The 72,089-nt window shown below is 35.9% G+C and overlaps 1 protein-coding gene and 1 long non-coding RNA gene across 21 annotated transcripts; both read left to right on the top strand.

The window, feature by feature from the left end:
* The first annotated feature begins 29,089 nt into the window (after nucleotides 1-29,089).
* LOC111903374 (uncharacterized) lies at nucleotides 29,090-45,868 on the top strand. 20 transcript variants are annotated; one of them, XR_008225505.1, is made up of 20 exons: nucleotides 29,090-29,324; nucleotides 29,456-29,547; nucleotides 29,650-29,698; nucleotides 30,107-30,188; nucleotides 30,515-30,616; nucleotides 30,694-30,792; nucleotides 30,898-30,954; nucleotides 31,031-31,095; nucleotides 31,169-31,227; nucleotides 31,308-31,428; nucleotides 31,908-31,957; nucleotides 32,291-32,372; nucleotides 33,154-33,449; nucleotides 33,798-33,874; nucleotides 34,057-34,130; nucleotides 34,290-34,358; nucleotides 34,430-34,506; nucleotides 35,785-35,831; nucleotides 36,442-36,723; nucleotides 42,779-42,964. It is a non-coding gene; the product is annotated as an uncharacterized LOC111903374 (long non-coding RNA). The 20 variants fall into 20 exon arrangements; XR_006185838.2 differs by lacking the exons at nucleotides 33,798-33,874; nucleotides 42,779-42,964 and adding an exon at nucleotides 44,371-45,868 and having other exon boundaries at nucleotides 29,091-29,324; nucleotides 36,442-36,454; nucleotides 36,630-36,723; XR_006185840.2 differs by lacking the exons at nucleotides 33,798-33,874; nucleotides 42,779-42,964 and adding an exon at nucleotides 44,371-45,868 and having other exon boundaries at nucleotides 29,091-29,324; nucleotides 36,442-36,563; nucleotides 36,630-36,723.
* Nucleotides 45,869-58,677: 12,809 nt separating this feature from the next.
* On the top strand, nucleotides 58,678-60,357 carry LOC111903372 (guanine nucleotide-binding protein subunit beta-like protein). Its single transcript, XM_023899147.3, has 2 exons — nucleotides 58,678-59,658; nucleotides 60,006-60,357. Exons 1-2 carry the CDS (start codon nucleotides 58,771-58,773, stop codon nucleotides 60,105-60,107), a joined length of 990 nt encoding a protein of 329 aa, XP_023754915.1. The 5' UTR covers nucleotides 58,678-58,770; the 3' UTR covers nucleotides 60,108-60,357.
* Nucleotides 60,358-72,089: the final 11,732 nt, after the last annotated feature.

Genomic DNA, 72,089 nt, shown 5'->3' with positions numbered 1-72,089 from the left:
GTGGTTGCCACCTCACGCCGCCATTCTGCCGCCACCAGCCAACACCTTGGGTGGCCGTGTGCTTTGTATGTGTGATTGTCATTTTGGCATGCTTGGAATTTTTCTAGTAAAAAATCATAACCACCACCACGAGGTGGTGGCCGCCGCCATGAGTCGCCGTTGACCACCACTACCCGAGGTGGTAGTGGGTGGTGCCCGACTAATGAAACCCTAGTGGGCCTAATGAAACCCCTGTGGGCCTAATGAAACCCTAATGGATCTAGGGACTTAGCTTTTTGGGCCTATTGGGTTGTGATTGGGTTGGAAACCCTAATTAGGGTTTGGAAAACCCTTATGTCATGAAACCCTAATTTTGGGAATTGATCGAGACCACACTGGAATTATTTATTAAACTTAAAATATTAATTAATAATCATTTGCAATTAACCTAAGTCAATATTTGACTTAATGGATTAAGTCCTTAATGGGTTAAGTAGGAACACTTAACCCTACTTTTCATTTCATGTGAAAACCCTAATTTTACTTAGGCTTTGAGTTGGGCCTTCCTATTAGGCTTTGGTGATTGGACTATTGGTGGTATATCCAGGAACAAGTAAATGGACCAAAATAATTGGATGAGCTTTAGGATAAGGCCCATATGAAGGACTTGGGCCCAATTTGGAAAATTGGGCTATAGGTGGGCCATAACTGGGCCTTGATGATTATGTGATATTAGGTCATGGGAATACCAATAGTTTGGACTAGAATAAATGGATGGGCCTTAAGGAAAGACCATGTAGAGATCTGGGCCCAATTTGGAAAATTAGGCCATATGTTGGGCTTTGGCCCATTACTTGACTTTTGGGCCTTTGGAGTGTGAGTTGGGCCTTGGACTTGAATCAAGCTAAGTTGGGGGTAAAGTATTCTTCTACCCCAATCATGGACTAATGGTTATGTATTGGAACCCAACTATTAATTGGGTGTTGTTTTGATGTTGACAGTTCGTGAATCTGTCATCCAGCAGCTAAGGTTTTGCCCGCAGGACTTCGGCAGTGCGAGGTGAGTTATCCTCACTATACTAAGGGGTCGAAGGTACCAATGTTGGCCCCTTGGATCTGATATCCTAGTAGTTGGTGATATGTTGAGTATGAATTAGTGATGCATGCTAGTTGCTATGACAGTTTGGTAGGTCTATAGGACTACCTGTGTTACTATCTGATTATTTGTATGTGCATTATTTATGTTATATGTCAACATATTATATGGGATGGATTGAGGTTGTACTGCTCCGTGCGGTATCCAACAAACCCTGGAGTATGCCAGATATGAGCTGAGGGTCGGGCAGGGCATGTCAGACTCATATTGAGGACTCAGGAGCATTCCAGATATGAGCCGAGGGTCGGGCAGGGCATGCCAGACTCGTATGGTGGGCTCAGTGGCAAGCCAGATTTGAGTTGTGGGCCTGGAAGGAAAGCCAGACTCACACTATGGGCCCAAGGGTAATCCAGTCTGTAAAGTTGTTGACCCATTACATCTGTTATTTGTATATGTGATATTTGTCGTGTATCGGTATTTTGGGGGAACTCACTAAGCTTCGGGCTTACAGTTTCAGTTTTAGTTTCAGGTACTTCGGATGATCGCGGGAAGGCAAAGGCGTGATCGTATTTTATGACTTTGTTTTCAAGATACTCTAATATGGAACTATTTTGAAAAAAAAAATTGTAATAACTGTTGGTTTTTGGATGATTTAAAAAGTTTTAATTTGGCTTGATTTTTATGGATATTACGCCTTCGGAGTTGAAGAAGGGCAATTCCTTGGGTATCAGGTATCCAATGAAGGGAGTCTCCCTAATACCACTAAAATACAGGAGTTCCTCGAATCGAAAGCCCCCCACAATCTCAAAGGGGTATAGGAGATCAACGATAAGTTGACGACATTGGGAAGGTTCATTGCCAAATCCGCAGAAAAAGCACTTCCTCTGTACCAAACACTCAAAGGATGTTTAGACAAAAAGCAGTTTAAATGGACAGAAGAAGCAGATGCGACATTGAAAACACTGAAAGACGCCCTACAACAACTCCCGGCTCTCGCCTGTCCACTCCTAGGGGAGATGCTACATATATATTTAGCAACGTATGAAGAGGCCATCTCCTATGTGCTAGCAGTGGAGACAGAAGTCAAGCAAGTTCCCATCCATTTTGTTGACAGGGCTCTACAAGGACCAGAGGTCAATTACCCAGCCTTGGAAAAAACTGGTCCTCGCCCTGGTATACGCCGTCAGGCGACTACGGAGGTATTTTCAAGCCCATAAGGCGGATGTTCTGACCAGTTACCCAATAAAACAAGTGTTGCTAAGGCCGAAAAAGTCTGGGACCCTAGCCAAGTGGGCCATAGAGCTAGGTGAGCATGATATCCCTTATCACCCCCGGACTAGCATCAAGGCCCAGGCCCTCGCAGACTTCCTAGTTGAAATTCCAGATACCATTAAGGGAGTGCCAACAATGATCTCTGTCGATCCTCTCGAGCCTGAAGCTAGCAAGGAACTCTAGAAGTTGTACACCGATGGCGCGGCAAGAAAGGAAGGTTCAGGCGCAAGCCTGATCCTATAAAGCCACGTGGGTGAAGAAATCACTTATGCGCTGCAGTTCGATTTCCAAGTATCAAACAATGAGGCAGAGTATGAAGCGCTCTTAGCAGGTCTGCGGCTAGTAAAGGATGTTGGTGCGTAACAACTAGCAGCTCTTAACGACTCGCTATTTGTCACAAAGCAAATAAATGGGACGTGAAGCAAAGGACCCCAGGATGCAAAAGTACCTAGACGCAGTGCGACACTTAGCCAACACATTCAAAAATTATTCAATAAAACAAATCTCCCGGGGAAAAATGCAAGGGCGGACGCTCTCAGCAAGCTGGCATCTACTTCAGATGACCATCTCACAAAAAATGTTGGTTGAAGTACTCTCGGAAAGAAGTATCGACAACCAAAAGGTTACTACGATATCAGCCCCTCCATAATGGACCAAACCTTTTGTCGACTACTTGTGCCGTGGAGTGCTTCCGGACGACCCAAGGGAGGCGAGAAAAGTCAAAATCAGAGCACCACATTTTTCAATCAGTGACAAACAACTTTACCGAAGAGGATACTTAAGCCCATGGCTGAAGTGCATCTTTATATCAGAGGGCAGGTATTCCTCGAAGAAAGCCATTATGGAGATGTAGCGGCACACTAAGGCGTTCGCGCACTCACAGGCAAGATACTCTGCCTAGGAGTATATTGGTCGTACATGTACAACGATGTCACAACCCTATCAAAGAAATGCAAAGACTGTCATGCATTCGCTCCCTGCCAAAACGAACCGGCCATGCCATTAACTAGCATCATCAGCCCCTGGCCTTTCCATCAATGGGGGATCAATATAGTGGGACATTTTCCACCAGCACTGGGGGAGTGGAGTTTTTACTGGTGACCGTGAGTTATTTCACAAAATGGATAGAGGCGGAAACACTGTCCACCGTCACTAGCAAGCAAATGATAAAATTTACAACCAAGAACATCCTGGCTCGTTTTGGCACCCCTAAGATCCTCATAAGTGATAACGACACTCAATTTGAGGGTAGTCCCTTCAAGGAGTGGTATGAAGACAAGAGAATCCATCATCGGTTCACATCAGTAGCGCATCCTCAGGCCAACAGATAAACCGAGATATCAAACAAAACCATCGTCAATGGTTTGAAGCAAAGGTTACTCAGGTCAAAGTTCGGCCTGGGTGGATGAACTCCCGACCGTGTTGTGGTCATATCGTACTACAACAAGTTCAAGTGCAGGGGAAACCCATTTAGCCTAACTTATAAGACAAAAGCAATCCTCCCCTGGAGATAGTGGCAGGCTCCTTGCGAACGAATAGTTTCGAGGAAGCGGACACTGAAGAAGGGCGACGCCAGTTCCTGGACATGCTCAACGAAAAACATGAGGTGGAATAGGTGCTAAGAAAGAACGAGTCTATCAATGTCGGACCATTGGGGAAACTCAGTGTCACGTGGGAAGGACCATACAAAATCGTGGAAGCCCATAAGAATGGTGCCTATGTCCTAGAAGCTCAGGACGGGCGTGCCATTCCAAGAACGTTGAACACATAGAGCTTGGGACACTTTTACTCTTCAACCGAGTGTTAAAGGTAGAATCAATGCTAGCAAAGGCATTAATTTCAACACGTGAATGTAATCATCAAGTATTACTTTACTACTTTCAAATTTATTATACTCTAACAAAAACTAGAACAAATAGAAAGGGCAATTCAGATGCACCTTATTTTCAAGCTTGAAAAACAAAACAAAGAGGTTGTATACATTTACCGTATGACAACAAGGACTGATCATCCAACGTCACACGAGCGAAATCGTTACAAGGAGGCAGCCAGGGAGTTTTCACATAGAAGGCTCATGACCTTCCTCCCAAAACATGTTCAGCATTCACATCATAACAAACACACAAAAGAACATGTGACATGAGTGTAGAAGGATTATAACCTTCCACCAATAAAACAAAAATGCATAATCGGGTGAGCCTCAAGATAATGATCTTGGCGACACCTAGGGTCTTTAAGTAGCAAATTAGAACAAATTTCTCAAAGACCAGCTTTGCTAAAACATAAAGAGTTCGCCAATAACAAAACTCAAACTAGGGGTGCAAGCAAACCCTGCATAAATACCATGTGATGGCCAACATAAACCATACATGAAGCATACAAAATAATATATGTGGAAGTAACAGACATTCATACCCACAAATATAAAGTAGCAATTGTCAGGATGCCGGACACCTGGACTTTTAGGCCACCCATGAGGGTAGCAAAAATAATGACAAAACAAGGAAGAGAAAAATTGTTCATTGAGTTTACATCGCAACAAACCAAAGAAACAACATTATTTATGGGCGATGGTTTTACTGTCATTAGGGGAGGACCTAGAGTCAGGGCCCGATCCATCACCCTAACTATCTTGGCAAAGGTTGCGAAGCCCAACCATATCCAGATCACCTAGGGGAATACAACCAGCATGGTATGTCTCAGTAAAAGCAGCCAAGGCATCTTCAATCTCGTGAACCTTAGCGGCCACGTTCACCTACACCTCTGGGATAAATTCTTTGGCAACCGCCAGCTCCTTATGAGACCTCATCATCTCGAAAAACAAGAACAATAAGTTAATGGGACAAAACTCAAGATCTATGGGGTTTCTTTGGATTTAAGGACACCAAAACTATCTTAATAATGGAGGAAAGTGATTAGGGTTTCTTTGAGGCTCGAGGGAACTGATGGAGGCTGAGGATGAGCAAAACCTAGCCTCCTCATTCCTTTAAATAGGGAGCAAACCCCAGGAAAAAATAAGGTTTGCATTCCAGCCGCCACCACGTCGTGGCCAATATTACCACACCGCGTTGATCTGAATGAACACGCGACTCATTATCACCTCTCTACTTCGTGGTGGTGCCTCCACCATGTCGTGGTAATCCCCAAAATGGTAAATTCAATTACATAAGAAGTACCTCAAGATGTAGGTGTTACAACTCTCCCCCACATGAATTAGACTTCATCCTCGAAGTCCGCCACCTCAAACAACTCGGGGTAATGCTCTCTCATCTCGTCCTCCGACTCCCACTTCCAATATGAGCCCTTTTGGTGCTGCCAATGCACCTTCACGAGATCTACAACCCTATTTCGTAGAGTCTTTGTCCTCCTGTCGAGGATCACCTCCGGTCTTTCTATGTAATTCAGATGATCATCCACCTGTATATCCACCAACGTAACCACTACGAAATCATCTACCAAACACTTCCGCAACTGAGAGACATGAAAAGTGATATGAATCTGACTAAGCTTCACTAGCAGATCCAAACAATACGCAACCCTGCCCACCCAGGGTAACACCATGAAAGGACCAATATATTTGGGGCCCAACTTGCCCCACTTCCTAAATCGGATGACATCTTCCTAAGGTGACACCTTCAGGAGCATCATACCCCCTTCTTGGAACTCCAAGTCTGATCGACACCTATCTGTGTAACTCTTCTATTGGCTCTGAGCTGTCTGAAATCTGTTGCGAACTTGTTGAAGCAATTATGTTGTCTTGAGTACCACCTCAGTACTCCCCATGACCCACTAACCGAACTCAACCCAACATATCGGGGTCCTACACTTCCTCCCATAGAGCATCTCAAAAGGAGGTCAACCAATGCTAGAGTGATAACTATTTTTATAAGAAAATTCCGCCAAAGGAAGATATGTATCCCAACTCCCGCCAATATCTGGAACATTTCTTCCAATATCCAGAACACATGCCTGCAACATTTCTTCCAATATCTGGATAGTCTGCTCACTCTAACCATCCATCTGTGGGTGAAAAGTCGTGCTGAAATGCAGACAGGTACCTAACTCATCATGAAATCTCTTCTAGAACCTGGAAGTAAATTGAACATCCCTATCTGAAATGACTGAATCGGCACCCCATGTTGTGCCACGACCTCCCGAATGTAGATGTCTGCCAACTTATCCGCAGAGATGCTCTCATGAATCGAAACAAAATGCGTGCTCTTGGTCAATCGATCCATAATAACCCATATTGAATCCACTCTGCGCGTCATCTGAGGCAACTTGGTGATAAAATCCATCGTAATATCTTCCCATTTCCAAACGGGAATACATAACGCTCCATTTTGACGTGGGTTCGCTGATGCTCAACCTTGACCTTCATGCAGGTCAAGCACCTCTCCACATATCAAACCACATTTATCTTCATACATGGCCACCAATAATCAAGTCAGAGGTCTCTATAAATTTTTGTCTCCTCGGGATGAATGGAGAATCCCAACTTGTGCGCCTCCTCCATCAGAACCTATCACGCACCACCCCAATATGGAATTCACAACCTTCGATGAAGGGTCAATAATCCCCGACTATCATAATCAAAGGAAGCCACCTGAATCACTATGCACTCACTCTTCTAGTGCTCTTCCTTCATAGTCTCAACCTGAGCCTATTGAACATGCTCTAAAAATGGGGTAATCACAGTCCTCCTCAAACATACATTTCTGATCAGGGCGGAAATCTCCTTGCAGCTGAGAGCGTTGTTCACCACGTTGACCTTACATGGGATGATAAAGGATCTCACAATCACAATCATTTACCACGTCCAACCATCTACGTTGCCCCATGTTCATATTCAGCTAATCCGTCATATACCTTAGGCTCTTATGGTCCGTGTAAATAGTACAACAAACCCATAAAGTTAATGTCGTCAAATCTTGAGGGAGAAAACTGTTGGGTTATGGGCAAAACAACATTCCTATGGTGTTCATCCAAACCTTAATGCTTGGATCTAGTTTTTCTAATGATTCATGCATATTGTCCAAGACTTGAAAAACCCAATTCTAGCATACAACAAAATCTAATTGAATATCTAATAAACAAGTTAGATGAATACCTTGATTGTTGGTTGTAGATCTTGAAGCTTTAAGAACCTTAGCACCTCAAATGTTGTGCCTATAATGAATCACAAACACCAAAAGCAATTGGATGAAGAAAAAGAGAGAGGGGAGAGGGAAAATTCAGCTCCAAGATTTCTAGGGTTAGGTGTAGCCGAATTCTCATGCCCAAGGGGTCCTTATATAGGTGTGGGAATTAGGGTTTCAGTCATTATCCTTATCTAGTTACTTAGCCACCAAGCAGCCCATATGATAACTCTAGAACCCCCATTATGGACGAATTCTTAAGGCCTTGTCCTTAGAATTTGTCCACCCTATCATTTAGGTTTTCCTTGCCCAACCCTTTTAACTATCACACAATTACAATTCAGTCCCCCTAGTTTAATTAACTTATTTTGATCACAAAATTAATTCTTAATTAATTGTAATGACCCAAATTTCACGTTCAAAAAGTTCATTTTTAAATCAATACTTTGGAAAGCATTTGTGAATAAACATCGTTTGATCATATCATTTCATAAACATATTTCGTGTTTGAAAACCAAAACATAAAAACAACCATAGTGTCAGAGTACAAAATCCCAGAATAACTCATGGTGCGGAAAACAATGTGCGTGTATGATGTGCAGCTACCGCGCCAGCTCCTTCCCCTTCGATGAAGAGGTACCTGAAAACAAAACTGTAGACTGTAAGCATGAAGCTAAGTGAGTTACCCCATCGGAACACATACCATAAATCCACATAACATACAAATACTGTCAGGCATATCTGGGTGCCCGACCTACCCCTTCGGTCCTTTCGACTGGATATTGCCTAGCATATCTGGGTGCTGGCCTCCCCTTCGGTCCATTCAACTGGATACTGCCTAGCATATCTAGGTGCTGGCCTCCCATTCGGTCCTTTCGACCGGATATTGCCTAGCATATCTGGGTGTTGGCCTCCCCTTCGGTCCTTTCGACTGGATACTGGGGACTATTTCACCCCTCTACTACTACCACATAACATGTATCACATAATCACAATCGATCTAACATAACTGGGGATGGGTACCCCTACGGCCCTGTCAACCGATGATCTCGGGGACTATCTGTTGGATTAGTGTCTAAGGTTGTAACTATATTTGGTAAGTACTTGACCCGGTTATGCATGGTCCTTTTGGGTTGCCTTCACCATAGCAACTTGAAAGGATGTTTTGTTAAGAGAGAAGAGATATTATTGTTAATATATTATGAGAATAATATATTAAAGGAATAATATTGTTATTTAATTATTATAAGTCATATATTAATTAAGAATTAATTTGGTGACTTAAAGAGGTTAATTGAATAAAAGGGCATAAACTGTCAAATGTGTGATAGTTGTGTTTTGGGCTATGTATCTTATAGGTAATGGGGTGGACGAAATTTAGGGTTAGGGAACCTTAAATTCGTCTAAGCCTAGAATCCAGAAGGATCTTGGATTGCTTAGGGCCTAAGTTATTCAATTAGGGTTAAAGGTGAAACCCTAGTATCCCATTGTATAAATAGATCCCTATGGTGAGGGAAATCGGCACTCATGTAAGGCAAGAAACCCTAGGGACGATTTCTCACCCTCCCCCCTCTCTCTCAAGATCATCTTCTTGCTAGATGGTGTTTGTAAGCCATTAGAGGAGTGACAATTGTGACTCTAAGCTCCAAGAAGAAGAAGTATCAAGCAAGGAATCCAAGGTATTGTTCTAGATCCAATTTCATATGATTTGATTCAATTTTTTACATTAGATCTAGTATTGTAAGTCTTGGATTCAATGCATGTTCAATTAGAGAAACCTAGATCCAAGCATTAAGGTTTGCATGTGCCCATAGGAAAGTTCTTATGGCTCAAACCCATCAGTGGTATCATAGCCTTGATTGATTTCTATTGAATTGATGCACTGGTTAATTGCTTGTTGCTTGTAAAATTTGATTTTTGGTCTTCTGCCTGATGAACTCGGTGAGTTCCACTGTGGACTCGGCGAGTAGCTCCAACTCGGCGAGTCCATAGTGGGTACTCGGCGAGTTCGAGCGTCAAAAAGAGGGAGTTTCGGGATTTCTTGTTGTTTTACTTGAGGAAACTTGCCTCAACTGTTTTGGGTCATTAAAGTCTGATTTTAACCATATATATGAGTATATTCTTGACCAAACAAAAGATAATTACCAATTAGTTGAATAATAATTTCCTTATGTGATAATAATTGATTATTTGAATTGAATTGGTTAATTATTTTGCAAGTAATATTGAATAAGATCACATTGAGATAATTTAATTGTTGATTTACATTATTTGCTTTTTGATCCTTATGTTTTGAAAAAGTTTAAAACTTGTCCTCAAGTTTTGAAATTTAAGTTTTGTGATTAAAAGTTTAATTATGAATAATTTAAATTTCAAACCCTAGAATTTTTACAAGTTTAAAATTCAACCCTATACTATTATATGATTACAAGCTTAATATATATATATATATATATATATATATATATATATATATATATATATATATATATATATATATATATGTATGAGTAAAACTATGCTAGTCTTACCGTTAGTAGTCCTCATTCACGAAGTCGGTCTATAAGGTGGGTATAAGGTTGCTGCCTATAAAATGACGCTTAATGGGTGTACACTCACACCTACCGCTTGCTTGATCGGTGGAGGGTCGTTAGTCGAATGGGTAGGATAGGGCAACTCTCTCTCCTCATTAACAAGTATAATGAATCTATAAAGTAACTAAACTATTTTATAAAATTCCCAATCTTAGTTACTTTAGGAAAAGTCAATTGATGCAATCCCATGAAATTGCACTTTGCACCCTTGCTAAGAAGTTAGTGGAGCATGTGTGGTTTACCGGCACACTAATTGGTTCTAAGCAAAGGTGGCAAAGGGTGATTCATTGTTTATCATAGTTCGATGGAGCGTATGTGGTTTACCGGCACATCGAATAGATGATTGTAACAATGAAGGCACCATGTAGATTTGCATGGTAATTCACACCCGCTTTGTGATCCTCGGTATCCCAGTCACAAACTAGAGGGGCATATCGAGATTTAAACATGCCATTGAAAGGTTCAATGTATCTCTAAAATATAGGAATTCTCAATAAAACTTAAGGTTATGTTTTCATGGTGAAGAATTAGTGAATCGTCATTCACTTACCTCCAAATTATTTGCATGATTGGATTACGACATCCTTTTTCTAATATGTAAATAATGTTGTTGGGTCCTAGCCCTAATTTTTCATTTTGGGTGTTTTATTAGGGATCCAATTCTAATCAAACTTTGTCCTTTCTATTTGTAGATGTTGAACGCAAACAACGCTGCTGCTAACTTATTCACGCTAATGAGTCTTTGCCAAAAGGTGACCTTCGATGGTACGAACTTTAGCGAATGGATAAGATACATTCGCACAATTGCACGCTACGAGGACAAAGAGTATGTCCTCGACGAAAAGCTCGAGAAGGTCAACCCGGAAATCGCTACTCCCGAAGAGATGGCTGTCTTTGAGACACACGAACGTGATGCAACGAAAGTCCATTGCATCATGATAGCCACTATGAACCAAGAATTCCAAAAGTCCTATGAGGACATGTATCCGTATGAAATGCATCAAGACTTGATGGAGAGGTATCACCAAAGCGCGACGCAAGAGTGCTACGAGATCATCACTAACATGATAACCGCTAAGATGGGAAATGGAGCATCGTTGACTGTGCATTTGCAAAAGATGCAACGATATGTTGATCGTCTTCGCAAGTTAAATGTTAACTTTAGGGAGGATTTGGCCATCGACATTGTTCTTCATTCCTTGCCTTCATGCTACAACCAATTTAGGATGACCTACCACATGAACAAGGAAGAGGTCACCCTAAGCAAACTCCAAGGACTCCTTAGAATTGCTGAGAGCAACCTAAAGGACAAGTCTGTTGCACCATCTCCCGCACCAACCGTTGCTCCTGTTTTGGTTATAGGGCAGGGAAAGGGCAAGAAGAGGAAAGCTCCGTCAAAGAGCCACCGCAAGGGAAAGTCCCAAGATGGTTCTTCTTCTAGTGGGACCAAGGTTGATCCCGCTAAGCCCAACCCTAACCCGAAGGAGGCAGAGTGCCATCATTGCCACAAGATAGGGCATTGGAAGAGAAGTTACCCGAAATATCTGCAAGCCATCAAGGATGGAAAGGTCAAGCCATCTTTTGCAGGTATATACACAATTAAATCTAGTAATTCATATCACACTACTTCTTGGGTTCTTGATACAGGGTGTGGTTACCACATTTGTTCTGATTTGCAGGGACTAAGAAGAGATAGAGATGTGGAGCAAGGAAGAATAAATCTAATCATGGGAAACAGAAGATCGTCGCTTGTTACCAAGATTGGAGTATATTCTTTAGTGCTTAGTAATGGATTAGGTCTAGATTTAAATAATTGTTGCTACTCGCCAGATATGGCAAGAAACATCATTTCATTTCATGGTTTGTTTAGACAAGGATTTAGATATTCGTTTAATAATATGAATGGTTCTATTTATGCTTATCTAAATGGTGTTTTATACTTTGAAGCAATGTCTTGTAATGGAATTTATGAAACTGTTATGGTTGTAGATAACCTAGGAAATGATGTGTTGTGTATAGATTCTTCCAATAGTATGGATAAAGCATCTTATGGCATTGTTGTCTCGGACATGTCAACAAGAAGCGCATAGCCCAACTCCAAAAGGATGGAGTGTTGGAGTCATTCGACCTTAGGGAAGATGACATGTGCGAATCTTGTTTATTTGGAAAGATGACCAAGTCACCCTTCACTGGCACTTGTGAGAGGGGTGAGGGTTTATTGGATCTCATACATACCGATGTATGTGGGCCCTTTAGATCCACCACAAAGGATGGAAACCGCTTCTACGTGACTTTCACCGATGATTATAGTAGATATGGGTATATTTACTTAATCCAGCACAAGTCTGAAACGTTTGAAAAGTTCAAAGAGTTCAAGAATGAAGTGGAGAATCAATTGGGCAGGAAAATCAAGATGCTTCGATCCGATCGAGGAGGAGAGTACCTAAGTCTTGAATTCCACGACTATCTCAAGGAATGTGGAATAGTTTCGCAATTGACGCTAGCTAGGACACCGTAGTTGAATGGTGTGGCAGAAAGGCATAATCGAACCTTGTTGGACATGGTTCGTTCTATGATGAGTCATGCTTCACTACCTATCTCATTCTGGGGGTATGCCTTAGAGACTGCCGCCCATATCCTTAACCGAGTCCCTACAAAGAAGGTTGCCAAAACACCTCACGAGATGTGGACAGGGAAAGCTCCCTCGTTGGCACATATCAAGGTTTGGGGTTGTGAAGCTTTCGTAAGACGAAAAACTCACGATAAGCTTGAACCTCAAAGTGAGCGATGTATTTTCATCGGCTACCCGCAGAAATCCTTTGGATATCTCTTCTATAGACCGAGTGACAATTTTGTCTTCGATGCGAGGATATGAGTTTTCCGAGAGAGAGAACTCATAAGACAAGGAGACAGTGGGAGGCAGATCGATCTTGAAGAGATTCAAGAGTCAAGCGATGAAGGAACCTCTACCGCTGGCACTCAACCCAAGGAGGAAACTTCGGTTGAACCGATTGACGAGTCCTTACGTCTTAGACGTTCCGAAAGAGTTAGAGTTCAACCCCAGTTTTATGGTTTTCATATTACTACTGAAGGGGACACGTATATTAGTGATGGTACACTAATAAATCTAGATGAACCTAATTGCTATAAGGAAGCCATGGCAGTCCCGAAGTCTGCAAAATGGAAGGAGGCGATGGACAGCGAGATTCAGTCCATGTATGACAACCAAGTTTGGAATTTGGTTGACAACGTGCCCGGACGTAAGACGGTTGGGTGCAAATGGATCTTCAAGAAGAAGACCGACGTGGATGGGAATGTGCACACGTATAAAGCACGATTGGTGGCTAAGGGCTTTACTCAAACTCCCGGAGTTGACTATGATGAGACCTTCTCACCAGTTGCTAAGATAAAATCTATTAGGTTAATGCTTGCCATTGCTGCATTTCATGATTATGAGATATGGAAAATGGATGTCAAGACCGCTTTCCTTAATGGAAAGTTGGCTGAGGATGTTTACATGGCTCAGCCAGAGGGTTTTGTCGATCCGAAGCATCCAAATAGAGCGTGCAAGCTTGAGAAGTCCATTTATGGACTTAAGCAAGCATCTCGCAGATGGAGTCCTTGCTTTGATGAGAAAGTCAAAGAGTTTGGATTTGTACGAAGTGAAGATGAATCATGTGTATATGTCAAGGCCAGTGGGAGCATAGTTATTTTTCTCGTTTTGTATGTCGATGACATACTGCTCATAGGAAACGTCGTCCCGACTCTGTAGGAGGTCAAGTCCTGGCTCGGGAAGTGTTTCGCTATGAAGGACCTCGGAGAGGCTTCCTATATTTTGGGAATAAGGATAGTGAGAGAAAGAAGTAAGAGACTAATAGGACTTAGTCAGAATACTTATTTAGATAAGGTACTAAAATGTTTTAGTATGGAAAACTCGAAGAAGGGAGAACTACCAATACAAAGTAATACCAAGTTGAGTAAGACTCAAAGTTCGAGTACCGAAGCTGAGATAACTGAGATGAGCCGAGTACCTTACGCTTCCGCAGTTGGCTCTATCATGTATGCTATGACTTGTACTCGACCTGATGTGGCCTTTGATTTGAGCATGGTTAGTAGATATCAAGGGAATCCTGGTAGAGCACATTGGATTGCGGTCAAGAACATCCTTAAGTACCTTCGGAGGACCAAGGAATGGTTTCTAGTCCTTGGGGGGAGTGATGACTTGAAGGTGCGAGGGTATAGTGACGCCAGTTTCCAGACCGACAGGGACAACTACCATTCGTAGTCAGGATGGGTCTTTACCCTTAATGGAGGAGCAGTAACTTGGAAAAGTTCCAAACAGGAAACTGTAGTTGATTCAACGTGCGAATCATAGTATATTGCAGCGAGCGAAGCGTCAAAGGAGGCGATGTGGTTGAAGAACTTCATTGGTGATCTTGGAGTTGTGCCTGCCATAAAGGAGCCTATGGAAATTTTCTGTGATAATGAGGGAGCGGTTGCCTTGACTAAGGAACCGAGGGATCATGGTAGATCTCGACATATCGACATAAAATATCACTTTATTAGACATCGAGTAGAAGAAGGACACCTCGTAGTGAAGAGGGTATCGTCGGAGGATAATCCAGCAGATCCACTTACGAAGGGACTGAGCAGGGTTAAGCATTTGCAGCATGCTAGGAGCATTGGGCTGAAAGACGATATTAGTTTAGATTAGATAGTTTTGAAACATGTAATAGATAAATGTAATTGACATTTGATGATTAAATAAAAGAGTATTATTTATAAGTAAAGCTACTGTCTTATGTTGATTGTTTAAACTATTGTTTCACTTTGCATGTTTTGACTTCCTGAATAATTAATTTATTAAGAATAATCAAATTATTTGAATGGTCCACAATCGTTCATATGTTGGAAGTAGGTATGAATGAAGATTGTCGTGAATTGGTGTGTAGATTGTCTAAATGGTATTAGACATAGCAAAGGTTTGCTGCAACGTTCATGAGTGCTTATGAACAAGTTTTGAGCATTGGAATAAACCCGCGCTTGCTGGAATCATTTTTTGGAATGTGACACGAGTGATCGCAAGACGATAATATCATATGGTCTTAAAACCTAGATATATGGTTTATTATTTACTAATTGGTTGTACATTGATAATGCGAAACCACATCAGTAAATTGATGTCATAAAACGCATTGTTGTGTATAGTTGGTTAGTCGATAAGTAAATGCATATAATTCGAAGTTTATCTGTTACTTTTATTCTGAGAGGATAAAAGCGATATCACGGCCGCTCGATGATTTGATTTGACTTATGTGCCGGGCCCGGTGAGGACTGAATTGATGTGTTCAATTAAGTTCTATGTCGAATGAATCTGAGATCGAGAAACCAAAATGCTGGACAATAAGTTCCATAAGATTTTCCGCATAATATCTAAACAAGGACTGTACGATCCCTTATCTAAAGGACAAGAGATTGATAAGATCAGATTTGACAACATCTTTGAGAGCTACGATTGCTAAATCGGTTTGTGTTTGCATATATAGTTACTAGACTTATCCAAGTGGGAGACTGTTGGATTAGTGTCTAAGGCTGTAACATTTGGTAAGTACTTGACCCGGTTATGCATGGTCCTTTTGGGTTGCCTTCACCATAGCAACTTGACAGAATGATTTGTTAAGAGAGAAGAGATATTATTGTTAATAATTATGAGAATAATATATTAAAGGAATAATATTGTTATTTAATTAATATAAGTCATATATTAATTAAGAATTAATTTGGTGACTTAAAGAGGTTAATTGAATAAAGGGGCATAAACTGTCAAATGTGTGATAATTGTGTTTTGGGCTATGTATCCTTATAGGTAATGGGGTGGACGAAATTTAGGGTTAGGGAACCTTAAATTTGTCCAAGCCTAGAATCTAGAAGGATCTTGGATTGCTTAGGGCCTAAGTTATTCAATTAGGGTTAAAGGTGAAACCCTAGTATCCCATAGTATAAATAGATCCCTAGGGTGAGGGAAATCGGCACTCATGCAAGACAAGAAACCCTAGGGCCGATTTCTCACCCTCTCCCTCTCTCTCAAGATCATCTTCTTGCTAGTTGGTGTTTGTAAGCCATTAGAGGAGTGACAATTGTGACTCTAAGCTCCAAGAAGAAGAAGTATCAAGCAAGGAATCCAAGGTATTGTTCTAGATCCAATTTCATATGATTTGATTCAATTGTTTACATTAGATCTAGTATTGTAAGTCTTGGATTCAATGCATGTTCAATTAGAGAAACCTAGATCCAAGCATTAGGGTTTGCATGTGCCCATAGGAAAGTTCTGATGGCTCAAACCCATCACTATCTCCCCTACCGCTACTAGCATATAACATATTGTACTGGCCCATATCATAACAAATAATAGCAAACCCAGATGATTTCACAAAGACCATCATCTAACATACGTCTCCTACTGGTGGGCCGACATTGTGGCCTTAGACCCACCACTACTGGAAGGCAACTCACCTCGAAGTAGCTGCTGATTAGTGCGGGAATCCTCTGATCGCTGCCGCTACTGCTCCGGAAATCCTCCGGCTATAATTCCCACAAAACACTTAGTCATACACTTCTAGCTGTACTTAGGGTAAAATGACCATTTTACCCCTGAACAAGTAAAAGTCAAAGTCAACTTCTAGTTGACCTGACTCGGCGAGTTGGTTCGCCAACTCGCCGAGTCCCTATCCTTCCATTTGACCCTATACTCGTCTCTACTCATCGAGTTAGGCGATGACTCGACGAGTTTTCCTTCTACTTGAACATCGACTGAATCTTCATCTGACTCGCCGAGTTGTATGAACAACTCGTCGAGTTCATTTCCAGCTGATACACAGGTATTGTCCTTAAATCACCAAGTTGTATGAACAACTCGTCGAGTTCATCTTCATCCATAAGAAGATTGCCTTGGACTCGCTGAGTCCCGTGAATTTCCAGGACAATGGCTTAGTCCGGAACGTTGGGTCACTCCCCAGGACTCCCTAAAACCTTTCCACACTCAACTGGGTCTTTTTGACCCTCGACTGATATGGGGCAGAAACCTTGGACTCGTTGAGTCGGTCACATCCCCTCACTAAAACTTCGATTTCTGATGTACAACCCTTGATCAAAAGATGGATATATGCTTCTACAATCGATATAGCACGTAGAGTTACAACCTTTACGTGCTTGCATGGGACTTTGAGCTCAAAAGGTCCTAAAACAAGCTCTTACAATGCATGGGGCCTCCTTTGAGTGCAAAAGCCACTCCTTTCTGACTTGTAACCCCTCTATGGACCTAGATCTGAAACATCAACCCCAAACCATGCTTGCAATCATGGTTGGTGACCAAAATGGCTTAGAAAATCCCTAAAACTCCACAAAATGGGATCTATCAAAAGAACAAACAAGGTATAGACTTTATACCTTCTGTAGACTGCAAATAATGCGCAAAATCGGATCCCTCTAGCCTCCTATTGATCCTTCAAGATTTTCTTTCCTTCCTTGGATCACAAAACACCAAAATCACTCCAAATGCCTTAGATTGCTTCAATAACGACTAGGGTTTGCTATGGGGGTCTTCTGGGAGCTAATGGGACAAAGGAGGCCGAGTTAAGGTGTTTAAATAGGGTGCAAACCCTCGGGTTAGGGTTTTTGTCCAGACATAGCCTACTCGCCGAGTCCGGGACCCGACTCGTCGAGTCCACAGCTTAAACCCCGCGTCTCATCCTGATTCTACTCGGCGAGTTGGTCCTTCGACTCGCCGAGTCCAAGGCCAAAATGAAAAAGTATTAAGAAAAGAATACGTACCAAGAACTAGGTGCTACATTAATTCTTGACCAATGTTAATTAAACAAATATGATTTCTCTTTTAATATATTACTCTTGTAATATATCAATAAACCATAATAACCTCTTTTTCTATTATTCATCCAGTCAAGTTGCTTTGGTGAAGGCAACCCAAAAGGACCATGCACAACTGGGTCAAGTACATACCGAATATAGTTATGGACTTAGACACTAATACAACAAAAACCACAGCCCCTAACTCCAAATCATGTGTAGGATAGTTTGCCTCCTAAGGCTGTAACCGATCACATGACCCTGTTACATCGAAAATACACCCAAACCAGTGATCGACGCATCATAATATACCACAAAATCCTAAACATTCTCTGGTAGGTTCAGAATCGGCGCCTCACATAATCTATGCCTCAGAGCCTCAAAATCTTCCTGCTGCTTAGCCCCCCAACGAAACATGATGCACTTCTTTGTCAACCGGGTCAAAGGAACTGCTATCTTGGAGAAATCCTGAATGAATCTTTGATAGTAACCCACCAATCCAAGGAAACTCCGAATCTCAAATGGAGACCTCATAATTTGTCATCTCATCACCGCCTCAACCTTGGCTGGATCGACCAGTATACCGTTCTGGTTGACAAGGTGTCCTAGAAACTGCACATCATGCAGCCAAAACTCACACTTGGAGAACTTCGCGTACAACTTCTTCCTCTTTAGAGTCTCCAATACCTCCATCAAATTCTCCTCATGCTCCTCATGAGTCTTGGAATAGACCAAGATATCATCAATAAACATAATCAATGACCGGTCTAGCATAGGATTGCAGACACGATTCATAACGTCCATGAACATGGCTGGAGCATTGGTGATCCCAAAGGGCATCACCACGAACTCGTAATGACCATAACGAGTCTAGAAGGTCGTCTTTTGCATATCCTCCTCTCTGATCCTTGTCTAGTGATAACTCGAACGCAAATTAATCTTGGAAAACCAATATGCAACCTGAAGCTAATCAAATAAATCGTCGATCCTCAAGAGCGGGTAATGGTTCTTCACCGTTAGCTTATCCAGTTCCCGATAGTTGATACACATCCGATGCGACTCATACTTCTTTTTCAAAAATAAGATCGGAGCTCCCCATGGTGAATTATTTGGCCCAATAAGTTCCTTGTCTAGCAGCTCATTCAACTGTATAGACAATTCCTGCATCTCTGGAGGTGCTAACCGATAAGGAGCTTTGGCTATCGGGTCCGCACCTGGAACCAAATAAATCCAAAACTCCACCTGTCTCTCCAGAGGCACTCCCAACAAATCCTCGGGGAACACATCTGGGTATTCCTGAACAATCGGTGCGTTATCCATAATCACCTCACTCTTTCCCCGGGTATCCATCATATAGGCCACAAACCCAAAACATCCTTGCTAAAGATAATGCCTGGACCTTGCTACCGAACAAAGAGCCAACCCACGCTGAGCACCCTCACCATGGATCACCAAATCTCCTCCAATTGGTGCTCGAATACATACCAACAGAAGCCCACAATCAATCGTCACCTCATTGGGGCTCAACCAGTCCATCCCCACAATGGCCTTGCTTTCCCACAGGGGAATAAGAACCAAATCAATCGGATACTTCTCACTGAATAACTCCGAAGTGCATCCTCGGTGGACCCTCGACACTCACACCGGATGGTCATCAACAATCTCAACCTCTAGTGGATAATCTAACTCTCCCGAAACATTGTCAGACCTCTTGCTAAGCGCAAGAGATGCAAAAGATTAGGTAGCTCCCGAATCAAGTAAAACCAACTCAGGAATACCGTTCACAAGGAACGATCATAAATAGCAATACATACATATAAGCATGATAATGACATAAACAAGAAGTTAAGTCGAAGATACATACCAGTGACCACATCGGGTGCTGCACGAGCCTCCTCGGATGTCAGCTGAAATGCCCGACTCTGAACAACTGGCATCACCACCTTACCCTGGCGGCCATCAGTGATCCTTAGAGTTACCGGAGCAGGTGTTGCTACTGGTCCCACCGCTGCTAAACTCGGGAAGTTGGCCTTCTTATGAACACTCTGATTGTAAAGAAAGCAAATAGGTCAGATACATGGGTAGTAGTGGCAGTACAATCCCTGTGAAAGTACCTTGTCTTGCCACACTTGTAGCATCCCGGACCACCCACCATGCAGGCTTTGTCATATGCTTTGTTGCACTTTCCACAATGGCCCCGACCCTGCTGGCCCCACGATCTAGAATCAAATCCCTTAGGTTTCTTTGCCAAAACCCCAGTCGTCTGCCCATGCTTTGCCTTCCTTTTCCCTATGTGCTCCAAATCAATTTTCCGTTCCTAGGACCTAGATATCATGTCATCCAGTGTTGGGCAAGTAGAAAAAACTAACAAACTCCCAAATGTCTGATCTTAACATGTCATGGTACCGAGTCTTCCGCATCTCCTTGTCTGCAGCATACTGGAGTACCAATAAAGCTCTCTCTTGGAACTTGGTGGTGATCTCCATCACGGTCTCTATCGTCTGCCGCATATACAAAAACTTCCTCGCCAATTATTGTACCTTAACATGTTTAATATTAGAGTTTTACCAAAACTATAAATCAAAACACGAGGAAGTGTATAATCTATAACATCCATAAAACTTTTTCAAGCATCCAAAAAAACCATTATTTATTAGAAAATATTTTCAAAATAGTTTCATAGCAGAATATCCCAAAAATCAAAATCATAAAATGTGAGGAGGTGCACAATCAAGCCTTCGCCTTCCCGCGATCATCCGAAGTACCTGAAACAAAATCCAAAATTGTAACCCCGAAGATTAGTGATTTCCCCCAAAATACCAATGTCATACAAACCAGAACAGTATCATAACAAACAACATGCATATAGAGTCTCCAGTATGACTGGACCGCCCTCACCGGGCCTTATGTCTGTTTGGCCCACTCTCAGAACCTTCAGAATGTCTTGTCCACCCTTCCGGGCTTTCAGCCTGTCTGGACCGTTCTCTGGGCCTTCAACCTGACTGGTACGCCCCATGGGGCCTTCAATCTATCTGGGCCGCCTTGGTTATGTTTGCCTAAAGCACTAAGCAGGATCGTGTAACGCTTGTTCCAGGTATCATTTATTTTCCAAGTTTTTTTAGGGTTTTGCACTAGAACTCGACAAGTTGGGAGCTCCAACTCGTCAAGTAGAGATCATTTTAGACGCAGGATTTAGGATCTACTCGACGATTTGGAAGGCCCAACTTGACGAGTAGATGCTGTAAAGGAAAACCCCTAAAGATTCGAGCTTTATCAAGCTTTGGCCATCCTCTATTCCCTAAACCTTCTATTAAGCTTAGTTTTAGTGTTTTAGCCTCTTGAGGCCTTGCATGCACGTAAAGTTAGCAACTTTACATGATATTTTAGTTTTAAGGGACTGGATCTGTAGTTTGGGGCTTTAGATTCAACTGAAAGGGCTCAATATGTTAAGACAGGGGGAAACTAGACAAGTTGACCTGGTAACTCGACGAGTTGGATTGGGTTTTCCCGTTTTCAGAATACAGAGTGAACTCGGCGAGTTGGTAAGATAACTCGGCGAGTTGGTTAGGTTTTTCCCCGTTTTTCCTGAACAACCGAAGGAACTCGACGAGTTGCTAGATGCACTCGACGGGTTGGTTCAACATGGATTATTAACCTTGACTGTTGACTTTGACTTTGACTAGGAGTTGACTAGGGTTGACCATTCGGTATTTTAGGCCTTTTTGGTATTGGGCCTTCTCGAGTTAGGCCCATTGTTGGATTATGGACATTATAGTGTTGGGATTTTGTTTGGGTTTGGGACTTAGTTTTGGATCATAATGGGTTAGGGGTAGAATGGTCATTTTACCCCCATGTATAGAGTAAGGGTTAAAGCATGGAACCTAATTGCTAATTGGGTATATTGATTAGTAGTGACGGTTCGGGAAGCTAGCGAGGCAACATCTAAGGATTTCATTCGGGAAGATTTTGCATTCGAGGTGAGTCTCCTCACCATACCAATGGGTCGAAGGCACCAAGGCCGGACCATTTTGTGATATGTGGTACACTAGTTGACGTAATGATATGTGGTATGCTAGTTGTTCATATGCTACGTGCTATGCTATTTGTTTATGTGATGTTTGCATGAAAGACCATGGGGGATCCCATGACACTTAGATGTAAGACCATGTGGGGGAGCCCATGGATTTTCAGGTAAAAACCATGGGGGGAGCCTATGACACTTGGATGTAAGACCATGTGGGGGAGCCCATGGCTTTCCAGGTAAAGACCATTGGGGGGGGGGGGGGCATGACACATAGGTGTAAGACCATGTGGGGGAGCCAACGACATCCTGGAGTAAGACCCTGGGAGGAGCCCACGACATCCCTGTATGTGTATATGCATGAATTATGTCGTTGATACGGTTTATGTGATTATGTGTGTAAGACCTTGGAGGGTTTCCATGGCATCCTTATATGTTCATACGCACGGCTTATATGACTGATATGGATTATGTGACCGATATGGTTTATGTGATTATGTGGATTATGTGGGGTATGCTCTGGGGAACTCAATAAGCTTCGTGCTTATAATTTTGTTTATGGTTTCAGGTATCATTGGTTTGGAAAGGTAGGGCCTGACTTGATCACAACGCACACACCCATATTTTCCGCTTTATGTGATTTTGGGACGTAACTCTGATATACGTTTTAATTAAGTAATGTTTTGAATGATTAGATGAATTGGCATTTGTGTTTGACTATAATGAAAAATGAAAATTTTACCCTTGATTTTTTGGTCGTTATAGACCGCCTCAACCCACCCCCACACATACAATCAACACATAGATAACAAATGCTACCATGTACAAACAGTCAGACCGATCTATAAGATCACTAATCATAACATCATCCTATATACCAAGATATTGACCTAACAGGTCACTAAACATAGCATCATCCTATATACCAGAATACAGATCTAATAGATCCCTAAGCACATCATCATGCGATAATTAGGATAACAATCCAAAAGGGCCGACATTGGTGCCTTCGACTCTGTTAGTATACTGAGGAAAACTTACCTCACGAGTAGTGTTGAACCGATAAATCGAATCCCAAATCATAGCTCCAAACTCAGCTGCTTGTAACCACCATATGACCGATTCCATTAGAATCCTAAATTACCAAAATACCCTCAAAAGTTAATATTGGTCAACCATGACCAAAGTCAAAGTCAACGGTCAAAGCCAACAGTCCGTGTTGACTCTTTGAGTTCATCTACTGACTCATCGAGTTCCTTCATATCTCATAAGGTCATGAAAAACTCGAGACATCTCGCCAAGTTACCCGAGTAACTTGTCAAGTTCTTCAGTGTTCAGAAGATTGGGAAAACCCTAATCAACTCGCGGAGTCATCTCACCTGCTCATTGAGTTCACTCAATATCCAGAAGGCGGGTAAACCCTATCCAACTTGTCAAGTTGGCTACGCAACTCGTCGAGTTCTTCGTGTATTAACGTGTTCAGCCCTTTCTAGTCGACTCCAAGGCCCAAAACTACAGATATAGCCTCTTAGGATTGAGATACCACATAAAGTTGCTAACTTTACGTGCATGCAAGGCCTCTAAGGGATTAAAACACTAAAACTAAGCTTAATAAGAGGTTTAGGGCATGGAGAAGGGCCAAGACTAGATAAAGTCGACAACTTTATGTCCATGGGGCCTAGAGGAGTCCAGATCTGAGACCATGTCCTCATGACAAGCTCAAACCCAAGAGTGACTCCATTTTGCACTGAAAATGACAATATTCTTGCATAAAGGAAGATATAAGAAATAAGAGGTCAAGGTAAAGATTTTTTACCTCCAAATGGATGCCAAAACCAGGTAGATGTCGAATCTACTACCTCTCCCTTTACTCCAACCTTTCCAAACTTCAAAACCCTTCCAAAAGAGCACAAAAATGACCTTCTAAGCTCACACACACAAGGAGGTAGTAAATCACGGCTAGGGTGTCACACCCCGAAACCGATGGCGGAAACGTTCCGGGGCGGAGGACGTCATGTATAGCATCACAACCAATGAATAACAACAATCATAGCAACACAACCATTACAATGAATATTTGAATAAAATGTTTACATCTGTTTGAAACTCAATTTGAAATACATCCAATAGTTTTGCATTGTAAAAACTTAAAAACTCGTAATGCTTCAGTTCCTCGAAAATCCAACAAGTACCTGTCTACTGATTTCCTGAGAATACAAGCAGTTTGAAAAATATCAGCATAAAGCTGGTGAGTTCATAAGCAGTAATTTGTAATTAAAACTTGTTGATGAGCGAGCCAAAACGATTATGTAGTTTCAAGAAAATCTGATATTTTCTTTAGTGAAAAACGTAGTGTGATCGATTTCGTATACAACCATTAATGTTCGTTTCTGAAAATCGTAGAGATATGCAAAATACTACTTCATGTGACTAGCTAAAGCTAATCATGAAGTATACGTATTTAAATGTAAAATCGTAGCATAAATGATTCGGTTTTGAAAACCCTGGCTCGGCTAGTATGCATAGTGTGTTTAGTTCTATTTGGTATAAATAAAACTACTGAAGAAAACCAGGTTGGTAAACTCTCGGTGATTCATACATAATGTGAGTCGTATAACCATGCTTGATATGACTAGTGACCTTTCCAATGTTCTTCAGGCGTTGATGTTAAATGGCATTTGTACATCTCAGGCGTGCCCGCCTAACTGTAGCTAGCAGTCCAGATGTGGGATTGTCAGTCCCGAATAGATCTATTCACAAACCTCACGCTCTCCCTCCAGGAGAATCTGGTTATACGGTGGTAGGATTTATCCGTGTACACCTAAGGGTACAGTAATGAAGTAACGCCTCACAGTATCATACAATCTAGTTTACAAGTAAAGCAGTGGCGTTCTACCGTAATGTAAATCTGAGTGTATACCACGTATAATGATAAATTACAGTTATGAAAAATCATGATAAAACAATGATATAAACTGTAAATAGTTTCTGTTCCAGTACATATGTTTAGTAGAAAAAGTTTTCATGCTTGATAAGTTCTTAGAGAAATTCCCAACTATACTGATTATAGTTTGTATGAATAATGAAGCGAATATCGAATCCGTAAAAACTATGCAATTTTCGTGAAAACGTCCCTTATGCTCGACATAGTACAAAAGGGAAATAAAGTATGAATTTTTGCATAAGTTTTATGTATATTCCTGAAAACATTTATGTTTAGCTTATAAGAAAAATATTTATGTTTAGCTTGTATTCCCCCCCTGAAAATCTTAAAAATACGGAAAAATGTAGGGGTATGAACTCACAGTTGTTGCGTGGAGTTGTTGACTGAAAAGAAGGTTCCCGAGTTGTTGCACGTGACACTTAACGAAATCCTATTGTCAAATAAATACATATATGCATCTAAATTAGCGATTTCGATGAATAAAGTGTCGGAAAACACTTGAATTTGGTTGAGGAATGTTACCGAGACTTGTTTGAATCGAAGGAATGAGTTTACAGCCTTAGAACTCGAGTTTACGGTCTCTGAAGATGGGTTTACGGTTTCTGAAATGAGTTTACGGTTTCAGCAGGTGGCTGAGTTTACGGCCGTAAACTCAAGAACTGAGTTTACGGTCTTTGAAGCTCGGACCGTAAACTTGGAAAACGAGGTTTTGAATGCTGATTTTGATGCGAGATGTGATTCCAGATGCTCCAAAATACTCCAAATGGTGTTTTTTGATGTTTTCCGGAGCTTAAATGCGATTTAAGGAGTTTACGGTTGAAGAACCTTAGAGAGAGGAGGAGAGAATGCGGCCATAAAAACGTCCTAATGAAGTCGTAGGCATCGTATTTATAGGGTGAAAGTGGGGGCCACTTATCACTGACCGTAAACAGGGTTTACGGTCGTAAACCAGTTTACGGTTGTAAACGAGTTTACGGCCGTAAACCTAGTTTACGGTCGTAATCCCCTTTAGACCAAAAATGTTGATTTTCGAGATTTTCAGGTTCATGCGCGATTTTTGGTTTCGACTCGTAAACAAGTTATTTAAGCATAACTAGATTATTTTATTAAACCAAAATTTTGACGGAAAGTTAACGGATCTGAAATTTCATTAACGGAAATGCATAACAGAAAACGGAAAAAGTTTCGGGTTGTCACATAGGGTTTCCTTCTTTGGGCAATGAGGTAATAAGGGAGGCAAAAGAATGCAATTTAAGTCCTTTAAATAGGGTGCAAACCCTAAAAATTAGGGTTTTCCCATTCAGCTCCAACTCGTCGAGTAGGTTCCAAAATCCATGCGACTTTATTAGTTTCTACACTATGAGATGGAGGCCCCAACTCGTCGTGTAGAAGAAGAACTCACCTCACATGTAATGCTGAACTGGCCTAAAAGTCTCCGACCGCTGTCTCACTGAAAGTCCTGAACTATCCAAAATAACGAATACTAAGTCAACAATTGGGATATCAATCTTGACCAAGGGTCCCACATAGGGTAATAGTCCATTATTTCCGTTTCTCTAATTTAGGCCAAGGCCCAATACCAAATCCATGATCCAAAAGTCAACATATAAAAGGCCTATCATTGGCCCAATTTTCCTAATTGGGCCCAACTCCCAAATTGGGCCTCATTTTAAGATCCATTACCAAAACTGGCCCAAAACGCATCTATTCAGAAAGTCCAGCAAGGCCCATGTCAAACTGGACCAAAAATGGCCCAATCCCGAAGCCCAAATCGCCAAAAGTCCAAAGGTTGTACGCGGGACATACTCCTCTGGTACGCTGGGCGTACTTCGCCTTGCGTTGACCACCATAGTGGTGGTTGACTCAGTACGTTGGGCATACATAATTTACGATGGGCGTACGCAAATTTTATCAAAACTCTAATAAGTGCTTAATGGCTTAAGCACTTAAGCCCAAATTCCAGATCCATCGACCAAATGTGTCTTAGAGCCATAAAGTCTCAAAATTTAAGACTTTGGATATCCAAAAAATTATTAATACATGGTCTTAACCCATTAAGACCTTTCTACTACATGCATGGGGCACTTTTAGCCATTGGGAGATCATTTTTATCACTTAGGACCCTTCCTAGGGTCTGAAAGGACAACTTATCATGTCCAAAACACAACATGCACAATATTGAGACTTGTTGGGACAAAAAAGGTGTCATAAAGCTAATAAGGCAAGATCTACATCATACAAGCATAAAGGTTTGAGATTTTTACCTCTTGGAGCTTCTAGAGGACATGATAACTTCAAATCTTCAAGCTTGCCTTCCTTCCCAATTTCTTGATGCAATACCTTCTTCTCTAACTACTCAAAACACACACTTTTATCCCACACACTCAAGAGAGGGGTTAGGGAAAAACGGCTCAAAACTATGGAGGCTGAGATGATAGAGGGTTATGAGCTCATAAGGACGTTTATATAGCACCCAAACCCTAAATATTAGGGTTTCCATCTGACGTGAGTACGCCCAGCGTACTAGGGCGCGCCTAGTACACTTAGCGTACCTTATGTACGCTTAGCTTACTCTTCTTGATCCCAAAGTTGCAACTTTATCCCTTAGGCTTCTCATGACTTCACTCTTCCATCCCCACAAACTAGAAATGACAAAATAGTAATAAAAGAGAGGATTTAGAAATACATGCAAATCTCGAGATGTTACATAAATTTTAGTAAATATTAAATATAAATTAAATATCTAACTATTATTTGCTTGATGTTACAAAATAACCATCAATAACTCTCAAATTGTTGTCTAAGTCACTCATCTCTTAGTTATAATCAATAGGCTAATAAACTTTTCTTTTTCTATGTTCCATTTCAACCTATGTTTTCTAACAAATAAAGATAAAATATCTACAAGTTTGACAAAAAAAAAGAGAGAGGAGCGATGAGAATAAAAAAATAGCGAGTATGAGAAACAATTTGTAAGAGCGGAGAGCAATCGACAGACCATGATTATGGAACGATACATGCCGGTCCGACGGAGAGTGCCAATGTGAGTAGTGGCTCGATGACGGGGATATAAAATCAATGACACAATGGGACCAGAGAAGAAATGATTGTAACAGAGAATAAAACAAATAGTTCATGATAGGTTCAGAGTGAGGATTTTGAGTTTTGAGTTTTGAAAGATTCATAAATTTTCGTTCTTTTGGATGATGGTTGAAATCTAGATAGTGATTGAACTTGTCGATATTTTAAATATTTCAACATTTTTATTTTTCTTTAGTTATATATTGGTAGATATTTTAAAGATTATGAAAACGATAAACCTTTTAACGTTATATTACTTAAGTTAAGGATGTGTCTCCTTTGAAATATTTAAATGTTTTCACCATTCCAAAATTGAAAAAAATTGGTATTTAGATGGGACATAAAATATCTTGCAGAAAATATAATATGTACAATAAGCATGACTTAATCTACGGTAAGATTATATTTAACTGTAACATAAAAATGCACTCCTTAAAAAGATTATTCATTGGTTTTTAAAAATGAATAAGTCAAAATATTTTTAACCTAATTATCATCGTACAAATGAGATGACAAACGAACAATAAACTACGCTACTAAGGATCAGTTTTTATAACTATAGAGCATGAAAACGAATATGCAAAAAATAGTAAATAAAATTTAAAAATAATAATTGTAAAAATTTTAAAATGCATGCATAAAAACAAAGATATAAATCTTTGTAAAAAATAATTTTCTAACAAAATAATAATTTTTAAAAACAAATTAAAAAAAACAAATATGTAAAAAATAATTTTTAGAAAATATAGAAAATGAATTAAAAAAATATAATTTATAAAATCAAAGAAATCTAAAAAAAAAAGCATATATAAAACACAAATAAAAGAATATTTGTAAAAAATCAAAATTTCTAAAGTTGTAACATTTAAAAAAAAAAACCTAAATTTTAGAAAATATATAAAAAGAAAGTTGTAAGAAAATAAGTTTAGAACAAATTTGTAATAAAAATTAAAAAAAATGGGTCAAAGTGTAGAATAAAAAACGTAGTTTTTAGTAAAAGATAAAAATGTGGTTTAGAAAAGTGAAAAACAAAAGTTAAGTTAAGATAAATGGAAATGTTATTTTGGTAATTTAGGAATGTTTTATAAAAAGAACCGTTAGAAATCGGAAGTCCAAAGGGTTGAGTCGGTGTATTCGCGCTTAAAATAATCTTCTTTCACTCGTCCCTCTCGCTTCTCTCCAAACACCGCCGGAGACATACATGTTTCTTTGAAGAAGAGGGTTTTATTTGCAGGCAGCATCTTCCTCCCTTTTTTCTTCCATCGACAACCACCGTTTCCTCTTTTTTCATTCTCCGGCGTTGAACAGTCCTCTGCGTTTCCCTCTTCCGTTGTTAGGTAACGTTCTTGATTTTTTTGTGTGTTTTATTGATTTCGTTTTTGTTTTTGTTCTTAGGTATTTAAAATTAGGCTAATCCCTTCATCACTGGATTCATCGAGCTATTGGGTTCTACCTTTATTCTTTATAGTTGTAGTGTGACGTCTGGTTCCGATGTCAGTTTGGTTCACCGTCATCATCGATCAAGAAAAAGAGTCCAGGTCTTTCTCCTCTGATTTCTAGGTTGTGAGTTTAATTGTGTCGTTTCTCTTCTGATTTCTGGGTTTCTTTTTTCTTTCTATTTCTCGTCTATTAATTTTTTGTTTTGTTGGTTTTTTGAACCAGGTCACGTAATAGAAGCACCCATCAAGTGAAGATGATTGGTCAAGCAACGGTAATATTTAAGTAGTCTTGAAACCTAAAAAAATATTGTTTAGTTGTAGACACTGTTAGGTGTTTGATGAAATGCCTTAATTAAGTTAAAGAGTTGTTTTGAGGGTGAAAATGTTATTGGATTAAACTAGTAGAGAGAAGTAAATAAGCACAAGCCAAATTTAAATATTAAACAACTTATTGAGCGATTAGAGATTCAATTAGGGAAAGATAATTTATTCTTTGCATTTTTAACTCATTTAGAAATAGAAGTGTATTTTGGTTCTAACTAAAAGTTGTAATTAAGTTAGGTTTCCTTTCCAATTAATATACAGTAGGATGAACTTTAAAATTTCCATATTTGAAACAGATTTTGGTTGTCATTGATACAAAAATATTTGGACTCAAGTTTGTAGTTTTCTTACTGCAGGATTTTAGAGATTGAAGTTTGATTTTTGGGGGCATAAGGTCAAAATGCTTGAATCTCAATCAATTGAGGATACTTCCAAGAGGTGTTGTGATTTTTTTGACATTTCAGTTGCTGAGCTTTTTGTTCCAAGGCTACTACAAAGATACGGTTTTAGATCCATTGAATCTCAAAGGGTTTTGTGTGATTTTCGTCTTCTATCCACTGATTATAAAAGCTATGATCCAAACTGAAGTGTATATATATATATATATATATATATATATATATACTTCATGTTGGATCAATCAAAAAAAGATGCTGAATATTGCACGGAAAACACCTTCAACACTTTTGTAGTATGTCTGGTAGTTCTTTACAATAAATATTTGTCATTTCTTTTATTTATTTAAAAGGTGTGCTTTTATTTAGGACATCAATGCCTCATGGTGTGGCCTTTGGTGGATTGAAATGTTGAAAACAAGTGGTCAAGATAAAGAGGGTGTTGGTGTTTGCTTTCATTTCTCTTATGAGGTAATAGTCAATAATTCCCTTTTGTGGATAAAAATATTATATATGGGATTTTTCTAAAAAACTTCAGTTTTTTGCAGGAATCTCTTCATTCAGCTGTGATGCTTGCTCCAATTATGTTAAGAAAGTGTCGATTTCATTTCATTCTTTCTGGTGATCTGTACAAGAAATGGGATCAGGTATTGTAATTTTTGTTACTGGATCGTATCTTAATACTTTAATAGAAGATAATTTTGTTTTCCAATTATTATCGAATATATGAATGATTTATCCATTTTTGTTAGAGTAATGGTGCAATGGATCCAAAGGTTCCCAAAGAATTTGTTTCAGTCCATAAAGAGGTTTTCACTCCTTAAATATCAACTTTATTATGATTAGGTTATCGAATATATATATATGTGAAGTTCATAATTTTAGTAGGATCTTATTCATACAATTCAACATACGCAAAGAGGCAGTATGTTGTCAAAAACAATTGGGAGGTAAATGACTACTTTGCCCTCCAACTTCTATCAACCACTTATTATATTTATTGCAATTTCTGTATTTCTCCAGAACAGGCTAAAAGGTTTACAAAAATTAGAGAAAAGGAGGGTTTGATCGAGAAAGATGTGGTATGAAAATATCCATACATTTCATTTCAAATTATTTAAAATGTGGTTTTTTATTTAAGTATTTTATTTTTGTTTTTAAGGTATAAGGACTTGACATCGCATTGCCTTTTTATGAGGGTGATGATAATCCAAATGTATGCATTGTGCATGATATATTGATGACTTACTTGTTCTACAACTTTTGATCTTGGTTATTGCCAGGTAACATGCCAATATTATTAATAGAGTAAATTACAATTTCTTCCTTGTGATATTTCAAAACTTATTATCTTCATCTAGATAAGAGTATAGTAGTTTTTTTGCAAGGTTTATCCCTGATAGTATTGCAACATGTTTGTGAAGTCCAAGTGAAATGACTATTTTGTCCCTCTCTTTTTCTCCTTCATCCTCTAAACCTAAAATTCCTCAATCTTCATCTTGAACTCTAATCAAACCAAAACCCAAAAATTAAACTAAAACTAAAACAAAATTAAGATCCACGGTACCAACAAACCGAAGAAAAAAACAGAAAACTAAAGGTTGTTAGGTTAGATTACTTTAAAACCTTTTTTTTTTAACACCGTTAGTGGCAGGGACGAACATTGCAAAAAAACTAAATTTGATTGTTAATTATTTGTGGTTTTTTTTATTATACACAATATTTTGCTAATGTTTGTAAGAAACATTTTTTTTTCTCGCAGTGCTTGAGTGATCTCTCTCCAATATCATTATTCATCATGAAAGATGAATCGTAAGTTTTTTTTTTTATTTTTTTATGGAAAGATTAGGTCCACATTTCAACCGTGATCTAGGGTATTTTGGCCATTTAATAAAAAAAGAGTACTGAAATTGAAACCACCTGCCCTCGTGAATGGTTGAAGTCCTTCAAATTTGGAATTTAAAGGAATTTGACTGCGAAGCGATTACTAAGAATAGAATTTCAAGAAAATCCAACAGAACTGAATTCTGTCCCAATTGTCAACCAAATACGTCATGAAATGGAATCTTGAATCCCAACTCTGTCGGAATCAGCTATTCCATTTATTAGCTGCGGTTTCTAACATGTCTAATTTTGTTTTGATAGGGCAGCTCAATGCACAACTACTTCAAACAAAACGACTGCTTCTGTTTCCACTGGATTCTGATCCAATTCAAAAAAGTGGCAAGTAACTTTACTCTTCTACCCTCACAAACTACACTAATAATTTGACAATTTAGAGAGTTTTTTAGGGAAAAAAAGATGGGTCTCCTCTTTGAGAAGAATCCTCAATATATACTCAATACACAAGCTATTTATCACCCTGAGTCTCAGATTTCTAGCCTATAAATCAGCTTACTAGAGTTATATACAATTATTGACAATAAAAGCATGTGATAGCGAAGATATTAATCTGAAGCATAAAATCCGTATTGAATTTGATAATTGCATGTGATACAGAGAAATTATCCACTGATTACAAAAGATAAGTTGTGACCACTAGTAGTATCTCTATGCATTGGAGCGGAATCAAAAGTGTTGTGTGTGAATAAAAGGCAAAAGCCAATTAGAAACTACTCACATATATAAAATTGTTTGGTTTGAAATTCCTATCAAAATATGTATAAAATTGTAAAACAAAGGAAATATGGGTGGGACAGAATATATATATGTATAATAAGCATGACTAGGATTACATTTAGTTGTAACATAATAGTAAGAAAAAAGGTACACTTTTGAGGAAAAAAACAAACAAAAATAGAACTATTACATGTTTTTACTACTAGTATTATAGATGCATTAAAACGAATATGCAAAAAATAAGATATGAATTTCTAAAAAAAATAAAAAAATACAGGAAAATCTTAAAATACATGCATAAGAACGAAGATAAAAACTTTTGGTAAAATTTACGAATTTACCCTTTCGACTAATTTTAACTAAAATCTGTTAATGACATGTAATTCCAGGTTTGGGCATTTTTAGTGGGATCTTATTCATACGGTTCAACATACGCACAGAGTAGTTAATTAACACATCAGAGTATATGACTATCAAAAGGCAATGACTATTTTACCCTTCCAACTTCTATAACCCACATATTACGTTTATTGCAAATTCTTTTCAAGTTATTTAAAATGTGGTTTTCTTATTTGAGTATTTTCTTATTGTTTTTAAGGTAAGGACTGACAGGTAATTGTCGTTCTATTAAGGTGATGATATATTCTTGACTTGTTCTACAACTTTTGATCTTGGTTATTGCCAGGTAACATGCCATTATTATTATTATTATTATTATTATTATTATTATTATTATTATTTATAGAGTAAATCACAATTTTGTCCTTGTGATATATCTCAAAAGTTATGGTTTTCATCTAGATATTTCATTTGTTGTACCAGAGGTCAATAAAAGTATAGTTTTGTTGCAAGGTTTGTCCCTGGTACTGATGGTGTTGCAAAATGCCAGTGAAGTCCAAGTGAAATATGACTATTTTGCCCCTATCGTTTTATCCCTCATCCTATATATAAACTTAAAATTCCTCAATCTCCATTTTAAACTCTAATCAAACTAATAGCGTATCCTGTTTTTTGTATATGTGGGATGTTCTAGACTTGCATTTAGCCCCAACCACACTAGTGAAACTAAACCCAAAAGATGTTGTATCATTTTTAAAACTTATTACTCAGGTAACTTCAAATCTTTTTGTTGAATCATAATGTAGTGTGTTTGGCTTTGCTGAACTTTTTTCAAATTTTGTCTTGTTAACATACTTAAACATTTACCTCCAATAACATGAGTTTTTTTTTCTTTATTCGAGTTTTTATTCTTTCATACTGATGTATTTGCCATATGAATTGGTGCTTCTTAGGGAAGTAACAACCAATCACCCTTCTCTTTTCATCCACCAAAACCAGATGATGTTGCTACAAGTGGACACCAAAGGTTTCTATTTCTTATTCACTAATTATTTTTTTTGTATATGTGGGATATTCTCCATGGTTCTGAATCTCGTTGTGTGTTATTTAGATGATACGAAAAAGTTGAAGCTCTGTTTCATTTAGCTTGTAGACAAGAAACTAATTCTATACTTCAACCCTACAGGCTATAGAGCTTCAAAATAATTGCAAATGTTGTAAGCATCAATCAGATGTTCGACAACCAAATGTTGAGGTATATAAATTCATCTGTTTACAATGCTTTCATGTTAAGTAACTTGTTTACTAGCCAATTTACCCATGTAGTGTAAGTTGTGGGTGACAAAGGAGTAGGTTATTGCTGATGCATAGACCCATCACCTATTGAAAGTATACCCATCTGTGTAAGTTTTTCACCTAATTATATTCTGTCAAACTTACACACAGTTCTAAGACTTCAAATTTTATCATTTTAAAATTATTTATTTAGCTTCTACCTAATTTTGTACCAACATGTGTGTATGTGTATCTTTTTCGGACACCATGAATCCTTTGATCATCCTGTTAGTTACATGTAAAGTTTTTAAAGTCCATTGTTTTTTTTCATTCTTCCATTTAAATTACATGGATTTGATTATAATGAATAAATGTGCAGGCTTTTTGGTTATCAACCCCTGCTTCTTAATATGATGGATCCAAAGATTCCAAAAAAAAATTGTTTTTGTCCACAAAGAGCTTTTTCCTTATGATTTAAAAGTATCAAATATATATATTGTGAACTTCATAAAGAGAAACACGATGGGTGACCCAAATCCTTGGGAATTTTATGTAATACAATTTGTTTTTTAATCTTTTTCATAAAGTAAAACCTGAATGACTTGGATTTTTTCATAAACTACAATTTTCTAGAAAAATAACAATTCTATATAACCATCCGTAAACTTTTTTTTTCAGTTGCAACAGTTATAGATTGCATTGCACTTTCATCTTTTTTTTATTAGGGCATTATGCTTTAAAAAATTTACCCAAGTATAAAACTGTACTTCGATTTTTTTTTCTTATTGTGACATTATCCTTCGAATAATCTACCTAATTAAGAAGTGAAATGGATTTGTATTTGGGGACACCTGGCATGCTCCTTTGGCACGCCTCTTTTAGAAGCTGTATGCTCGTTTCTGTTACGTTTCTCCATGTTTTAAAGGTTTTGCTCAGATTCTTGCATGTTTTGTAAATTTTGGGTTTTAATTTATCCTGATATTACATCTGATGGGTTTGATATTTAGTATATCCAACTGATTTTGGAAAAAAGCTTATATCATATCAGATTGTGTATTGTTCCTGATATAAGGCCAAATAACCTTTTTTTCTTTTTCTTTTTTAATAAGTGCTTCACAGATATAGCGCTACCTGGATAATGACATCTTATATTTTCTGGATTTGTGTCTATATCTATGATTGACTTGATAAAAATTGCTTTCTTTTAGCAAAGAGTTCAATCTATTTTTTTCATGTTGAAAAGTTCACTTAATTTAAAAGTTATTAATGTCAAATTCATGTGCATATGTAATTGTGGTCCGGTTGTTAGACTTTGCACGCTTTTCTTTTTACTAACTGAAATTTATGGAGTATGGTTACAAAAATGGAGATTATAAGTACTAACAGATTCTCTTTTACTTCTATAGTGGAGGAGTTTCTTGCTAGCAGTTAAACAGCATGTTCTTATTGTCAGGTTGGTGGTTTAGGTCCTAATGGGAGACTTTTTTTGCAATTTTGCTCCTTATTTCATGGTTTCATAACGCTTTTGGTACCAGGGTTGTCAACTAGATGTTAAATTTATGAAAATGACCATTTTGTCCCTTTCATCATCATCTCTTTCATTTCCATATTCAAGGAGCATGATGAAATTTCAACAAAGTTCTCTCTCTCCTTAAAAACAAAATTATCATATATGTTAAATCCCTAAAAACAATTTTTTTTTTTTTTTAAATATGATAATGCCTTTGGTCTAAACTTCAAACAGCCTATATGCTAAAATTATGAAAAAGACCATTTTGCTAATGTCTTTTTCATCTCTTCCATTTCCATGTTGAAGGAACATATTTTACCCTCAACAAAATTCACCACTTCTCTTAAAAAATTATTTGGCTTACGTTTAAGGAGCATAACAAGTTTAACAACACATATGTTAAATATGTGTACATGACCATTTTGCCCCCGTTTTCTTCTTCTCTTTCATTTCTATGTTCAATCAAATTAAATAAAACCTAAACAAAATTCATCTCTTTCATTTCCACATTTAGAAGTTATTGTTGCTTATAACAACTCATTTTTTGTTTCAGATCATCAGAAGAGGTTATTGCTGTGAATAACTTTCAAGACCCTCTTGTGACCAAGTTTTTCCTAGGAAAACAACTTTACAACTCTTCTGTGACAACCTTGTGACCAAGTTTTTTATATTTTGGTAAAATTGACGTATTTACCCTTTTGGCTAATTTTAACTAAATCTGTTAACGACATGTAATTCTAGGTTTGGGCATTTTTAATGGGTTCTTATTCATAAGATTCAACATACACAGAGAGGCAGTATGTTAGAGTACATGACTATCAAAAACCATTGGCAGGTAAATGACTATTTTACCCTCCAACTTCCATCACCTACATATTATATTTATTGCAATTTCATGTTGTAGGGTTTTCTAAAAGCGTATCAAAAGATTCTGTGTCCCGTTTCTGTGTTGGTTGATGATATATATAAGATACAATTTGAGATCCTTTATTTTAGGACCTGATATACATGCCTTATCTCCAAATATATTCAAAATATAATACATATATCCTAGTCTAATATACCCCCGCAGTCGAAACGGGAGGTGAGCAGATGTTGAGACTGCAACGGAAGTCATCAAATAAAACCCGAGGTAGTCCTTTAGTAAAAATATCAGCGATTTGATAACGAGACGATATATGATACACCCGAACCTGCCCGCGTTGAACCTTCTCCCGAACAAAATGTATGTCTAATTCTATGTGTTTTGTTCGCTGATGTTGGATTGGATTGGCTGTCAAATAAATTGCGCTTATCACAATAAACAATAGAGGCGCGAGAATGTGGGTGATTAAGCTCCAAAAGCAAATTTCGAATCCAACACAATTCTGCCACAACATTTGCCACACCACGGTACTCTGCCTCGGTACTAGATCGGGATAGAGTGGTTTGTCGCTTAGACGACCAAGATAGCAGATTATTTCCGAGAAAAATGCAATATCCCGAAATGGAGCGTCGAGTGTCCAGGCAGCCGGCCCAATCGGCATCAGTGTAGGCTATTAGGGAAGTAACAGGAGACTTATGAATGGTGAGACCGAATGAGATAGTCCCTTGAACATACCGTAGAATCCGCTTGAGTGCATGTAGATGTTATGCTCGAGGTGCATGCATATACATGCAGATTTGTTGCACGACATATGTGAGATCGGGTCTCGTAAACGTTAAATATTGAACTGCCCCGACCAAGCTTCGGTAAGAAGTTGGGTCATCAATAAGTGGACCATCATTAGCACTTAGTTTTCCCGATGTATCAACCGGTGTGGCTACGGACTTACAATGCAAACCAGAGGCTATTTTGGAGACAGCGATCCCAAGAAAAAAACTTAGAGAACCGAGATCTTTCATAGCGAATTCATGAGAGAGTTGAGCCATCAACCGATATAAAAGTATGTAAGTTTTTTCCTGACCGTGATGATAAATAAATAGAGAGTGATCTGATGCACTGTTTTTGAAACCCAAAGTTAGAACATAATCAGTGAACCTTTGGTACCAAGTGTTTTAACGCGTAGAGAGACCGTTTAAGACGACATACGTGATCAGGAAAACGAGAGTCTTGGAACCCAACCGGTTGATGCATAAACACTGTTTCAGATAAATGACCGTGAAGGAAAGCATTCTTGACGTCGAGTTGGTGAATCGGCCAAGAATGAGAAACAACAATGCTAAGGACTGTTTGAATAGTAGCCGGTTTTACCACCTGTTGAGACCTGCCATCACAAACAAGACGGGCCTTATAGCGTTCTAGGGACCCGTCAGCATTAGTTTTATGTTTATATATCCACATACATCGAATTACATTCATATCAGGTCGACGAGGAACAAGTTCCCACGTCTTATTTTCAACAAGAGCATTAAATTCATCTATCATGGCAGACTTCCAAACGGGAGTTGAAAGGGCGTCAGATGGATTTTTAGGAAGAGGATAAAGGGTGGTAGCATGTAGGTTCATTGGAGCTTTAGGTTTGGAGGTAACGGTCCGACTTCGGGTTTGCATTGGGTGACGAGTAGGAGGTGGTACTGTTGATGTGGGGACAGTTTGTGAAGGTTGTTGAGACTGTGAAAGGGGCTGATCAACAAGTTGGGAAGGGATTGTTGGTTGTTTGGAGCGACGTGAATAGGTGAGAATGGTAGGGGATCTATCGTGAGTTGTAGTTGTGGTATGAGATCGAGTTGGGTTATGGATAAGAGATGGAGAGGGGGTGATTGTGGTAGGAGGAAGTTGAGAGCACCATATAGATGGGTGAGGGTCGGTGTGGAGGAATTGATAGGAAGAGGGTGATGGTTGTGGTTTTGAGAAAGGAAAGACAGTTTTATCAAAGACTACGTGACGGGAAATTATTATTTTGTTGGATGATAGGTCTAAACATTTATACCCCCGATGGTTAGAAGGATACCCTAGAAAAACGCATGGGGAAGAACGGTTGGCGAGTTTGTGAATGGTGGTGGGGAAGGGGTGAAGGGGAAAACATAGGCAACCAAAGGTACGTAGATGATTGTAAGTAGGATGACGTTTGTAGAGAAGAAAGGTTGGAGTGGTGAAGTTCTTTGTTTTGGCAGGTAGAATGTTTAAAATATAAGTAGCATTTCTAAGACATGATGCCAAAAACAAGGTGGTACTGAGGAATGGGTAAGGAGAGTGCGTATGATATTGTTGATAGAGCGGATTTTGCGTTTCACCTTACCATTTTGGGGGGAAGTATAGGGACAGGAGAAGCGGAAAGTCATACCATTGTGACAGCAAAATTTATGGAAGGCGTTGTTATTATACTCGGTACCATTGTCACATTGTAAGCATTTAACTGTACGTTCAAATTGAGTTTTAACAAGGGCATGGAAGGATAAAAAAGTAGAGAAGACCTGTGATTTTTGAGAGATTGGAAATGTCCAAAGATAATTTGTATAATCATCCAAAAATAAAATGTAATAACGGTGACCACCCGAACTTAGAATCGGTGAAGTCCATAAATCACAATGAACAATATCAAACGCAGAACATGTAAATAAACTAGATTCAATAAATGGAAGTTTAACTTGCTTGCCAAAAACACAAGATTGACATGTAAATAAACTAGATCTCAAGTTTTGCAGGGATGAAGTTGTGGATGTTTGTCACTGTGATTGCTGGATGTAGCTTATCCATAGTAGTTGATTGAAGGTTGCGATCGTTGAAAGGAAAGAAGAAGAAGAAATCCGATCATAGGGGAGAAGGAGAAGGAGGATTGGCGGCAAAATTAGGATAAATCAAGAAGAGCGCTCTGATACCATAAAAGCGTATCAAAAGATTCTGTGTCCCGTTTCTGTGTTGGTTGATGATATATATAAGATACAATTTGAGATCCTTTATTTTACAACCTGATATACATGCCTCATCTCCAAATATATTCAAAATATAATACATATATCCTAGTATAATATTTTCATACAACAATAGTTATTATTATAGGTTTACAAAAATTAGAGAAATGAATGGTTTGATCGAGATAGATGTGGTAGCAAATGACCATACATTTCAAATTATTTAAAAAGTTGCTTTTTTATTTAAGTATTTTGTCATTGTTTTTAGCGTAAGTACTTGACAGGTTGGTCTGATGAAGTACCCAAACTCAAGTTGGAAAATGAGGTAAACTAAACCCCTGTTACATGTTACATCAGACCTTTTGAAATCCTGGGAAAGGTTGGTCTGATAGCTTACAAACTCAAGTTACCTCAAGAACTCAACAAATTTCGTGATACCTTCCATGTGTGTAATCTTAAGAAGTGACTCTCTGATGAGAACCTTGTTTTCCTCTTGATGAGGTCCAGGTCAACACTAAACTTCACTTTGTGGAATAACCAATGGAGATCTTGGATCGAGAAACCAAAAGGGTCAAACAAAGTCGCACACCTATAGTAAAGGTCTGATGGAACTCTCGTAGAGGGTCGGAGCTTACTTGGGGACGCGAATATCAGATGAAGTAGAAGTACCCACAACTGTTTAGTGGTGCTCCCTCTAGTAGTGGAACTAAATAATAATATGAAAGAAATAATTTCCAGAAAAAATTCCTTTAACGGGGAGGTAATGTGACATCCCAAAATCTAAGTCAGTAGGCAGTCAATTTATTGTGAACGACAGTGTAGTAGGACCTACGTCATAGTACCTCAATGATTTTAAATGCAAATGAAATCATGTTACTCGTAAGTGCCTTCGTGATACCTCAAAATGAAATGCTCAAAAATTTGACCATTGTCATCAAACAGTAAGCAGTTCAAAAACCAGTGAAATATGATGTCGTAAAAATCTTTTTTGCATTTGACCTACATAGGGGCCATGGATGATGAAATTGGATAAAAACATGTTTTTAGGACTGCGTGGATATAAAGAACGTCCAAAACAAAGATCGTATGAAAAAGTTATCCATGTTTTAAGTTTTTAAGCAAGTATATACCTGCTTTACCCGGTATCGGACACTACACAACTCATTTTGAGGTAGTTACCCATCTCGTAAATGAATTTTGATCATGTTTCTAAACTCAAGTTTCGGTCTAGTATTTGATTTTACTATTCCAGTATATTTAGCTCGGAACCAAATCAGTTTCGCAAAAACTGACGAATAAAAACCCGATTGACGTGAAACTTCAAACACTGTTTTACGGAGATCCGTATATCGGATTTGAATTCTGTTTGAATATTTTAAATCATCATAACTATGAAATTATCCAAGCACTTTCGAAATATTTTTATGTGCTCTGAAACTGACGTCACGTTAATCGAGGCGACTTGTGTGCGAGATAAATCAAGGAGGACACCAAGGACATGCTTGCATGCATGCTTAAAAGGAAGAGTCGGCAGTGTAGTAGGACCTACTGTAAAAGGAAGAGTCGGCAGTGTAGTAAGACAATCAATTTATTGTGAACGACAGTGTAGTAGGACATGCTGTAACGCCCGTATATCCGGGCTAGTCAATTTAGAGACGATAAACATCAAAAATGACTTTTTTGATGGAAGATTATTTAGAAGGATTAATATTAACTAAGTTGTAGTATATGTTACAAGGATTTTGTACATATAAAGAATGCCAAAATCCGAGTTATAACGAATAAGTTATGACCTGTCGAAGTTTCGCGACAGAACCGGCACGGCACAACGCGACGTAAATAGTGAATTTACGTTAGAGTGATGTTTAGCCTTAGTGATCTAAACGAAAGTCGTATTGTTCGTTAAACCGAGAGCGTGCATAAAACGAACGCCCAAATCTGACTTCGTATGAGAAAGTTATGATTTTTTGAAGTTTCGGCTTAGCAGTGTACATCCCAAACTTTGAATATGAGATCGAGCGATATTTATCCGAAACAATCTAAACGAGAATTGAAGATCTCGTCGATAGTAGTCCAACGGTGAAAAGACAGACGAAAACGGACGTCAGTCGAAGGAGTTATGATTTTCGAACGGAGTTTTACTGTCCCGGCCTACTAAAAATAATATATTAAAAATAAAGTAAAAATTAGACGACGGAGTCTAAATGAAAGTTGTAGATCTTGTTCTCACCTATGTGTCGATATAAAGAATGTCGAAAACGAAGTTCGTATGCGAAAGTTATGAATTTCTGAAGTTCAGAACGCGAAACCCCAAGACTGTCAGAAACCAAGATGTAAACAGTGCCCACGACGTGGTATGTTTTCTGACGACTCCTGGAGTCTGCCAGACCCAACTTGCGATGACGCATGCAATAAAGACCCAACTTGGTATGTTTGTTTACTTGAGATGGATGTTGAATGAATGTTTTATACGAGCTTTTAAAAAGTTTTAAACTGTATATCTAATTTATATCTACAAATATGTTGGGTAGAACATGGGTAGATAAAATAGTTGGTGTGTGATTAAATAATGTGATAAGAGATAGGTGAGGATATAATGGTGATGATAATTAAGTGATGATAGATAGGTGATGAATTACGAGTCCAGGTGATGTTGTGTCTGCATACTTATATGATGATAGTCTAACCCTTATTATGAATTACGAGTTCAGGTGATGTTGTGGCTGCGTAATCATATGATGATACCCTAACCCTTGCTAGACATATATTGAGGGAGTGATCCCCGAATTAGTATTGTCTATGCGATGTAGGCGATGATCCTTATGAAAAGTTCTTAGGAACAAACATATAAGGAAATAAGATGTAAGGAGATAAGAGGTAAACATGATATAAGAGATGACCTTTAGGATAATATCTTTAGGGAAGATTAAACGAAGATAATGAGGATGGGTAATTGTTTGATAATTAAATATAATAATTATTTTATTGTGGGTTGAAAACCATATACGCTCACCAAGCTTCCAAGCCTGATCCACTCAGTTTTCTTTGCATTACAGGTAATGACACAAAAGTATAAGTTGGTGGACCTGACGAGAGATATTGGATTATAGATTAGTAGTTATAAATAACTATTGTAAGGTGTATTTTATACTGTTTAGCTTTTGGCCTGTATCGAAACATGACATCCCGATATTTTATTATTTAATGAAAAATACATTCTCTTTGAGAAATGTTTTGATAAAGTTTTATCATATTTTGTTTTGGGAACAAATTCTGCAACTGTTTTTTTCTGTAAAAGATTACTCTGATTTAAAAAAATAATAATAAACAAATCGTCGGTGCCACTTCCTCCAATCAACACCCTCGTAAGGCACCACCGAGCCCCTTCAAGGCTTCGACTGTTAGATCGTGTTTCTATTTTGATCAGACAAAGGTCAATGGAACCTCAAACCTTTTTTTAAATTAAACAAAAACAACCCTCCATTGATTAATTTAATCAAAATCAGTCCTAATCTCCAAACATTGATTTCATTGAATCCAAAAACAACTCATCCCTTGGTATTTATTAACCAAAACAATCCCATCTATTCAAGAAATTACAAACCAGCACCTCCACTTATTTAGAAATTTAAAAAATGGTTCCTTTAGTTTAAATTCGTTACATAACGTGGTTTGTCCCAACGTAGGAGAAGTAAATTATGGTTTCTTACGCCACGCTTCACCAAATCAAACCAAGTCCGAGTTCACACGTCATGGATGAGTGTTTACGTCCTCTTATTTTTGGGGGAATACATATGAAAAATGTATATCGGTTATGAAAAATGCATGTTGAACTTATATTTAGCTTAATTCAATGTTTTGTCAAAATAATATATCATGACTAGTTTTTATCATGACATGCGTATGTCATAGTGGTTTAAAATATGTTATGACTAGGAAAGATAACTTATATGATGCATATTATAAATTATAAATCATACGAATATTATGATTTTATGAAGTAATGGTTATCAAAAGAATATGAGTTATGAATGTTTATCAATTTTGCATTGTTTTACATATATCATGCATAGATTATACATATGTTAAATAGATATGTATAAATTATAACAATTATATCTTCAAATTTATTTACGCACTTTAGAAACTTACTATCTATTTAAGCAACTAATATACTACGAATATATCAAATTTACTCGGCTTTTATAGAAAAACTATATCGTATACACTTTTATGAATATGTCAAACATTTCAAGTATGAATTTACTTATAATTTATCTCTTTATCGAACATGGTTTTAACTACAAGGGAAATACCTTTTAGACTTTTTAAAAGTATTATTACAGTGGTTAGCAGAAAACCTGTAACTCTCACCAACCTTTGTGTTGACTCTCAAACTACATGTATTCTCAAGAGATCATTGAACCAACTCTTAGCAGAAGGAATGTTCATGGATTTCGGGCAATCTAGTTTTATATAGTTTTGTTATATCGGCCTACTTGTTAAGGCAGATTCAGGAACTTATTATTTGTATAAACCTTGTATTCAAAATGTAACTTATTGTTCTAACTTGTGATGTATATTTAATTTGCTTATTATCCATGAACTAAGTCACACAGCCTGACATGTTCTGCTGTCTCGGTCGTAGGTGTTACAATGGGTCAATCCATACACATTATACAAGTGGGATGTGACAATTGTAGCGGGCCGCATTTAACTAAGGACTTCAACTTGGAGATAAATACGATGAAGATTGGTTCATATTTTTTTATTTTTTTTAATTGTGCTCAGTCCTTTTTTTTATCCAATAAAATTCGTCCACAAACCACTTCACACCGCTTCTCATTGTTTTGTGTTCGCAATCGGTTCCTTCATTCTCTTCATGAGACTTCATTTTGTTGCCATCATTGATGAAGAAGGAGGTGTCCTCGTTGTTGGCTTCGTTATCGTTCACACCGTCATTGCCGATTTCACAGTCCTCCTCCGCCGGTATCTCGGTGATACGTCTGAGCTTGATGTTACCTGACGACGTCAAATAATGACGACACAATCTACTCAGAGGGCAATCAGTTTTTAATAGCCACTCGATTGGTCCTGCAATAAGCAACTCCATCTGTGTTTGTCTCTCTTTGAACCACCAATTTCGCTTGTTGTGCTCAATCAACACTTCCTCAAATTAGCATCGTCTCTCTTCGAGGGTGATAGTCGTGAAAGAAACATGCCTTTGATGCTTCCATATACCCCCAATTTTGGATGCGTAAATATTCTCCCAAAGCCCGTTTCTAATATTGATTGCAAAACAAGTCAATTTTTTCTTTTAATTTTTGAACATGCCATCAACCCTCTGTCGTCTCTGTATCTTGAAGGTTTTTATAAAGTCCAGCCCTAATTTTCCGTTTTCAGAAATTACCCAAAATCATAGGTTAATTGGCTTCGTTCTTTGTTTTACATCTTCTCGATGTGTGTGTTCATTCCGGTTCATCAACTGACCTTTAGCACTGGTTCCACCAACGATCACTCCTTGAGCTCTATTTTTGAAGGTGCGTATTTAGCAAGGCATCATAAGCCTCCAGATCAGACCTCCCATCAAGTAAGGTGCTGTTTGTTTTTTTGAAACCAAAATGTCTGCAGTCTGCGGACCACATCTGCAAGCCTCTGCGGCAGAAGAGGTGGACCAAATGTCTGTAGTCTGCAATAAGAAGACTGTTTGTTTTTAACGTCTGCAGCTGTTGAAATAAATTAATTTTTCAAACTTAATTTCATGTAATAAAGATTAAAAATGCATTTTCAGCAAAAAGAGAAAGAAAAAAAAAACGGGTGGTCTTTTTTTTTGGTTAAAATGAGGTCTGAAAACGTTTGAAGACAGTGGCCCATGTCTGCGCCAGGAAGACCTCGCGCAGAAGTTTTTTGGTCTGCGCACTTCCAAAAAACAAACACTCTGCGAGGGCATATGTCTATGCGTTGTCTGCGCGGCGCAGACAAAAGTGGTTGCGCAGCTCTTCACAAAAAAAACAAACAGCCCCTAAGTGTCGACTTTTATTTGTAGTTATCAACCTCAATGACTTTATCTCATATAAAAATGCTTTTATTAATAAGGCTTATGTTTTTTTCAAGTTGTTAGTGATTTCATTCGGTATGGTCATATATATTTTGTATATTTTTGCCTCGCAGTTCAAATGCTTGTTACTAGAATTTGAGCCATTTTGATGATTGTAACTTTAATGAATGTAATTTTTTAATTATATATTTAAATGTAACTTTATTGTACTTTTTCCTAATGAATGTAATTTTTAATTTTAGATTTTTGACTTTTCGTCCGTTCGTCCCAAAATTATTGTTCACGGACAAAAAAACACACAGATTAAGAAAAACAATCATTAGTTTTGTTTTTTTGAATAAAATGACCCTTTTGTCATTTTCTAAAAACAATGAGAAATGTACATTTGTAATTATTCAAGTTTACTTTATTAAATGTTAGAGTAATATGGTAAAAGTGTATATCTATTTTTGGTAGTGGACAATAATTTTGGGACAAACTAAAATAGTAAGGTGGACAATAATTTTGGGACGGAAGGAGTATTTCTTACAAGAGCTGTGAATTTCTGGACAAACAGCAGATGGTGTTTTTTTTTTTTTTTCCAGGTTTATGCCCTTCTTATTGGTGATTATTATCCAATTCTTGGTGATTGGATGACTGCTTTTGATTTGCGTCGGCTGATTGAGTTATATTGCTGGCCTTTATTTTACTTTTTCAATTGGTTGAATACTTGAGGTTTTTTAGATTGATTGATGGGTCAAATGACATCATTGACATGTTTTACCATGCTTAGAATATCATTATGTTTTATAAGATTTATCCTTTTTTTGTTTTCTAGAAACATTCATTTGGCAAAATTTATGTGTGTTTTATAATTAAATGATTAATTTACATCATGTGTGGATACTTTGTTGAACTCCTCGTATGTCCCTATTATGAGACAAATGGAGTCCACAAATTCACAAAATCTCTAATTTGGATCAACAAGATATGGCAACAATGTTAGGAACCAAAAGTATGTCTAAAGCTTTGCTAAGGTTAATAAGATGTATGTTATCCAAATGTGTAAATGACACTTGATGTTGATTTTGCTTTCATGTATGATTTTGTAACTGTACATATGAAGCATACAAAAAATTGCCATCGGCTACATACAATAAAAAACAATATATGTGTTTTACCCATCTTATTTGTAAAATCGGGTATCTTAAAAATTACATTAATATGCCATGAAAAATAGGGATGTCAACGGAGGCAAACGAAACGGGGAGTGCATCCCCCGCCCCCGTTTCCGAAATTACCCTGTTCCCCCGTCCCCACCCCCGCCCCCGAAATGTTCAGCCTTCCTAACCCCACCCCACTCTCGATTGATTTTAGGTTGCTTTTTTTGGACTAAAAGAAGTTGTTACTTAGGCTAAAAGAAACTATTTTTTATGAAACAAATAATTATTTATAACAGAATTTTACACGTTAAAAATAAAAAAGTTATGGCATCTTAAAAACAATATACTAACAACTTAAAAACATGTTTTTTGATGAAATTGGAAGCTAAAATCATATTATTGTTTAATATATTTATATATATATATATATAAATATATGTGTAAGTTATTAACGGGATCCCCATGGGGGTTTCGGGACAATATTGTCTGCCCCTGAAATTAAAACGGGGGTTAACCTTTTCCCCACCCCCGATTTTAAAAAAAAAATCCCCCAAATGGGACTGGGTCCCCATCGGAACGGGGTCCCACGGTATTTTTTGACATCCCTAATGAAAATCGTACCTCTTTTCCCTACAACCGCCAAACACCAACAAATGGACCTTCCTATTTTTGAATTTAGAATCGTTTTGACAGGATGTTGATTTGAAAAAAAAAAAGACCCATATGAACTTCCATATAAGTTTTATGTTGATAATTCTACTTTGATTTATGAAATTTGTTGTTTGTCGGTTGTTAACTTTGGATTCATGATTAACTGGATTATGTAGTTTCCATTCTACATGTATTGTTTACGCTTTGGTTTTGCAATGACGATGGCCCTCTTTCACGTAGCTATCGACTACAAAACATAAAAATCCAAAGGACAATGAAATCTTTTTGCCTTTAGGTGCATTTTCCATTTTAGGTTGTTGTACTTTTTTTCATGTTTAGGTGGTAAATGAACTAAATAGCAATGCGCTTTGCTTTTATACTCTTTTTTTATTATGTTTTTAGCAATTTGTTTTGATTTTTTTTTACCAAAATGCAAAGTACATTGTCACTAGGTGTATTTTCCATTTTTTAGGTGTTAGATGCACTAAATAGCAGTGCACTTCGAATTTACACATTTTTTTTTGCATTTTGCAATTAGTTTTTGATTTTTTTTACCAAAAAACCAAATTTCATTGCTATTTGTTGCATTTCTTCATGTTTAGGTGGTAAATACACTAAATAGCAATGTACTTTCGATTTGGTGAATTTTCTATATTTAGGTGGTAAATGCACTAAATAGCAATGTACTTTGAATTTACACCTTTTTTCTAGTTTGTTTTTTTCAATTTTTTTGTTTTTTTTAACAAAAACTAAAGTGCATCACCATTAGGTGCATTTTCCATATCTAAGCAAAATGTGACCCTTGTTGGTATTTCCCCATTGCTCTTTCTTCTTTCATCCATGACTTTAACTAATTCATATACTGTTTCATCTTTTCCTTAAGCCAGGAAAAAATAACTTTATGGACCAAAAACGTTGTTGATGTTTATGGATTTATTAAAGACTTTGGCCTACTAAAAGATGAATTTTTCTTTGCCATTGTACTTTGACTATTATGCGAATGTAAATGAGCGATTTGCAGAGAATAGCAAGATACTTTATTGTGGCTACCAATTCAGATAATGTACTATAGTTTCACACAAAAGTGATACATTCCAACCACCGCAAACACGAGGAAACCCTATTAGTTACCATAAATAAAATATAATAAAAGACCATATGTTTACATACTAATAATTAGTTGTGGTTGAGGAAAAATGTTTTTTAATTTGTTCTTATAATGAATGATTTACTTGTCAATTTTTATGTATGATCATATGAAAAATAAACAAATATACAATAAAACTTGTCATTTTTTATACATAGAGATCAATACTGGTATATAATTTTTATTAGATAAAATTTAAGAAATGATTTTTATGATATGTATATTAGAAATAACAAGTTTGGTCCAACTTTCATTTTCGTTACATTCGTGGTACACGTGGTTTCATATTTCTTTTGCAAAAAATGCTCCCCTTGACAAAGTAGGTCAGATTCTAATGTTAAATATTTTTAAAAAGAAAACTTTACCTTTATTATTATTATTATTATTATTATTATTATTATTTTCTTAAAACATTTATCACATAATAAATTCACACACCGTCTTCAACCTCACCTCACCCCCACCCAATGCCTTTCATGTCATACACATCCTTTCTTTTCTTTTTTTTTCATCATATGAAACATCCCAAAAATCATGACCAAAAATTTCATTTTTAATTATTAAATAAAACCATGGTTTTCAAAATCATCTCATCAAAACATAAGTCATAGTATCTCAAAACATCATGAACGGTATATCAATCAAAAACATCTGTCAAATATATCAGAGTAAACATCTGAGGCTAGAACATCATAGTGTGTGCAATGCAGTCATCCCGAGCTCTTCCCTTTGCTACCGGAAGTACCTGAAACCAAAATTGAAAATTGTATGCACGAAGCTTAATGAGTCTCCCCAAATTACCACATACCATACACATAACATGCAACTAGGAGATACTGGCCCCACCCACTCTCGAGGAGATACGAGCCTCGCCCACACTTGGCTAACAGGCCTCTCCCCATATAATACGGGCCCCGCCCACGCTTAGTGAGATACGTGCCTCGCCCACGCTCATCTATGTAGTAGATACGGGCCCTGCCCACACTCGGCTAACTAGGAGATTCGGGCCCCGCCCACACTAGTCCATGACCTAACATGAAAGGCCCCATTATTGATAGCCTTTCCAAGCCTACTAGTGGCCCACCAATGGCCCAATTTTCTAAATTGGGCCCAACTCCTCAAATGGGCCTTCCTTTAAGCCCAAAAATATTCTTAGCCCAAAATAACTGATTTTTGATGGCCCATTATGGCCCAAAATAGCAAAGTCTAATGAATGGCCCAACCAGAGGCCCAAATAACACCAAGCCTAAATTCAGTGAGTACACGGGGCGTACTCCTCTGTACGCTAAGCGTACATGTTGCATGGCTTGTACACTGCGCATACGGGCTTGTACGCCCAGCGTACTACCTTGTTAAGCCATAATCTCCAAAAAAGAGCTTAACCCCTTAAGACCTAAAGCTCAAAACACATATCTGAGTCTAATAAAGTGTCTTAACCCATAAAGTCGATTACTTGGTGGCTTGCACACCCCCATATGGACCCAAACTTGAAATATGACAACCTACTTCCATAGAAATGACTAATACTCATGCATAGCCACATCAAGACCTTCACGATGGTAAATTTCTGTCTCTGGGACTCAAATAGCACTAAGGGTGGCAACCCTAAGCCTAGAAACAAATCTGGAACCATAAAGTTCCATTCTTGGGACCAAAAAGGTCCAAAACCCCATTACAAGAGATCTATGCATTCATGAGGCAAGTTTTGAGGTTTTTACCTCAAATGAGTGCTAAGTGATGATGATGTCTCAGATCTTTAAGCTTAAGCTACACAAGTTCTTCTTCACCAACTTCCTATTTCTCCCTCCAAGCTCCAAGCTACTAAAATGGGCTATACAAGATCAAGATCACACAGAGATGAAGAAGGTTAGGTTTCAAGGGTTTCCGAGTTAAGGAGGTTGGGGTTGGGGGCATATTGATGTATATATATGGCCTAAACCCTAAAAATTAGGGTTTTGAGTCAGCTCGCGTACGCTGCGCGTACACTTTGGTACGTTGTGTGTACGTGTATCACTCACCCGCATCCAATGCTCCCACTACGCCCTGCGTACGACAAGCTTACGCCCGACGTACGTCTTTAACCAGCCCAACTCAATAACGGCCCAAACTCAATAATTCAACATTAATCTTATAGTCCAACAATTAATTACAAGATTAAATAATTTAGCATTACCTCAGGTCACAGATGTTACATCATATTTCTAACACCTCAAATTTCAAGACAAAATTTTCATTTTTAATTCTCAAAATATTACTCATAAATTCAAATCACCACATATATTGTAAGTTATTATAAAAACAATATCAGAGTATCGCAAAATCCTCAAATCTCCATAAGTCAACGGATGTGTACAATCATGCCTCCGCCTTCCCAGAATCTATAGAAGTACCTAAAACACATTTTACTCAACACGGTACGCACGAAGCTTAGTGAGTTCCTCAAATACCACATACACAAATAATTAGCCTATCATGGCTATGTCTCGATAAGGACCCTCCGGTCATGTGTCTCAATGAAGACCTTCTGGTCTCACTGCTCGGTATGGACCATCCGGTCATAGCTCAACATATATATATATATATATATATATATATATATATATATATATATATATATATATATATATATATATATAACAGCATAAGTCACAAAGACATAATGCATAATAACACATAAAGTAGGTAAGACCCTCCGGTCAGTAATACAAATAAGATCATCTTATTGCAATGGAAGCAAATCAGGTCTGATGTCTGAATAGTGAGGGTAGGGGCAGTACAATCCTTGCTAAAGTGATCAGTCTTGCCGCACTTATAGCAACCCGATCCCTCAACTCTGCAAACTTCCTCGTGTGGCTTGCCGCATTTCCCGCAGCGGCTTCGGCCTTGGTGACCCTGAGACCTCAAGTCGAATCCCTTGGGTTTCTTCGTCGAAACCCCATTTGCCTGCCTAACATCCGCCTTCCTCTTCTCGAGGTGCTCTGTATCAATCCCCCTCTCTCGTGCCCTGACTATCATATCATCCAGGGTCGGGTACGCCGAGTAACTGACATATTTCTGAATGTCAGCTCTCAACATGTCATGGTACTGGTTATTCTTCATCTCCTCATCAGCCGCATACTGGGGAACCAACAAAGCCATCTCCCTGGACAGAGGGTCCATACCGAGTAGTGAGACCGGAGGGTCTTCATCGAGACACATGACCGGAGGGTCCATACCGAGCAGTAAAGACCTTCCAGTCTCACTGCTCGGTATGGACCCCCCAGTTATAGCTCAACATATATATATATATATATATATATATATATATATATATATATATATATATATATATATATATATATATATATATATAACAACACAGGTCACAAAGACAAAATGCATAATAACACATAAAGCATATAAGACCCTCCGGTCAGTAATACAAATAAGCTCCTCTTATTGAAATGGAAGCAAATCAGGTTTGATGTATGAATAGTGGGGGTAGGGGCAGTACAATTCTTGCTAAATTGCCCAGTCTTGCTGCACTTATAGCAGCCCGATCCCCCAGCTCTGCAAACTTCCTTGTGTGACTTGCTACATTTCCCGCACCGGCTCCGACCCTAGTAGCCTTGAGACCTCAAGTCGAATCCCTTGGGATTCTTCGTCGAAACCCCAGTCGCCTGCCCAACCTCTGCCTTCCTTTTCTCGAAGTTCTCTATATCAATCTCCCTCTCTCGTGCCCTGGCTATCATATCATCCAGGGTCGGGCACGCTGAGTAACTGACATATTTCTGAATGTCAGCTCTCAACATGTTAAGGTACCGGGTTTTCTTCATCTTCTCATCACCCGTGTATTGGGGCACCAACAAAGCCCTCTCCCTGGCCAGAGGGTCCATACCGAGTAGTGAGACCAGAGGGTCTTCATCAAGACACATGTCCGGAGGGTCCATACCGAGCTGTGAGACCGGAGGGTCTTCACTGAGACACATTACCTTATCAAGACATAGCCATGGGAGGCTAATTATTTACGTATGTGGTATTTGGGGAACTCACTAGCTTCATGCTTACCGTGTTGAGTTAAATGTGTTTCAGGTACTTTTGTAGATTCCGGGAAAGCGGATGCATGATTGTACACATCCATCGGCTTATGGAGATTTGAGGATTTTGGGCTACTCTGATATTGTTGTGATAATAACTTACAATATATGTGATGAGTTGAATTTATGAGTAATGTTTTGACAATTGTAACACCTCAAATTTCAAGACAAATCTAGAGGGTCTTATTTGTATTATTGAATGGAGGGTCTTATCTGCTTTATGTGTTATTATGTGTTTTGTCTTTGTGACTTATGTTGTTATATTATTCTGTATATATATATGTTGAGCTATGACCGGAGGGTCCATACCGAGCAGTGAGACTGGAGGGTCTTCACTGAGACACATGATCGGGGGGTCCATACCGAACCGTGAGACCGGAGGGTTCTTATCGAGACATAGCCATGAGAGGCTAATTATTTGTGCATGTGGTATTTAGGGAACTCACTAAGCTTCGTGCTTACCGTGTTAAATTAAATGTGTTTCAAGTACTTTTGTAGATTCCGGGAAGACGAAGGCATGATTGTACACATCCATCGACTTATGGAGATTTGAAGATTTTGGGATACTCTGATATTGTTTTGATAATAACTTACAATATGTGTGATGATTTGAATTTATGAGTAATATTTTGAGAATTAAAAATGAAAAATTTGTCTTGAAATTTGAGGTATTACAGTTATCCCCCATTTAAATTTGATTTCACCCTCGAAATCGCTCATTGTCAATACTCAGATCTAATCAATAACCGGAGAAGTGCATCCAAAAAATCAGAACATAAAACGATCTCCCCAAAACAACCGAAACCAATCAGAACCCTTTAACCCGAAGAAAAATAACCCTTCACCGTTATTACTGACCGGAGGGTCTTATTTGTATTATTGACCGGATGGTCTTATTATGTTGTTGACTGGAGGGTCTTATTTATATTATTGACCGGAGGGTCTTATTTGTATTACTGACCGGAGGGTCTTATCTGCTTTATGTGTTATTATGCATTTTGTCTTTGTGACTTATGCTGTTATATTATTCTGTATATATATATATACATATATATATATATATATATATATATATATATATATATATATATATATATGTTGAGCTATGACCGAAGGGTCCATACCGAGCAGTGAGACCGGAGGGTCTTCACCGAGACACATGACCGGATGGTCCATACCGAGCTGTGAGACCGAAGGGTCTTTACTAAGACACATGACCGGAGGGTCCTTATCGAGACATATCCATGAGAGGCTAATTATTTGTGTACGTGGTATTTAGGGAACTTACTAAGCTTCGTACTTACCATGTTGATTTAAATGTGTTTCAGGTACTTATGTAGATTTCGGGAAGGCGGATGCATGATTGTACACATCCGTCGGTTTATGGAGATTTTAGGATTTTGGGATACTCTGATATTGTCTTGATAATAACTTACAATATATGTGATGATTTGAATTTATGAGTAATATTTTGAGAATTAAAAATGAAAATTTTGTCTTGAAATTTTAGGTGTTACAATATTTGATTATCTACCCACCCAATTCTACCTAAGATCGACATCTACACAAGCCTTCCAACGATCCAACTTAACAAAAAAACAAATATCCGGCTAAATTCCATGGAAAATTAGGTAATTAAAGATGTTATAGAACTTTTTCTTGGGGGTAATATGGTTTTCGACATAATCCAATATAGTTTCTGTCAACTGCACTGAGAATTACTCACTTGATATTTCCAAAAGCGAGCTGACAAGGGAAATCTCATATGAATTCCGTGACATTTAAGTTCTTGAGCTCTTGGTTGCATATAAGCGAATGGAAGGTGCCATATATGGCTTATGTTTTACAATCACGCAGGGAGCATGGAAGAAGAAACCAATTCAATTTCATCAAATGAACATCAAATAAAAATCGACACATATCTATGTTTAGTTGTGATCAATTTGAAGATAAGTAAACCCAAAATCGATTTCATTAAAATCGTCCCCTTTTACGTCCACCGAAAACCATTCACAATCGATGCATACCTATGTTGGGAGCATGATGTTTTCAAGTCCCCTCGGTACACTATCATTATATTCATGGGTTAATTCATTGAAAGAACAATCTAAGCTCATTTTTTTATTCATTACGAACTCATCAACATGAAGCTAAATCATACATGTGGAAGCCTTGCAAGAGTAGTTTAAGTTTTTCATCCATTTATAGTTTAACTAGGCGAATGCCCGCGCCTTGCGCATAAACACTTATATAGTCAAAGTCTTTACAAATATATGATTTTTTGAATATAACAATAACGTTGTTGTTAAATTTGATATAATAATTTATATATACTATATTAATATAATATATTGATTATTTTGAATTATATGATAATATATACATTTATTATAACTTCATAATCTCAATCGTTTGAATGACTTCTACCCGCGAGTTACACATGAATAAAAGTAAATACAATATATGATTTGATGTTATTTATAGTTGTTTTTATTGTTAATTAATTTTTTAAAATTTATTTGCTTAATGTTTTAATTTCTATCATTATCATTATTTAAAACATCAAACATTGTTTTTTATTTTAAAGCTAACAATATAATCATTTATATAGAGTTGTTTTTAACTATTATTATTGTAAGTTATTTTAAGCTAGTTATTTGGAAACTTTTAACGATTATAAAAATATATTTAAGAAACATTTTAGTTAAATTTAAATTACAATTTAGTTTTTGCTTTTTTCACTGCAATTTATCACTTTTAACTATTTACAAAATATTCTTTAGTTTTTTTAAATGGAATTGAAATTTATATTTGAGTTGACATTATAATGCGCAAAAACACCTATATAGTTGAAGTTTTTACAAATATATACTTTTTAAAATATAACACTAACGTTGTTGTTAAATTTGATATAATAATTCGTATATTAATTTGATATAATATATTGACTATTTTGAATTATATGATAATATATAAATATATTATAACGTCATAATCTCAATCGTTTCTACTCGCGAGTTACACACCAATAAAATTAAATATTATATATGGTTTAATATTATTTATAGTTATTATTTTTAACTAACTTTTTAAAATATATATGCTTAATGTTTTAATTTCTATCATTATAATTATTTAAAACATCAAACATTATTTTTTGATTTTAAAGGTAACAATATAATGATTTATATAGAGTTATTTTTAACTATTGTTATTATAAGTTATTTTAAGCTATTTATTTGAATTTTTTTAACGATTATAGAAATATATTTAGGAAATATTTTAGTTAAACTGATATTACAATTTACTTTTTTGCATTTATCACTATAATTTATCACTTTTAACTATTTACAAAATATTATTTGGTTTTTTTAGTGGAACTAAAATTTATATTCAAGTTGACACTGTAATGTTATATTTAAATTAACAATTTATGTATTTTGTCCAAACTGTTCAAAAACTGTAGCTTTAAACTGATAATGGTTTACATGTAACAACATTTTAAAGCTAATAAATTAAGTATAATATGTTAAAATTTAAAGAAATAACTTTATAAATTGAAGTAATGATATTATTTTAAAATTGAAATTTAGTCTATTTATGATTACACTTTAGGTTTGATATTTATTTAACCTTATTAACCAACTTACAATCATTATTAAAAAGACACTACAATTTATCACTTTTATCTATTTATAAAATAATCTTTGGGTTGTTTAAGTTAAATAAAATTTATATTTATGTTGAGCCTATAATGATATATTTTAATTAATAATGTAAGTATTTTATACAAATTGTTCAAAAATTATACATTTAAAATGATAATGGTTTACATCCAACAATATATTAAAACTAATAAATTAAGTATAATATGTTAAAAATTAAAAAACATAATTTTATAAGTAGAATTAAAGATATTATTTTAATATTGAAATTTAGTTTATATATGAATACACTTTAGATTTGATATTTATTTAACCTAATTACCAAATTATAATTATTATTATAAAGAAATTAAAAAGTCATGGGAGTTTCAAATGAATGTGGTGAAAGGAAAAAAAGAATGGGGGTTTCAAATGCATGAGATTCAAAAAAAATGCTAGCTTTATAAGTATGTATGATACCTTTAACTTATACTATAATGATTAAGAAAAACCATGGTAATAAGATTTAGCTTGGATGTGTTATTAAATTGATTTGCAAACTGAAGTTTATTTAACAAAAAACTCATTACGATCTATAAAAATTGATTAGTTTGGGTTAACATCGATTAGACTCAAAATGATGGAGTAAAAACAAGTCAAGCTTAGGGTGTAAGTGAACCGAGCTACTCGTGATCTACTCGGGACTGACTTGTTAAGAGCGCGACTTGAGATCGAGTTAAACAAGCCCAAGCCAAAATATGAGGCTCATTTAGTCGAGCTTCAATTAGTGAGTTCACGAGTCTAAACGAGCATAAATGAGTCTATATATAATATACATTATTATTATTTTTACATATTAAAACAAAAATATATTTGAGGAATTAGGGATTTACGGGTATTACTAAATGGGTTTCTTAACGAGACTGAATCGAACTTATGCTTATTTAGGCCCATCAGAAAAAACCCGATATTGAGCCCGAGCCAAGCATATATAATTCTTCACGAGCTCGAGCCGAGCTCTATACAATAAAGCTCGAATTGAGTTGAGCTCGAGCTCGAGCCTCTCATAACTTAAACAAGCCCGAGTCGAGCCTGTCCAAGTTCGACTCGACTTGACTCGTTTACACTCTAGTTAAGCTACTCGTAAACTATTTGAGATCGACTCTTAAAAAGGTCGAATCTTGATCTCATGCTTCTCATGGGCCGAGCTTGAGCTCTGAAACTATACTTGAAACGAGTCGATATCGAGCTCTGAAACTATGCTCGAAACGGGCCGATCTGGAGCTCACATTAATTTAAATAAGCTCAAGCTGAGGTTGTGTATGCTCGGGGTCGACTCCACATATTTACAAGCTTGTGTATGCTCGGGGTCGACTCCACATATTTACATCCAATTGAAGCTTTGTCTGGATTCTTTGTCGTAGGGTGTCGGCAAAAATCAAAGGGAGCAGGGAGGAAGGAGGAAGGGTAATAGTTAGTGGACGAAAGTAATCAAACGAAGATGGGAGAGATGTACGATGAGGATGGGGTCACGTGAATTCTTTATCTTGTTGTAATAAAAAGAGAAAATAAAAAAGGAAAAACAAAAGAAAGGGAAAGTTTATCTTTTCACAACAAGTTAACAATTTTTTTTTTTCTAATGAAGTTAGGGCTAAGGACCGTTAAAAAAAATACAACAACATCAGCGTGATGAAAACAGAAGTTGGGTCAAACCTGCATCATATTAAAACACATGGACATTCTATAACTTTGTGTTATTATTATATTATAAGGATTTTTTTTTTTAAATCGCAACTATAATAGATATTCCATGAACATAGATAAAAAGTCAATACATATCGATAAAAGATAAACGAACAATAAGCTGCGGCGCTAACCCTTTCTGAATAATAAAACTAATTCTTTTGAAAACATATGTGAATATAGGAGATATGACATTAGTATGCATGACCCATTAACTCCGTCGCATATGGTGCGAGAAAACCAAATATATCAAATACAAAATGAATAAACACTATCTTAATTTTTTTTTTTCAAGAATATAAAAGAAATTGGATCAAATTGTTTATATTGATAGAAAAAATAATTACACCGTAAAAAATAACAAAAAGGTATAACCATATTTGAGGTAAATCGAAAAGATCAAAGGGCCATAACCCAAAGTCTCAATATCTTAAATAAGGGCCTTTTCAAAACCCTAAAAGCCCACTATAAACTCACTACTTTAGCGACAAGTAGGGTTTCTTCCTGTTTTCAGTCGTTCACAGCCTCTCTGCAATCGTTTTCTCCTGCGTACATTTTGGTTGAGACAGAAAGAGCGAGAAGGAAAAATGGCGGATTCGTTGGTCTTACGAGGCACCATGAGAGCCCATACCGACTGGGTTACCGCAATCGCCACCCCAATCGATAACTCCGACATGATCGTCACCTCTTCTCGCGACAAATCTATAATCGTTTGGCGCCTTACAAAAGAAGACAAAACCTACGGTGTTGCCCAACGCCGTCTCACAGGTCACTCTCATTTCGTTCAAGATGTTGTCCTCTCCTCTGACGGTCAGTTCGCTTTATCCGGATCATGGGACGGCGAGCTCCGTCTGTGGGACCTCAACGCTGGAACCACCGCACGACGCTTCGTAGGCCACACCAAGGACGTCCTCTCCGTCGCCTTCTCCATTGACAACCGTCAGATTGTCTCGGCATCGCGGGACAAGTCGATTAAACTCTGGAACACTCTCGGCGAGTGCAAATACACAATTCAAGACGGTGACGCACACAACGATTGGGTTAGCTGTGTTCGCTTCAGCCCTAACACGTTGCAGCCAACAATCGTTTCAGCTTCTTGGGATAAGACGGTGAAGATCTGGAACCTCACTAATTGCAAGCTCAGGTCAACTTTAGCTGGACACGGCGGGTATGTCAATACCGTCGCTGTATCTCCTGATGGTTCGTTGTGTGCCAGTGGTGGTAAAGATGGGATGATCTTGCTGTGGGATTTGGCAGAGGGAAAGAGATTGTACTCTCTAGAGTCCTCTTCCATCATCCATGCTCTTTGTTTCAGCCCGAACAGGTATTGGCTCTGCGCAGCCACAGAGAGCAGCATTAAGATCTGGGATTTGGAGAGCAAGAGCATTGTTGTCGATCTTAAGGTCGATCTCAAGCAGGAGTCTGAAATGGCTGCCGAAGGCACAACCACTCAAACTAATGCTGGGAAAACTAAGGTCTTTGTCTTTTTACTTTAAGCTTTATACATTAAATTTCACATACTTTTATTTTTTGTATTCCACATTAGGAATTTGAGTACGAATATGCCTGATTTTTTATGGACTTAATGAATTTAGCTACCTACTGGTAGCAGTTTAAGGACGTATGCTTAGTATTCTAAGTATGCTCATGAGATTTGAAGTTGCACATAGTTTGTTTGTACAAATACGTATATCTAATCTATCGTATTTTCTACAGATAATACTTTGAGAATGCTGTAGATTTGTTTGTCTTGTCATATGTTTATTAGTATCATAAATAAATATTTGCTAAGCATCTTTTGTTTGCATTTGCCTTGATGCAGGTTATCTACTGTACAAGTTTGAGCTGGAGTGCAGATGGAAGCACTTTGTTCAGTGGATATACTGATGGAGTTGTTAGAGTGTGGGGAATTGGACGCTACTAGAAACAATTCAGGAAGAGGGATATGATGATGCTTTTACAATGCCAGCTGTTTTAAGCTGTGTAGGTCTCATTTTTAATATTTTGGATATTTGCTTGATTTTTTTTGAGTTTTTATCGGTTAAGGAAGTTTTAGCTCTGGAGACCATCTTGATTGAGTTTGCTTTTGCTTTTAAGAAATATGTCTTCTTTTTCATAAACTGCTTGTGATATTGATTTCTGTTATGTAGAGCAAATAGAAACTATTGATTTTAGGGATGCATAAATAACTCAGATAACTTATAGTTTGAAACAAGCCAGGCCTTAAAATGAGCAATGGCCCGAGTTTGAGCCTAGAATAAAGCCCATTTAATTATCGAGTCTGATGGTTTTTGTGTGTGTGTATATATATATATATATATATATATATATATATATATATATATATATATATATATATATGAAATAATAAAATATGGAAAAATAACAAGCTTCAAAGTCAAATGAGCATGTTAACAAGTTGATCCCAAGCTTTTCGTATATGCTTCGTGAACCGAGCTTGAGCCTTCGGACTCTTAATGAATTTGAGGCTGAGCTTCCACGATTATAAAGAGCCCTCACTTGATTAGTGTTGTGCTTGTTTTCATCTTTAATTTATATCAAGAAAAGTCCCAGAATTCTCGCCGGGCTTGTTTACAATTTTATTAATATAAGAGAATCTTCAGAAAACTTCAAAATTTTTGTAAAAATAATCAGTCCATTTTTTTTATTTTTATTTTTAATAAAAAAACCTAAGAAAGTGGATATTTTTTTTACTTTAGTTCAGGTCATCTATGCCACACGACATACTAGACAAATGACATGACATACTAGACAAATGTTGATATGGTCTGAAGTAATATCAGCATCTTCTTCGTGTAAAAAGAGGAATTTTGTATTTGTATGTGAAAATATTTATATGTATTTTTACATAAATAAATATATTTATTAGTTTTTTTTATGTATCTTTATGCATATAACTACTTACAAACTACATATAAATACATAAAAAAATATACGTATATTTATTTACGAAGTATTATACTTATTTACGTTTTTAAATATAATAAAAATAATAATGATAATAATAACAGTAGTTGTATTAGAAACTTCTCATTTAATACATTCATGTATGTGTCAAGGTAGAACTACATATAAATTTCTTGTCCAATTGGTAAGGTAGTGGTGTTTTATAGGGGAGGCCAATGTTTGAATCCAATGCCGGCAGTAAATTGGTATATTTAATACTAGGTGTGAGACCCATGTATTACATGAGTTTATTTAAAAAAAATTAAATATACAATTTTAACAATTTGAAAACTTTAAATTTATAAGAAAAATAAGAAAATTTTTGAATTATTAAAATTAATGAGACTTTAATGCATTAGATACATTACATATATAAACCACTTTCTAATAAATACCTTACATATATATTACCTTATATATTAAATGTGGATTTTAATTTAATAAAATCAAAAATACAATAAAATGACAAGTGGAAAATAGAAAAATTTAAAATTTATAGAAAATGCCATGTGTCCAAATGAATGAGAAGAGGACATGTGGCAAAGTCATTTTCATTTATTAGGGTAGATATCTTGTTAATAGTTCTTTTATACTGACTTACTAAGTTGAAACCCAAAAAACAATGGGTTATAATTGAAAAACAAAAACCCATCAATCTATTAATTGAAATCGAAAAACCGAACCCACTAAGTTTCAAAAACCAAAACCGAACTTGTCGGTTTGAGTTTGGGTTTACCCAAAACCAACACATGTTTAACCCTACTCCCCCACATAGATCATTATCCCAACACTTAACATTTGGATTCAGTGCAAGTGTCTTCTTTACTGGGTTCAATTTCGAAGCCCATTTAATAAAAGTAAGACGTTATGAATAAGTTTATGCTCTACTTTACTTGGTCTTGTCTATTGACATCGTATGAAGATCAACAAGGACCGAAAAATAAACCCATGCCGAAAACCAAAGGTGCCAAAAGGGGGGCTACTACATCATAACACCCCTCCACATGCAGTGGCGGACGCATACTATTTTAGTAGGGGTGTCCCTCATACTTCAAACGGGTATACCTAATAGAAAAAATTAAAAAAGAAAAAATTTTACACTATGAGCCGGAAATTGAGCAGTGGCCCGGGACCCCCAATTCTCCACATAGGTCCGCCACTGTCCACATGTGGGGCGGTTTTGACGTACAGAGGAAAGAAAGAAAGAAAAAAAAAGGAGAGAAGTTATTAGCCATGGTTCCAACCTCGACCAATTACGATGACACCTATCGTGCCACCATTAGGGTGGTGTTCACACTGGTGACTCCCACCAAGCGCCCCATGACACTCCACTCCTGATAGACTTACACTACTCCAGGTAAGTTTTCTAATTCTAATTCTTTTTTTCATGTGGTCTTTGACTAATGATTCTAACATGCATGACAACCCACTATATTCCCTAAGAATGTCCCTATGCTTATCCAAAAATGGCGCCCCTGTCTAAATCTTCATAAAGCTTATCTTTGGTTTTATATAAATCACATTTGCTATTTATTGAATTTTAAGAATGTCTCTATGCTCTTCTGATGCATGTATTGTCGTGAATTGTGGAAAGTTGAAACACGTCTCCACTTCAAACCTAAAATCCCGTTCTTATTTTTTCCGCAACTACTCCTACTAAGAACCATATTCCGTTTCTTGCTCTACCAACGCCGCAGATGCTTTCGGTATGCCTCACCACCACATTCGCTCTACCACCAAAGTCGTCATAGCTTCTCTACAAACGCCTACGCTATAAATAAAAAAAATACATAAAACACTACGCAGCCCACCCCACCCTTCCTCCCCAAAATTTTGCATCTCGCATCATTGTGCGGATACACAAGTAGGAGTAGTGGTGGTGATGAATGTCTTAGTTATATTACTAGTAAAATTGGAAAACCTTTAGCTAAGGATTCTTGGATTGCCAACATTGTACCTATGTCGCAGGAAAATCCATGATTGCCAATTTGCATAACATTAATCATGAATATGCTTGGAAAACTCATATGTGCTCCCATTCTAAGATTTACGGTCACAATTTCACCTTATTGTTTTGAATAATAAAAAATGTTATGAAAACATTGTTAATTAAACCTCCAAAAAGAAGAAGTAAATTAAGAAAACTCTAAGATATATATATATATATATATATATATATATATATATATATATATATATATATATATATATATATATATATATATATATATATATATATATATATATATATATATATATATATATATATATATAATGGTTCCCTTGAGATTAATAAAAAATTAGAGATTATGAGATTAAACATCAGCCAATGGAACTTAACCTCAACTTCCGTCAACTGTTAAATGATGCAGGGGTATAACAGTAAATTTCAGCTTAATGTTTAGAAAGCGGAAACCTTCCTTCTTTAAAAATCATCTTAACGTTAAATCATCGATTCTTAGTATCAATCACGTAATCATATCATTCAATCTTAAAAAATCATTCAATATCATCATAAAGTTCCTATTGTTACTGAATCTGTTTTCAAATTAATCACAATCTTTAAATCGAAAAAAACAATCGAAACAGAGCACCAGTTCATATTTTCATAAATACGAGACATAATCCTCAAATCAAAGAAACAAGCACATCGCATTCATCAACGCAATTCAAGAGAGCAACAGAGCATTTGAAAATAAAACACTTAATGCTTTATTTTATTTTGAACAGGTAGAAATAAAATTTCCAACAAATGATGTAAAATGTACTTGTGAACACTTCAACCGCTTTGAGACTTTGTGCAGACATACATTCAACATACTCATGAAACATGGAATTAAGGAAATACCTTAACAGTACATTGAGAATCGTTGGAGAAAGGATGTGATATCAAGACATTATCACTTTGGTAGGCATGTATATGATACATGAGACAGTGAAATTAACAGATCTGTCAATCAAGCATACTACAACTTTGAAGCATGTTTGGAATATGTAAGAAAAAGTAAAGACAAAATGGATTTGTTTGTTAAGAAAACAGAAAGCATGCTGAAGGAATATGAAAACGATCCTACAAATGAATTGCAGAAAAATATAACAAATGTTGAAGAGGTAGGAAAGCTTATGGGCATTTCTATTCCAAAAGACATTGACATCAATGTTCCAAATGTTCAAAGCAATAAAGGAAGTGGAAAGAAAAATAGAATTCAAAGTGCAACAGACATAACATATAAAAATTCAAACAGTCAAACAAGAAGATGTTGAGGATGTGGAGAAAGGGCTCCTCATAATTTGTGGACATGCCCAATCAAACCTGTAGTTGAACAATCATCAAAAGCTACATAGATAATTACTAGTTTAATCAGTAATGAATAAGTAGTGATTTTTTTTCTAAATAATATACTTTTTGTTTGGTACACTTTACTATTTTTATAAAATAGAATTTACTATGATGTTGTTTACTGAATTCTATCTACTTTGATAATTATTTCTTTGATTTTATTAGTAGTACAACAAATCAGTTTTCTTGAAAATTTTCTATCTTAAACCTTCTTCTATCTAACTTTATGTCATTTATGATTACAAAAGTATATAATCATTTATGATTAAACAAAACATATGAAGTGGTATTACACAATCATATATGATCATACAAATAAAAATAATTATGCAATCTGCTAACTATTATTCAATACATGCAATCATTTATGATTACATATAAATAACATCTAAGTTATACTACAAAACTCATTACATATAACCATATACAACAATATTGTTCCTAAAATATATACAACACTGTTCATAAAAAATATAAACATAACAATATTCATCTAGAAAATCAACTTCTAACCACCCATCATAGAATAACATCAAACATGATAAAATCTTCAATAACAAATAATTTCACAAGTCTCAGATATCACGTTCCCCATTTTCCAAGATTCTTGTTCTTCATATTCGTAGCTAGATTTTCATACAGATTATATCTGACTCCTAGAACACTTCCACCGTTACTTAGAAAGATTATCCCCATTGAACATAACAAATCTTTACTACATATCTGGTGTAGAGAAATATTGTTCATTAAAAAGAAATCTTCTTTAAATGAACAACATTTCTCTACTTCAAAGACATCTAGTAAATATATGATATGTTAAATGAAAATAAACTTTTTAAATAATGGTGGAAATGGCGTTCTCGGAGTCGGATACAATCAGTATGAAAATCTAGCTACGAATAAAAGAACAAAAATCTTGAAAAAATGGGGAAAATGTTATTAGATACAACAAAATTAGTTATTTTTGACTTATAGAGTCCATAATTTACCTGAAATGAAATGGAAGTTGTTTACATCATAAATAAGTAATTGTGATATATAAAAAAATTAAATTAAAAATTGAAGAAATTAATATAAAAAACTAACATTTGGAGAAGTTCAAGCACTCATCTTTGAGCAAATATAAGGGATAGCACGAGGCTACCCCCTTGATAAAAACAAATTCACAACTCAATGAAAAACATGATTCATTTTGATTTATAAAGAAAAGATTCTTCACTACAAACACTAAAAAACAAAACTAAAATCTTAGAAAGATAATATTCTGCATGGTGATGTATTCGATGCACTAAAGATAAACTCACTTATCAAACAAAAGATATAATAAATTGAGTAATATGTTGTACAACATATGTAATCATTTATGATTACAAAAATAGAGAAAAAATTAATTGATACAATCACTAATGATTACATATAAACGACATATAATCGGTACTAAAAACATAATTACATATAAAAATATAACATAATCTCTTATGATTAACATTCAATAACATAATTCATAGAAACAAACTCACATAATAAAATCCAACAAACTACATATAAACTTGTTTTCCATCACCATAAAAACAAACATTCTTCAGAATATCCATAACATAAAGACAACATAAACCAACATAAACAAACTTGTTCTTAAAACATCATCCATTTACTTCTAAAATAAGAAAATATTCAATAAAAACACTTGACAACCTTCTTTCTATATTCCATTGAGCATCATATGCATGCTTACCACAAATCTTTGGATCAAATTTTTGATACTCATACACAACTTTCAACACATCATCACGTTTCGTATTAATCTCAGAAGTTAAAATTGTTGCTGCATATTTCATTCTCAACTTCTCCAAAAATTTTTCTTGAGAAGCACCTTCTTTTGGAAGACCAAATTTCCATTTAGAAAACTTCACTTCTCTCTTTCATTTGACATCTACTACTAATGTCGTTCTTCATTTATATCTTTAGGTTTGCTAGAAATTGGTTTTGTTGGTCCTTCTAATGTACCCAAAGGGGGGTGCAAAAGAAACTGGACTAGCATTAATAACATCAACATTTGGAATAACACACTCTGGACCAACACTTGGTTTTCCCAAATAAACTATATCCTTAATCTTTTCCTTTGTCATTCGTTCAGAAGAACTTTGACTTTGAGATGAATTCTTTGAACCTTGAGAATCTGACTAAATCCAAGACTAAAACTTGGAACAGAAAACTTCTCAACTTTCCCTTCCACTTTGTCCTTTTCAATGATTGAGTCTCATTTGAATGCTTCAATTGTATAATTTCTAAACCTTCTTCAACAATTTCTACACAATAAAATTATAAAAATCATATATGCATAAACAACAATTATAGACACAATTATATATGAATAAACAATAATTATAAACTAATTACCTCCATATATCTTTATTTTTATTTGAACAATCTTCTTTCTTCTTTTCTACAATAACTTTATCAACAATATGATCTGAAATTACTTCTTTCTTATGATCATCCTCACCCAAATTTACAGTCCCTAAATTATTAAAATCATAAATGAATCATCTATATAACATATTCATATATATTTTATGTATAAAAATACATAAATAAATACTTACCATCACCAAATTCATTTTTCTCAAAACCAGTCAAATTGTTATTCACATCATCTTCAACTCGTTTCTTATTTATACAACCGTCAACCAAATTTTCAGAACCTATAAAATTCAAATATAAAAAATTAAAATCATATATGATTAAAATACATATAATAAAAAATATGTTTATCTTGATCCAAAGTTTTAACAAAACTTTCAACAACTGGATCGCACATGAATTGACTAAAAGATACACCTTCCTGGCTATCACTTAGACCCACACTCTTAGTAACATTTCCGACAATAGAATTTAAATTCATGGCCTCTTCTTCATTGCATCCACTTCCACTTCCTTGTTCATCATCTTCATCATCTTTCTCATTCAACAACTCATTATTTTTACCATTATCATCCTCATATGCATGATCATTAACATCACCTTTACCTTTAACATGATTTTTACCAATATTGCCCTCATGTGGACCATTTCCATCCCCCTTGAGCACCACAAAATTTCCCTTGATCATCATCTTCAACATTTCATGATCATTCAGAAAACCATTCCCAAAATCTTCATCATTAACTTGAACAAAAGAAGGTGTCAATATCAGTTCTCTACTTTGTTGTGAAACATATTGAAAATCAAAACTTTCTGTGCTTAAATCTTCAATAGGAAATAATAAATTTCAAATTTTCAAATTTTGACTTTGAGGAAACTTCAACACTCCCTCATCTATCTTTACAACAAGATCATTTTTCATATCCTCCATCTTCTGATACATATATGAAATTTTATTTTCATACACCTATATAAGAAAAAAGATACTTACGAATAAAATACTTAAACATAAAAAGTCATAAATTAATAGACTAATCAAATAACAAATGAATAAAACTATAAAATTACCTCCACAACACTAACTTTATTAACATAAAAATCTTCTTCATCCTCATCATATAAATCCTTATCACCACCAGATTCATCCTCATCACCACCAGATTCCTCCTCATTATACTCAGATTCTTGACATTCTTCTTCAACATATGGTTCATTAACATCTCCACATCCAAATTCTCCGTTCTCTTGTAAAATATCCTCAAGAAACCTTATCTTCTCTGATGTCCAATAAAAAATAATTGGACGTTTACGTGTGACTTGCAAATGATCAAACTTGAAACTATCTACATACAACAACTACAAAAAACATATATAAAAAATAAGTTAACTTTCTAAAAATATTTACTTATACAATTTAATATATCATTAATCATAATATATATGAATAATCATATATGATTATGATCTGTAATATATAATTAAACAAAAATTAGACTATATAATCATATATGATTATACAATCATATATGATTTATACAAATAAAATATATCATTAATCATAATATATATGAATAATCATATATGATTATCCAGTGTGATATATAATAAATCATACAGTTTAATATATCATTAATCATAATATATATGAATAATCATATATGATTATGATGTATAATATATAATTAAACAAAAATTAGACTATATAATCATATATGATTATACAATCATATATGATTTATACAAATAACATATATCATTAATCATAATATATATGAATAATTATATATGATTATGTTGTGTGATATATAATAAATCATATATGATTATAAAATCATATACGCTTAAAAATAAAAACAAACATATTTTTACAACTAAAAAGAATATTAAAAATTAAAAATTAGCTCACGTACCACAAGGTATGTTGCTGGTCCATAATAGAAAGAAGATTATTTCTTTGGGTTGTAAACCTTCTTCGTCCTTACCAAACAATCAACAATGAAATCGCACTAGTCAATGCTACTTAAATCAGTATCTATTCTGATTAAATATAATGTATTTAGATTACATTTACCCATGCTTTAGACTCACAAAATGTATTAATAAAAGAGAACCAAAAAATTGATTCTAAAGTTATCATCCGCTGCACTAGTTCGAACAAGTTCATTCTTTAGCTGTTTCAATCTCAATTTATCAGTATTTTCATATTGTTTCTTCCACTCAAAGATACAACTCTCTTCATTATTCTAGGAAATGTAATCCATGTTTGAAAGTAATGAGCCACCAGATGGTAATCCTAACATCTCATGAACATATTTACTATCAACACTAACTTGACAATTCTCAAACTCCACTTTCAAAGTTTAAAAATTAAAATGATCAAGAACATAATAAACAACCGTTAATGGTACGTCAATCATCTTCATCCGTAACGAACTCCCAAATCCCATAACCCTAACACAATCCTTCTATTCTCTATTTAAACCTTGAATAACACCCAACAATGACCCGGCTGAACATCTATTCTTTAATTAAGGAAATTCTTTTATAACAACAACTTTTTTCTCTTTCTTCACAACTTTAGTTTCTCTTTTTGGTTTCTTTGAAGATCGAGGATGACTCTGAAATCAAAATCATCTTCATTAGATAGTTCACGTTTCTTACTTACAATTTTGACCTTCTCAAAAACTAATTTCTTTCCCTTAACCTTCAGGTTCACTTTTGGTTGTTCAATAACTGTTTTTTTGGATTTCTTTGACCGTGTTTGCAACACCTCCTTGGCCTTTTCTTTTTTGGAAGATGATCGTGTCTTCCTTGAGCTCTCGAAATTACCTTTTCTAACTACAATTTTCATTAGAAAAATAGTGTTAGTAAAAAAGAAAACATAATACATATAGTCAGTTACAAATGAAGAAACATAATCACTTATGATTGCAAAAACATACCTTTATCATTTTTAACATTGAAAATTTTCTCTAAAATATCTTCATTTTCCTTCTCATCAACAGAAGCATTTACTACAAAAAAAAAAATAACATAATTAGTAATTAGTACAAAACAAAAATGCATATGACTAATAAACTATGATTTTAAATCACCAATCACTAATGATTATAAAAACATATATTTAACATTACTATTTACTAATGATTATAAACAAACATATAAAATCATTTAGGATTAGAACTAGAAATAAACATACAACTAAATATTATGTTCAATAAATTGAAAAAATCACAAAATCAGTTATGATTACAAAAAATAGCTTTAACATTTCTTTTCTTCGAAATTTTCTCTTTAACTTCTCCAGAAAGATCTTCATATTCATATTTGATACATATAAATACATAATTACAAAATATGATAATCAATTCTAAATAAAAAAAAATAAAATATCATTTTAAATCACACAATCACTAATGATTATAAAAGCATACATTTATCATTACTGTTTACTAATGATCATAAACAAACGTATAAAATTATTTATGATTAGAACTAGAAATAAACATATAACTAAATGTTATGTTCAATCCATAGAAAAAATCACAAAATCAGTGAAACTCCTTTGTCTTTTCATATTCTCAAATGACTATATTTCTAAGCATCATATTGATTTGAAACTCCTTTGTCTTTTCATATTCTCAAATGACTTTTCAAATGTCTTCAAAGTAATTGATTTAGCATTAAACACCAAACATGCTATATAAACTCTTACATGTAAGAAGGATGTCATAAGAAAAATAAAAGAAAAAATTTCAATATGCACAATTCTTTTAGAACGTATTAGCAGTGATGAAGTCCCTAAAAGAGCTCTACAAGTCATGGTTATGGATGAATGTATCATTTTTTACTCATAGTTTGTTCGTGTTATATTTTTTTCAGTATTGATGTGCAATTCGAGTTGTGGTTTGCAATTTTCGAAGTGACATGTAAGAACATCATCATTAGCCTATTTGATTTTATATCTTCGTTTTTGTTATGAATATTTCAATTTGCTTTGTTTTTTGTTAGATTTATGTTTCCTTTTATATTTACATTTGTACATGTATAAATGGTTGTTTGAACCACATATTGTAATTGATTAAAACAATACATGTTAAGTATATTGATACACTCTATAATTTGTATCATAAAAGCTTAATTTCAAGTCAATAGTTGTAGCAAGTTGTACAAATCTTATATGAAGTGGCCTAAAATGAGAAGTTTACAAGCTTAACAAAGTTTCTTTCATAATTAGTTTAGTGTTATTAATAATTTTTTATTGTATGCCTTAAAAGACAGCAAACATGCAATAATGAGTTTTTATATCAACTTTGTATAAATATAATTATTTCAAAAGTAAATAGCATATGATTATTTTAATAGTGTGTATGTATGTATATATGTATGTATGTATGTATGTGTGTGTGTGTATATATATATATATATATATATATATATATATATATATATATATATATATATAATTCTATTCTGCGCAACGCGAGAAATTTACTTAAATCAAATTGATATGAAATTTTCACAACAACAAAAGAGTTTTCTAATTTGTGTATACTTATGATTTCAAATATAAAATTATTAATCACTACAACTCAAAAGTTTTTGTAATAAGTTTTTCACAAACAATCACGTGTTTTGAGGATATTTTTAATTAAAATATGAAGAGTTGAAAAAAAGTGTTTTGTCGCATCATGATTATTACTATGCGGATTTTTCTTGGAACAATAAGTATTCTTTTATAATTAGTTTAATGTTATTAATAAATTTTTGTTGTATGCCTTAAAGGCATCAAAAATGCTATAATGAGTTTTTATATCAACTTCGTATAAATATAATTATTTCAAAGTTAATAATAACGATATGATTATTTTAATAACGCGTATGTATGTATGTGTCTCTGTATGTGTGTGTGTGTGTGTGTATATATATATATATATATATATAATATGTCTTATATATATTTTTAGTATGATTTATCAGTGTTTAATAAGGTTTTTTTTTGTTACAAATGTTATAGTAGACATTGTAGTGTTTTTATGTTATTAAAAGTTATTGTATTTATGTTTTTCATATATTTGTTATTCATTAAATACATAAATTAACATATAATTTACAAACCTTAAAATGGTCAATAAAATCATCAAATATTTATTTTTTATACTATTTATTATCCTT

This window comes from Lactuca sativa, chromosome 8, assembly GCF_002870075.4.
Source record: "Lactuca sativa cultivar Salinas chromosome 8, Lsat_Salinas_v11, whole genome shotgun sequence".
NCBI lineage: Eukaryota > Viridiplantae > Streptophyta > Magnoliopsida > Asterales > Asteraceae > Lactuca > Lactuca sativa.
Note: the sequence above shows the minus strand (reverse complement) of the source record. Positions and strands in the feature narration are given on the sequence as shown.

Coding starts and splice junctions, on each gene's coding strand:
- LOC111903372 (XM_023899147.3), top strand. CDS start 58,771: ATGGCGGATTCGTTGGTCTTACGAGGCACCATGAGAGCCCATACCGAC. Junction 59,659..60,005: donor CTAATGCTGGGAAAACTAAG/GTCTTTGTCTTT, acceptor GCCTTGATGCAG/GTTATCTACTGTACAAGTTT.